The sequence below is a fragment of the Motacilla alba genome, chromosome 18 (assembly GCF_015832195.1).
Source record: "Motacilla alba alba isolate MOTALB_02 chromosome 18, Motacilla_alba_V1.0_pri, whole genome shotgun sequence".
Lineage (NCBI taxonomy): Eukaryota > Metazoa > Chordata > Aves > Passeriformes > Motacillidae > Motacilla > Motacilla alba.
In genome coordinates, this window is record NC_052033.1 from 3,879,693 (window position 1) to 3,948,670 (window position 68,978).

The window sequence follows — 68,978 nt, forward strand, 5'->3', positions numbered from 1 at the left end:
GTGAAATACAAAGAGGTCTAAATTAACTGCAGTCTGCTCAGTTCTTAAAACTGATCCTCTTTGAAGGAAAAGCAAACAATTCTGATTTTTTTTTAAGCCTCTGCTTGGTTCCTTCTGTGCTCAGTTCTCTCCATCCAAAATGCTCTTTGCACTCTGTGCTTGATGGTCATTTTTTAATTAGAAAAACGCCTTTTGGGATTTTTATTTTCCCCCAAAATGAAAACTCAGTTCTCCTGGATAATTTAACTTCTTATACAATATTAAGAATTAGGAACTAATGGAAAAAAAAAAGAAAATATAAAATAAATACTTCATGGCTCTGAAAAGCTCCCAGACTGCAGCATGGAAAGCTCTTAGATAGTGCTGTTGCTTTTTTCTTTTCTTTTTTTTTTTTTTTTTTTCCAAATAAGAAAGTTTACTGCTTGGAAAAACTCATAACTAATTTATTCATGCCCCTGGTGGTCAGGGGCAGCACACTGTGGTGGGGGAAGGCAATGGGCATTGGGTGGATTTTAGGAAGAAACAGAAAGAATTTTGATATTTTAAACTATCAAATGTTGATCTGTCTCGATTGACATTTTGTTACACAAGCCACATTTAAAAATCCTGATCCTTGTTTTTGAGATGCTTGAAGGGGTTCAATCTCCTTGTAGGAGAGAGCTGCTTGCTGCTCATGGGCCAGGAGAGCTTCTGCTTGCACTGATGCCTCACATTTTAGCTTTTATATTTTTCAGATTCTGTGCTGCTTTAGTGTGTGGGGCTGGGTTCACATCAGGGGATGCTGAGCTCTCTGCACAGAGCAGGGAGACAAAACAATTCCTGCTCCAGCTGGGCACCAAGGACAAATGATCCAAAGCTCAGCCCAGGAGCACAAACACCGTGGGCTGGGGAGAGAAAAACAAGCAGGGTGGGAGTGCCTGGGCTAAAGCTGGAACGGGACAATGAACTGCAAGGTGCAAATGGAGCAGAGCTGAGCCAAGGGAGAGACCCCGGGAGCGCTCGTGCATTTTGGGACCATTTGGGTTCATCTTGGGTGCAGCCCTGGCTGGGCTCTTGTGCTGCCCAAGGTGGATCCATGGAGGAGATGCTTTGAATAAATCCCTGCTTTATTCTTTAGCTCTGCCCAGCCTCTGCTCCAGCTCAGCCTTGTCAAGGCATCAGCACAAGGCTGGGGATCACTGGAACACCCCAAGTTCCCTGCTGGGGACAGGAAGTGAAGGTCACACTCGTGGCCTTGGGTTGTCCAGGGAAATTCCTACACCAAGGCGGTGTGAATCCATCCAGCTGCTTTTGAGATTTAGGGATGTCTTCCTGCATGAGCTGCTCAGTGTTTATCCTGCTTTCGCACTGGAGTTTGAAAAATGCAAGAAGTGCAGATTTTGAGGAAAATCCCCTTTTCTGCACAACCCCTTGGCTCAGGCCAGCCCTGCCTTTCCCTGATCCCTGTCCCAGGCTGGCCAAGGAAGTGGATCCGAGAGGTGACGGCATCAGGGAGAGGTCAAGGGGAGTTTAAGAAGTGCTGTAATTAAGATGAGCCCATTTTTCTTTCTGCCTAATCAATGAGGTTCTCTGTGTGGATGGACACAAAGCCATTTTCTAGGCTGTGTCTGTGTGAGGAATGTGGGCCTGCACAGATCATCCTGAACGAGGATGGCCCCAACAGCATCCCAAGGAAGGGCAGCTGATGGAAGGGCAGCCAGGAAAGCTCAGAGAGGGAAAGTGAAGGATATTCCCATTATCTGCAGGCAGGTTCTGTAGACAGGATTCCCTTTTATCTTTAATGATTGTTTTGAATCTCTGTCCAGAGACAGTTGGGTATAAAAGGGAAAACTGTTCAGTTCATTATCCCTTAATTATTGAAGTGAATGATTTGGGTAAAATGGAGGAAATGGAAAACATGGAGATGATATTCCAGTCCATTAGGCAACCTTGGCTTCCTAAATCAGGATCTTTAGACTGGCAGAAGTATTTTTAATTTGTTCTGTCATCTGCAAACAGAGAGAACTGTGTCATTACAGAAAGGACTTTTCAAAAGCTGCACATTTTATCCTCCTGTTCTTCTCTTCTTAACAATAATCTTCCTGTGGCTTCCATCCCTGAGCTGCTGGTTTCTGTTTTAGTTGGGGGTTTAATTTAAAGAGAAAAGATCAGTCTGGCATTTTAAAGGATTGCCTGACTGCCTGCTTTGCTAATCATTGTACCTCACCTCCCCAGACATGGGAAACACTAAAATAGCCCAGCAGTATAGAAGGAAATAAAAACTTTCATTGTGGTTAGAAAATATTCAATGAGAAGCAAAATTGTGACAAAGATACAAACATTTGCACTAAAAAATACATTGGTATCATGAAAATGCCCCAGATGAAGAATCCTAGAATCACAAAACCATTAAGTGGTGGCACTGCCCAGTCCTTGCTGGCACCTGGCTGCTGCCAGGGCCAGGAGCAGCATCCCACACCTCCTGCCTGCTGCCCACCTGGAAATGGCACTGGTGCTCAACCTCACCATCAGCTTTTCCAAGGAGTTTTCCAGAGAAAGGGAAGAGATTCAGCCACTCCACTGCTGCACCAGGCTGCAGAACCCCCAGCAGTGCTGATGGGGTTAGTTAGAGCCTGCAGCGTGAAGGCACCATCAGGCACTGACCTCCCACAGCACCTCTTGGCTGTCACAGCCACCTCCTGCCCCTCTGCTCTGAACAAACACCCTCGGCTTCCTCAGCTGCCCCTCCTGCCCTTCACAGCTCTCCTGACCTCAGCCTGAGCTCCCCTCTCTTTCAGCTGTGCTGGATTCAAAGTGGGATGTGGTGTTTTGGGTGAGACCTCAAACACACTTAGAAGCAAAGAAGTTTTCTTCATCCATCCCTGGCTGAGATTTGACAGAGGATTTGCATTATATTGTGATTTTGGCCCATGTTTAACTTGTGATCCATTTTTATGCCAGACCATTTTTCAGTCAATTAGTTTTGATGGGGTACTTGTGCATTTGTGTTCTTTTAAAATGTCCTGTTTTACACTTCTCACTGAATGTTACAGTGCTGGGTTCCTAATCAGCTGCATGGCTTGTTAAGATCATTCCTGTTCTCATGAGGTGTTCTCAACCGAGTGTAAATGGAAATTACATCTTCCACTTGGTGTTCTCCTCCAGACAGCACTGCCCTAAGTCAGGAGAGCACCAACCCAAACCCTGCCAAAAGCCTCCTGATTCAAAAGCCATCACTTGGCTCTCATTCCCAAGGAGGAAATGAAATTAATTTGACATGTCAGCATACATTTAGGTAAAACTGAGGGCTATTTTTAGCGTGGGAGAGCTGTTGAGTTGTTTAGGAGGTTTTTTAGCACAGAGCACAACTCCTTAAGTAGATTTACTTGACAAGACTCCAAAAGAATGTGATAACAGACTGTTGATGCACCAATGATTTTGTCTGATGAAGATAAGATCTCAATATGTCTTAAATAAAGATATGAGTTCTTGGTAAAGCTCATCTGCCTTCAGAGTCCATTAGACTCAAACACCAGGAAATCTTTAAACCTCTTCAGCTGCTCTCCCTCTATAGTTTACCTTGGTCCTTTCTATTCTTCTCTAAAAACACAAACAGCTTGATATTTATCTCATGCAAAAGCCAACACAGCCTGTATTTTTTTTCCTGAGAGACACTAAAGCTCATCAATTGTGTTGGTTTTTTTTGTGTTGTTTTTTTTCAGACACTTTCTGTATGGCTTCAGTAACAGAGATGAGCTGTGGACACAATGTCACTGTGTTTGTAGTTGCCTCAAAGTGCATATTGCTGATGTTTGGCCTTATTTTCCTTTCTTTTTTCTCCATCTGCAATAAACACCACATCCTTCTAATTTCTGTTCATTGCCTCTTACATGATTACCCTCAACTCACACAAGCATTTGTGAAGGTGTTTGTTGTTTTTTTTTTTTTCCACGTCTAGTCTGAGTCAAATCCAGTCTGGAGCAAGTTTTGTGACATCTTTGGAAGCCCATGAAAGATCTCTGAAAGCCAGGCTTGTGCCTTATTGGCTGCGTAACTGATGGATCAAACATATTGACACCAAAAAGAAAAATCTGGTTTTAAATGAGTGGTTGAAGAGTGAAAGCATAAAAGTGCTGCCTCTCAACATCTACTTTTTATGGATGCCTTTGCCTTTTGCTGCAAACAGCTCCTGGAGCTGCCTCTACCATCATGCCTGAGAAATTTCATTAAAAAAAACCCAAAAAAACTATTTCTCTGCAAAAACACAATGCAGTGTCCCCAGGATTTTGTTTCTATCAACAGTAAATTATGTGTTTCAACCTTAAGAAGTATTTTTACAAAGTAAATACAAAAAAAAAAATATGATGGACCAGCTCCAAAAGTTGTGAAAGGACCCTCAGTTTGCCTTGTGCTTGTAAACCACCTTAAAAATATATACAGGGTTGAGACAAAGTTGACAGTTTTTCCTAACAAGTAAAGAAAACATGCTGCACTCAAACCCTGCAATAAGAAACACAGAAAGGTTTTGGGTCTGATCCACAGCTGGTAAATTAAAATAAAATATTTTAAACCTACTCCTAGGTACAGACTTTTAAGATCTATTTTTACACAGCTAAATTAGGACGATAATAATTTGACAACTGTTACCCATGAAGGGTAACTGACAGAGAGTCCCCCAAAATTACCAGTTCAAGTGCTGCAAGCTCCAAATTTAGGTGCAAGTGACCTTCTTCTCATCAAAAAAAAGAAGAAAAAAAAAAGTGGGGGAGGTTTCTAGCACATCTTTCAAACAATGTCAGCCTGCCAGTTTTCAGGCTGTAATTTTTTCCAGCTGTAAATCAATCATTTTATTAACTCTTCTCTAAAGTCTCCCACTGAGCTATCTGGGGCTGGCAGCTCGAGGAGCTGTTCTGGAGGAGCTGTGAGAATAAAGTTCCTCTTGTGCACGGCCGTGATGTCATGAGCACTCACTCCTGGCTCTCCCTGATCCTCCCTCACAAAAGCCTCTTTCTTTGCTCACAGCAATTATTCAGCCATTAAAGCACATTACATGAAGTTTCTTATTTTAAGAGTGATATCACTCCTTGCTTTAATGTCCAGCCCGTGGAGCAATTTGTACTGACTTCCCCTGACACCGTGCTGCTGCTCCAGTCCCCAGGTTCTGCTCCTGCCTGCATAAAGCTGCCATTGATGGGATCTCCATGTGGGGAAGGCACAGGGCTTGTGACTGATTTAAACATGTAAATATGCAATTTGAGGTGCTCGCTCCACTGAAGCAGCATTGCCAGAGCCACTGCTGAGCTCTGCTTGACAAAGCCTTGAGCCTTTCCTCCACATCCCTCCATCCTGGATGCTCTGGAGGATGAGGCTCATGAGCTTTCCTGTGCGTGTGGGTGCCTCCTCTGCTTGACAAAGCCTTGAGCCTTTCCTCCACGTCCCTCCATCCTGGATGCTCTGGAGGATGAGGCTCATGAGCTTTCCTGTGCGTGTGGGTGTCTCCTCCCTTCTGGGCCATCATCTGCTCCAGGCTGGGCCAGGCCATTGCTGCTACAGGTCTGCAGCTCCCACCAGCTCTGCAGAACCAGGTGGCTGAGATGCAGAGGGAAACATGCAAAGAGAAGCTCAGCCCTCCTCTCAGGGAGCAGCCATGAAAGAGGTGATCCAGAGGGAGTTTCACCTGAGCCTGCACCTCCTTATGAGCCACAACCTCGGTACAGGATGCTGGGATGATCTGTCACTCGCCTCTCTCCAGCCCATCGCCATCCAAACTGCACTCAGTGATTTTTCTCTCCAGATGGAAGCAGAAGCAAGTGAGCCCTGGGCTGGTGGGGCCAGCAGAGCACACCCTGTGATGGAGTCCAAGCACCTCCCTGGAGCCACAGCAAAGCTCATGGCCTGAGCCCCAGTGCTCTGAGGACCAGCTGCTGATGTCCTCACACCTTTGTTACACTCCCTCTTCCTCCTTCCCTGCAAAGTCAACTTCCTCCTTCCATCTGGCACGTTAATCTCTGGTTTTCAACCTTCTTCAAAGCTCCTCTCCCCTTCTCCCCTTTGTGGCATTCACGTTTTCTGAAAAATCCCTTCACCCAGGATTCTTCTCCTGGGAAGCTGAGAAGCCTCAGAGAAAAAGGAAAACAATTCTTATCTCATTTGCTTCTCCTCTGTTTTGTTCATGTGGAATGAGTTTGGAGATTGTTTCATTGGATTCTGTTGTGAGTTGTTTTCACTCTTTGGCCAATCAGGGCCAGGCTGTGTTGGGACTCTGGAGAGAGTCAGGAGTTTTCATTATTATCTTTTTAGCCTTCTGTAAGTATCCTTTCTGTATTCTTTAGTATAGTATTGTATAATATAATATAATATAATATAATATAATATAATATAATATAATATAATATAATATAATATAATATAATATAATATAATATAATATAATATAATATAATATAATATAATATAATATAATATAATATAATATAATATAATATAATATAATATAATATAATATAATATAATATACTAAATTAGCTTCTGAGAATGTGGAGTCAGATTCATCATTCCTTCCTGCCGTGGGGATCCCTGGAAATACAATACATGTGCACCCTCTTGGCTGGGGGCTGCCTCTTGGGATGCAGCAGCTCCCAGCCCCTGCCTGCCCAGGGAGGGCACACTCAGCTCTTTCTCCTCCCTGAGAAGGAGGGAGGTCTGCCTGCTCTGCTCTGCTCTGCCCTGCTCACAGCCACGGGGGCTGGAGGTGCTCAGCTCTGGTTTCCTTGCAGGTGGTCCGGTGCTCAGCAGGCTCAGGTGTATATATAAAACCTGCTATTTATAGGTCTCCTTAATTTCCCAGTTCCACTGTGTATTAACCACAAATCAAGCAAAACATGCAGCAATCTGTTATTTCTGCTGCGTCTTACTCGCAAGGTGTGGAGCTCAGAGGCCACTGAAGGACTTGGCACTGGAAAATGCCCATCAAGAGCAGTGGGGTTTAAAGAGCCAGCAAGGGTTTAAAAACTGTTTGCATGACCAGCTGCAAACGCCAAATGAAGACAGACATGCTGATGGTTTGACACTGGGTTTTGCATGGCATAACCAGGGCGGGCAGAAATGCCTACCAGGTAATTCAGCTTTCCAGTCCCTCTCAAAAGCCTGAGCCTGTGGTCTGATCAGACTAAATTTGAATGATGAGCTGATGAGACCAGCTTGTGATCAGCCTAAGTGCAGCACTGCTATCTTGTCTAGTCTGAATTAAGAGTTAGCAAGATGTTATCATCACTATTACCCTCACTGTTCAAAGTGCAACTCATGATGCCCAGGAATACATCAAATAGAGGTGTCAATGGTTGAACATTACGCTGAATTTTGAAGTCCCAGCAGGCTGGAAATAGCAGAAGCAGAAGAGAAATAAGCACTTTTCAGAAAGTGTTTCATCCAGACCTAAGCCATTTGGAGTGAACTGCTCTCTGGACAACCCTTTTCACAACTGAATGAAGGAAAATAAATAATCAGTTAAGTCCACTAGCCTCTGCTAAGCTGCACAGGCCAGTTTAATGCAATTTCATACAACCATTTTTCTTCCAGACCATCTTGGCATGCAACAGGACAGTGAAGAGAGAAAAAATTTAAAAATTAAAGGGTTTCCTTCAAGTATGCAGCTGAGTAGAAGAAGGTGCTATTAAATCCTTGGACAATATACTTAGTGAGAAAATCAGCCCAAAGCTCCCAGGAAATGGAGCAGAAGCAGCAGAAAGGATGAGGAAGCCTTGGGAAGGATTTGGTTGTGGTTTCATGTAAAAGCAGCTCAGAGAGCTCAGACATTACAAAAAAAGGAAAAGGTGTTGTTGGGTGAAGTGGCAAAAAAAACCCAACTTGACAAGCTACAAAAACATGAGTTGGAAAGAGGCTTGTGGGACAAGATGTCATGAAGCAGCTCTGGGATAACAGGATTATAAAACATCACCTGGAGAGTGGAGCAACCACGCAGCAGCAGAAATCCAAGCAGAAGACTCTGGTGTGTGTTAGCTCCCAACAAAACACTCCAGACAACGATCTGAAGCCTGCAGATCCGTGTCACTCGTTCCCCCTGGGCTATGACCCAAGGCAGCCACTCAGCAGCATGGGCCAGTGGTGCAGGGAGGATTTGAACAGGCTGCCAAGTCCAGAATGTGCTCAGCTAAACTGCATGGAAAACGTGGAGCACATTACTGTTCCCTGGGAAGGCTGCTCTGATAGGAACACACAAGGTCAGGCACTGGCAGCCAGTCCCCAGCAATGAAATTAAATGGAATGAAGGGGTGCATCGACATTATTGACTTAATTTTGGCCAAAAAAACCCAAAACCCTGAAGGACTTTGGGTTGCGGAGTCTTCTCTGAGGTTTCCAGCTGCATGATGTCCTGTAGGATTGTTTCTGTGTGGCAGACTCTGGCTCCTGTCACCTCTGGGATGAACAGACCCTCTGCAGCACACACCTTCCCACAAACATGTGACTCACCTAAGGAAGGCCCTGCAGATTCACATGAATTTTCATGTGAGAAGAGTCTAGCAAGGAGGAGAAGCCTCCTGCCAGACTGGTTCTGATGGCTCTGGGCAACAGTCAGACTTACCAGCTGAAAGGAAAAGAAAAGAAAATTAAAGGAGGAACAGAAAAACTTGCAACTAAAGAAGCTTTAACGGCAAAAATGTGCTCCAGATGAAATATTATTGGGTCCCTCTGCTAAAATTTGATAATCACTTGCCCAGAGATGGGCAGAGGCACCTGGGATGGATGGATGGAACAGAGGTATAAAGAACTCCTTATGCAATGGAGTTCTAGGATATCTATACCTAAATATTTAAAGCACCTTGGGTTTGATGTGGTTTGCTGGGTTCCCACTGAGTGATCTTTCACTCTGGGTACTGCTGCAGTCCCAGGGTTTGTTCTGGATTTGAGAACTGGCAGCCACTTGTAGCTGTTCCATGGATTTTTCCTTTAATTTTAACATTTAATTTTAACATTTTCTTCATCATGCATGGTGACAACCTCCAGCCCATGAGAAATGTGAACACTCATGGTTTCATCCTGATTTGGACTGAAAGTAAAATTTAAGAGTCCCATGCAAAGGAAATCCTGCTTCTTGACCTGCTGCAGCAGCAGCAGAGCTGAGCCCTCAGTGGGGCACAGGCAGTCACTCCCACGTACAAATTTATATATATTTATATTTTTATTTATATGTATAAATATATATATCTATATATTTATGTAATTTATATTTATGGTGTCATTTGGATGGATAGTGGAAGCCAAACTCAATTTAAATCTCTTGCACAGGGAATCCCTAAGCACAGACACAGTGATGGGCCCTTCTGCTATGGTAATCTGTGACCAAGAGTCCAATCCATGTCCACATCACCTTCATAATTATTCCTAATTATTAGTCTGACAATGTGTTTGCAATCCACACCTGCAGCATGTACACTGCAAAGAGCAGAGCTTCTCTGTGCAGGTGTAAAGGGAATTTCCCCCATCATTTTTGAGGTCCTGGACTTCTGGATATCCACAAAGGAGACACAGCACAGCTCAAATTATCACAGCAGTAAATCATCACCAAAATTTGGAGCTCACTGACCAAGTTGTTAAAGTCAGCAAGTCTGGGTGTGAAGCAAATTGATGACCAGAGGACACCACGTTTTCCATTGAGGCCTCAACACCTTTTTCCTGCCGTGATGTCCAGCTGATCTGAAAACCTGGACCTCAATCCCAAAGGTTTTTTAACTTGCTCTGACATACAGGTACATGACAAGCAGAGTGGAACGTGGTAAGGCAAGTTATTGTCACTGGATGCTGAGCGTTGTATGATTTTCCATCAGGTAAAAAGGAATTGAAACATGCATTTAAATGAAATAAAGTAGTTACTGCTGAAGTTCTGAGAAATCCAATTAGCAATTTTCAGGGTGAATGCACCCCAAAACAGCATTTTCAGAGTATTGTTTGTCTTGGAGAAGAAGTGCTCATAAATCTATGGCCTACACCATTGAAAAAAAAAAAAAAAATCTCAGCTAATTTCAGGCCCAAACTAATTAATCAGCTCTTGTTGCCATATTAATTAGCCAAAAGTGACCTCAGACGTGTTTGGCCTTTTCCAGCCACTTAAACCTAATGGGAGAGTATGCACCTGAGGCAAAACCTGGGCAGAAATAGATGAGAAGCCTGCTTCCAGCTGGGTAAATACAGCCCAGACTTCCCAGGTCTGTGGAATAAACTGTGCCCCAGCCCTGCCTCTCTTTGCTTTCTGGCCTTGAGGAACATCCCTGACTCTCTGGGCTTTAAATCGAGCTTTGGCAACCTGTTATTTATGTACCAGCAGCCTTGGAAAACTTTACAGCTGGGTTTTGGCCCCTCCTAGGGTTATTTTTGCAGTATTTCCTTCAGGGAAGGTTTGTTCCTTTGGCAATAAATTGTGTGCCAGGCGTGCACAGCCACCTCCACATGGTTGAGGCTCTGCAGCTCCTTCAGCAGCAGGGTCCCTCCTCCACACATCCCTCTTGCTCTTGATGCCTTCTCTGGTCCTGGAAATATGAGCCAGACACAGTTAGGGTGTTAGAGACAGGATAAGTAAGATTTAAAAGATTTTATTCTGTTATTTAAAAGATTTTATTCTTAGTCTAAATAAAAAGTAAAACATAAGAGATATGAAATGCAACACTATTCTATTAGAAGTCGACTTATTTCTTTGTTATAACACTTAAAAATTTAATAATAATACTTAGTTATAATACTTTATAAGTTAATAATAATAGTTATGATACTTTATAAGTTAATACTAATACTTAGATATAATATTTTATAAGTTAATACTAATAAGTTTTTAAACTTATTAACTTTTACTTCACAATGCTATTATTACTTCTGACACTAATCACTCATATTTTTACCTCACATAGTCTTATTGTAATACATCCTTTACAGTTCTAATTCTCTAATAAATCTAGTCTTTACAAAGCTATATTTTAAAACTTGTTAAACTTATTTCTAGTTCAATCTCTCTCTCAACAATGTCATCTCTGTCCCATAACTTTCTTAAGTCAACACACCTTATCTCAGTGTTTACATGTGAATGTACAAGGCTGTGTGGGCTTCCTATCAAGTTTCAAGAACTCTTTACAAATGCATTTCTCACCAAAATCTTTATCCAAGGATCCTGAGGTGCACAGTTTGTCAGGGGGGGAAAGCTGAAGAAGCACACCCTGCATAACATGTCCACAATTGTTAAAGATTTAAATGTTAAATTAGCATATCTGATGATAATCCCCAGTTAGAAGCCTGCCCAATGAAGGAATCCCCCATCTCCAGCACCTTTCAAATCCTCCCCCCTCAGATGAGGACTAAGCTCTGTTTTTAAAAAAAATATCTCAAAAAGCTGGTCTCAACCTTGGTTTCTAAGGAGAACCAAGATGGGGTAGAGGTCCTGGAATTTGTTTTGTCTTTTTGTCTAGGAAAATACTGAAGCTAAGCTACAATATCAGACGACAAAGCAACACATATATGTGTAAAAACACAGAGGATATATCAAAGAAGAAAAGGCAGAAATCAAGATGACCTCGCTCTGACACCTCAGAGTCTCCTGTTGATCTCCAGCTTGTTCTCAGGACTAGAGCTGCAAGTCCAACCTCAGTAAGATGCAAATTTATCTCAAGAAATATGGTGAAAGTTCCTTTCTTTCCAGCTACATTTTGTGGGTAGTGAAGAAGGGAAAGCCAATGCCACAGCACCATTTGAGAGGCCATTTATGACTATACAGCCAGCTCCTGCTGCTTTTCCTGAATCAGACTATCCTTTCAGGCTGAAATTAATTAATTCTGAATTAATCCAGAATAATTAAATTCTGTATTTCCTATTCAGGACACTTTCTCTGGACTGGGACATGGAGATGTGTTTTGTGAGCTACCTTGAGTTGAGCTGCTGGTCAAGGCAAAACCCTTGAGACAACACAAAGCCAACCAGGGTCAGGAATGTTATTCCTGTAGATCTGTTATTCCACATAGGTCACTATGCTATGTAGGTCTGGTTTTATAGATCCCCCTACTCAGTTTTACAGCCTTAGTGTGCCTAACTGTGCAATTCTCTGAGAAGAAACATGATTATCCCCCCTGCACAGATGAAGTGTCTTGCTCAATGTCTTGAGTGAGAATCCAACCCTCTCCAGCAGCAGGAATTCAGCATTTCCAGAGGAGCCTGTGCAGGAATCCGGGCTCCACGGCAACCCAGGATCAGCACAAGCAGCTGGATCGAGCAGGGTAACAAAACACAAATACAAACCTTCTTTTCTATCAGAGCCCACGATGGGGCTCCTGAAGGCAGCAGCACTGTGGCAGTCATGTTTCCTGGAAAAATCCCTTTGCCCAGGATTTCTCCTGGGAAGCCTCAGAGAAAAAGGAAAACAATATTATCTCATTTGCTTCTCCTGTGTTTTGCTGCTTTGGAATGTGTTTGGAGATTGTTTATCCAACAGGTGGTTGTTTCATTGGTTTCATGTGAATTGTTTTGACTTATTGACCAATCACAGTCCAGCTGTGTTGGGGCTCTGGAAAGAGTCAGGAGTTTTCATTATTATCTTTTTAGCCTTCTGTCTGTATCCTTTTTGTGTTCTTTAGTATAGTTTAGTATAGCAGTCTTTAATTAATATAGCATCATAAAATAATAAATTAGCCTTCTGAGAACATGGAGTCAGATTCATCACTCCTGCCTTCGCCTGGGAACCCCACAAATACAAAACAGCACCACCATGGAATCCTTCCCTCCACCAAAGGGATAAAGCTGGAACCCCTCCCGCCCCTGCTCCCACCCTGCTCATGTACCAGCATGTAACTCTGGAAAGTTTCTGGTCTCAAGAAAGTTTCTTGATTTTTAAAGTGGTTTTTATTGTACTGGAATATTTTTCCTTCTAAACAAGCTGCAATTCCCACTCTGAACTATTTAAGCAAAATACCAGTTTTCCTCTTTTCTCTGGGTCTCTCTGACTCCTCCAAACTTGCTTCAAGAACCTCCTCAACTGAACCATCCCCAGCTGAAATTGCTCACTGCTGCTCTCAAACAGCCATTAACATTTCAAAAAGCTGTTTGAAAACACCAAATCTCTCTTGAGCCACTTCCAAGAAACCTTTATGAATCATGGTTTGTATCATATCACACCATTCAGCAAGACATGGGCTGGAACAAAGGTATTCATGGGCATGACCAATCTTTAAAATATCCACGTGAGGAGTAACAATTGAGCATTGTGAAGGTTACGGCTGGGGATGCAGGGAGCCAGAGGTGAGCTTGTGGCTGCTGCTTAAAGACTCTTTCATTTTCTCCATGTCTTTTGAGCCTGCAAAGACTGAAATATTCAGTGTAGGAAAAGGGAATTATTTTTTTGAAGTTGCAGTCGTGCCTCTTAGAGTGGTCTTACTTCTGGGATATTTATTTATATGGTTGCATTTGGATGGAAAATGGAAGCCAAACTCAACTCAAATCTCTTGCACAGGGAATCCCTAAGCACGACAGTGGTGGGCCCTTCTGCTATGGCAATCTGTGAACAAGAGTCAAATCCACGCCCACATCAACTTCATAATTATTCATAATTATTAATCTGATAACGTGTTTGCAATCCACACCTGCAGCAGGTACACTGCAAAGAGCAGAGTTTATGTGGCTCAAAATAAGAACACTCAAATTAAGAAAACTCAAACTAAGAAAACTCAAACTAAGAAAACTCAAACTAAGAAAACTCAAAACTCGTAGTAATTCAAAACAAGAAGAAATTATGCTGCTCCCTCTTGGGACCACGTCAGAGCAGGTTATGCTTTGAGCTGCAGATGGCTTGAAATCAGTCACTGGGGCATCTGCAGGAATTCTTTAAGGACTTCTTCAAATGTGGTGAATTTAAAAGCAAGTTTACCATTAACCACTTCACTCTCCTAACCCAGTTCACCTCATTATTTTGGCACCACAAGTTGCAGAGGGAAGGCTCCTTGCATTTCACACATTCTTTCTAAATAAATGGAGATGACCTGTTGCTTCTGGAAAAGCTGATTATTTTGTTTATAAATGAAAAAAATGCTCATTTAACTGCCTCTGACACCCCACTTCTCTAATATTAATTAATATATTTTCCCCAAATCCTCTCCTTGGGCTTCCCTGTAACCCTGCAGGCTCTGATACCTTTCCATCATTTTCACTGAAGATTTTTTTTTTTTTTTATTGAGAAGTGTCACTGAATCTTTCCAAGCAATGGGTTAAGGCTGAAATTTAAATTCTAGATCAACAGGGACCTGTTTGTTTCATGGCAAATGTTGATTCAGTATTGATACACAGAGAGAAAGCAGGAAAAATAACCTGACAATGATGCTCAAACAAGGTCACTGGGAGCAAATCTGGTCAGGCTCTGCTGCAAACTAAAGATGAGCAATCATTTCAGTCTGGAACTGTGCTAAAAGACACCTCAAGGTTATTCCTTTGAAAACTGGAGAGTTGAAGTCAGCACCAGTGTGAAAGGGAGGTATGAATGTCCCCTCTGGAGGCAAGGATTTTGGGGAGGAGATGGTTCTTCTGCCCTGCAGTTTGAAGTGCCTTCAGTAAAAGGTTGTTTCCTCTGCTGAGGGGTACAAAGGTGCTGATAAAATAAGAGGAGAGGGGAAAACTCCCTCCAAGGGGGTTCCTGTGAAGACAGGGGGAGGTTTTATGCACACAGCTTTTCCTAGCCCTGGTCACGATCCTGAGTTTGAAAACGTGTCCCTCAAAAGCTACAAACCAAAAGGGAAATAAAATCTAGCCAAAGATTCAGCTGCATTTTCCACCATCTCAACATTTAGAAGATTGACACATGATTTCCAAAGGCTTTGAGCTGGCAGTATTAATAAAGCTGCTTCCATTGTCAGCATTTCAATGTCAGGTTCATTGGAGCAAGGGCTGGAGCTGAGCAATTCTGGCTCCCCAAAGCACACCCTGAGCACCAGGCTGGAGAATCTGCCTTATGCTCACTTTCTAGCTGAGTGCCTTCTGAAACAGCCCGTGCAAGAGACTTCACAGAGGAAGGACCAAAAGGTCTCTCTCACATGTTGATGGAGAAGCTCTTCCCCCAGAGCAGAGCTCAAACCTGCTAACATTCCAGCAACAGAGCATTAATTACTGATTTAATGTCTGGAAAAGGGCTATAGCAGCAATAACATAAACCTTCAATTACCAAGGCATGGAAACAAAAGGTTGCATTTCAGGCTGCAGCAAAACCAAAAATTTTCTGGGTTTTTTATTTTGGGGAGGGGAAAAAAACAAGAGAACAGGCAAACAAACAAATTACTGCAGACTAATCACAGGCATTAAAAAATATCACTTCTTCTCTCCAGATGGAAAAGAGGGTATTTGTACAGCCCATAATCAGCGTGTTTCTTCCCTTTGAAAGGCCATCAGAGAGCTAATGAAAAACACAAAGGCAAAAGCAGTGTCTGGTACTACCTTGAAGATCTACTGCAATCCTCAGAGAGTCTGGGACAGCAAAAATATTGATCCTGCACACTGCCAGACTTCTCCACCTCCATCTCCTCCATGATTTCTGCAATATAGGAGGAATGGGCCAAGAGGAAGCAAAAAAGCTCCTTTCCAGGTCTGGGTATTCTTAAATATCTAGATGTGATGTTCAAAGACCCAAATCAGTGAATTTGGCACGTTACCCATCAAACTAGTGAAAATATCCTGCATGTTATATGAAGTCGTTATTACCTCCTGTCCTGAGAATTGAAGTGAAATCAAAATCAGGTGTAAAGTCCATTCATCACAACAGGAATCCTGACTTCAGCTTCTGGACTTGGTCTTCAGAACAGCAGGTGCTGAGGCAAAACCAAACCCCAGCTATCTCCTCATGCCATGCCTTTCACACAATCACAGAATCACTGGGTTGGGAGAGACCTTCAAGATCATCGAGTCCAACCCAGCCCCAACACCTCAACTGAACCCTGGCACCCAGTGCCACATCCAGGCTTTGTTAAACACACCCAGGGATGGTGACTGCACCACCTCCCCGGGCAGCCATTCCAGAACTTTATCACCCTTTCTGTAAAACACTTTTTCCTGATCTCCAGCCTGTATTTCCCTTGGTGCAGCTCGAGGCTGTGTGCTCTGGTTCTGTCAGTGCTGCTGTTTCCCTGCAGGACTCCTGTGGAGGGGAAGGGGATCCATCCCACTGGGAGGAGTGGGAAGCCACTCGCTCAGCATTCATCACTGTGCTTGTGTTTGAGTTTTTAGGGTTTAACTTGAGCATGACTCACAGGATTTTTGACCCTTTCCCTGCCAGATTCTGCCTGCAATTCTGCCACATCCTGACCATGCCATGGTGAACAACACGGATGCCACATGATGACACCCACTTTATTCAATCTCCCCTTTTCTTTCAGGGTGTAGAGAACCAGCACCCCAGACCCTGAGCTCTGAAATGGTTTCACCCCCATGCAGACACATCAAGCCTCAACCTCCTGCTCCCTGCTCTGAAATACATAAACCATATGCTCACCCTGAGCACAAAGGTGACCTCCATCCACATCCAGGCACACAAAGCAGCTCCCTGTGCCTGTGCCCTCTCTGCAGGGAGGTGTGCGTGTGCCAAACACATCAATCCTCCAAGAAGCCAGGGCCAGCAGGAACCTTGGTGAATGGCATCCCTGGGCTGTTTGAGGCTGCTGCAAGAGCTGCCCACCCCATAAGATGGTGCTCAGTGAGTGAGAGTGACACAGCTGAGGGTGTCAAGCTGTGCGGAGCTGTGAGGGACAGAGCAGCCTCAGCTGCAGCCCTTCCTGCCCTTCTGCAAGATGGAATATCCCAATTTCACCCCCCTTAATTAAAGGGGGTAGCACACTTACAAAGGAAGCAAGAGGTTCTGCTCAGCAAACAACGCCTCGCAATTAAAAGGAAATGCTCCTAGGAAGCACAGAGCAGGGGAGTCAAGTGTTCCCATTTACCCTCTGCTGCCTTTTATCCAGACTTGGTTCACCACAGGTCTCTCCTCTGTGGCTCCTCCTGCTCACACCCACCCGCCACTGTGGCATTGTTGCAATTGCTGCCGTTTTAAAAACCTTTATCTCTTACATCAGTGAGTAACTTCTCTTCATGTGTCCCGATTCCCTTGCTGAGTCATAGATACAGTGGTGGTGGAGTGCTGACAGCATGGACTGATTTGCAAAGACTCTTACATGAAGGAATAGCATTACTTTTAAAAGCTCTCCTGGAAGACTTGCGTGGATCTGTCACAGGGATTTTTAATTTTTTTTTTCCCCCTCCTAGTTTTCAAGCTTGTTTGAGAAGCTCCAGACTTTGTGTTGTGATGCTGTGTTGCTCACTGTTAAATTAGAGTAGAATGAGCTGCCTTTGCAGCCAGCTTTTGAAATTCAATTCAGTGAAACTGCCAGAGCTTGATGAATTAACAACAAAATATTGAGTCTTCTTTTTGAAAGCAGCCCTTCGAGTTGCTGCATACATGGTGTCACGTCTACAGGCTAATTGTCACTGATGACAATTAATCTCAAGGTTTGTTGGGGATGAATTTTAGGCTGGGACAATGCCTTCTGTCCTGTTAGTAAGCTGCATTTGTGATGTGGTGTCTCGGGGTCCTGCACATGGCCACAGGAGGACGTGGGACACTGACCCTGCTTGCTCCTCTGCCACCCCGATGAGATCAAACCTTGCCCAAACCTTGATGCTGTGAGCCAAGCTTCCCAAAACTGTCCCAGCAAGGCAGAGACCCAGAGCAAGCAGGTCCAACAGCACAGGCAGCTGACCATGGTTACATGAGGCTCCTGAGCACAAAGAAGGAATTGCTGAAATGAAAATTGCCATGGTAGAAGCATTCCTGCTCATGAGTCACTGCAGAAGGGAGAGCTGTGGGCTTCCCCTCTTATCTGTGGGTGCTTAATAACAGCTTGGGGCTATTAGATGAGGAGGATTTTCAAACTTTAGCTGCTCTTTGCCAGTGTTGCAATTCTCTTTTGCAAGCTGGCAAGTTTGTTTTGCAATGGCTTCCTCAGCCAGCTATCAGGATCATCTTTCATTAAAACAAAATAATAGGTTTCTAGTCAGGTTGAACAAAAATCCCAAGCAGAACGGGCTCAAAAGACAAGAGCCAAATGGAAATCTTGTGTTATCAGTTCCCCAAAAGTATCAGGAGTTTTAAAATTTTTTTAAGGTTTTTTTTTTTCCTTTTGGTTCACAGTTCTCAGTTCACTTGGGCAGGCAACTCTGCTCTGTTCTTAAGTCCATTTATTTATTTCCTGCCCTAATTAAAAGCAGAAAAACCCGAGCTGGCTGGTTTCACTCGTCATGTCCCCACCACACCTGCTGGGGCAGCAAGGCCAAGGCTGAAGGGCCCACCCTGAGCTTTGCCTCCATCCCTGAGCCACACAGGAGGGATCAGCTCTTGGGGCAAAGCACCAACACCTGCCATGAGCTGAGGCCTGGCCTAATCCAAACCTGACACCCAGCTCCCCAGGCTCTCTGGGAGCAATTCCCACGGCCTGTGTGATTTATTGTGACCATCAGCATGATCAGAATGATTGATTTGTCCTTCCAAGCACATTTTCTGCACGCCAGGTGCTGAGCACAAAAAGGACAAACCAGAAAACATCAGACACTTGAAAGGCCATTAAACCTCGAGTTTGAAGTCTGAGAGGAGGTGCTGTGACATCCTTTTACCTCTGCCTGGAGAAGGAAGGAGCCACATCCCCAATTTCCCATCCCCAACTTCCCATCCAGGGCCCAGGAGGTGCCACAAGGCTTTGGAGGAGTTGTTTGTCACTCTGGGAGGCAGCAGAAACCACAAAGTTTGGCAGCATCCAAAACTCCCCACCACAGCCTCTCCTTGCAGATAAAGCCACTGGAGCACCAGTTGGAGAAAAGATTCAAAAAAAAAAAAAAAAAAGTATTTAAAAACCTGGAAGAAAGCAGCAAGTGAACACAGAGCATTGCAAAGTAGAAAATGGATACACAATTCCTGGAATTTGGCTCCATTTCACACAACAGACTGTTCAATGGCAGATGTCAAGTGTATTTATGGTGTGGGAACATTTCCAGCTACTTCCTGGGGTCTTGGTAAGATCTCTGTGATTTGCCTGAGAGAAAATGTTGCCTAGTTAGAGATGAAAAGTTTTTTTTTCATATTTACAACTCCAGTTTCCACCTTCCATAAACTGTTCTGTGCTGTCAGAAGGCAATACTCAAAATCCTGCTACAAGCATTGTTTCTCTTAACATTTTTACATGATATTTTCCTTTTAATTGGGATAAAACACAAGTATAAATCTATAAAACAATAACTATAAATTTATAAAACTCCTCCTAACATATATCCATGATATTTTCCTTTTAATTGTGATAAAACATAACTATACATCTATAAAACAATAACTATCAATCTATAAAACTTCTCTTAACATATATACACAATATTTTCCTTTTAATTGGGATAAAACATAACTATACATCTATAGAACAATAACTATAAATGTATGAAACTTCTCCTAACAAATATACATGATATTTGCCTTTAAATTGTGATAAAGCATAATGACAAATCTATAAAACAATAACTATCAATCTATAAAACTTTTCTTAACATATATACACAATATTTGCCTTTGAATTGTGATAAAACATAACTATAATCTATAAAACAATAACTATAAATGTATAAAACTTTTCTTAACATATACACATGACATTTGCCTTTGAATTGTGATAAAACATAACTATCAATCTATAAAACAAAACAATCTATAAAACTTCTCTTAACATATATACACAATATTTTCCTTTTAATTGGGATAAAACGTAACTATAGAGCTATGAAACAATAACTATAAATGTATAAAACTTCTCCTAACATATACACATGATATTTTCCTTTTAATCGGGATAAAACATAATTATAAATCTATAGAACAATAACTATAAATGTATAAAACTTCTCCTAACATGTACACGTGATATTTGCCTTTGAATTGTGAGAGTCACCCGGGGCATTGCCCATCTCTCCCAGTGCTGTCTCAGAGCTCCAGGCAGAGCCCGTGGCAAACCAGGCATGGGGTCAGGTTGCCCAGGAGTGATTGATTTGCCTTCCTGCAAGCCCAGACTTCCAGGCCACCTCTCCCACCTTGGGGCTGGCCGTTCATTGTCATGCACCAGCATGGAAGCCCCAAATCTCACTCCTTCAAACTGCAATTCTTTATTACTCACTGTCAAAGCCACCCCGGGCCAGCTACAATTCCTCCCACCTGCTCCCCATTTCCAGTCCTGCCTGGAAACCCCCAGGGGACCCAGTGCCATCCTTTTGTCTGTGCTGGGGCAAACTGGGAGGTGTGAGCATCAGGTGGGCTCTGGAGGTTCAGGAGGTGCTTGCTGCCACCCAAACCTGACATTTGAATGTGAATACAAAATGCTACCCCCACCACTCCGTCCAGGGATTTTTTTCCCCCCCCTCAGGCTCAGGAAAAATGATGAGGGTGCAGCAAATGGGGGTCTCCCGGGGCCAATTAGCAGAGATTTGGGCAGCATCCAGACACTTCTGGGGGTCACTGCAAAGCCTTGAATTTGCAGCTGCCTCCCCTCCCCACCCCATTCATTTCCAAGGCACGCAGCGGGCACAGGTGGGGCTGGATCCCAGAGAAGAGTTTTGTTCATCCCGACAGCAGGGCTGGGCACCAGCCTCGTGGCAACCTGCATCGTGTGTTTGCATCCCAATAAATCCCGAGCAGCACGGATCGCGGCTGGAATGCAAACAGCGCGATGGGGACAAAGGCAGGGAGCTGCCGATGCTGCAGGATCCTTGTCACCTGTGCCAGGGGTGGCACCGGTCCCTCGTCGCCCTCCTGGGATGTGCTTTGCATGTCTTTGCCTATGCAAACCAGAGGGGGAGGTGAGGAGGGTGAACCGGCTCTTCCTGCCGGGATGGGCAGGGTAAAGGGCAGAAATCTGGTTTTTCTGGAGCTCTGGATTGGTGGACAGCACTTGGGTACCTGCTTCTACACTCAAATAAAATCAGGACAATTGTATAGAACAACCTTGCCTCTGGTAAGGCTGATTGTGGTACTGCACTCGAGAGTTATTTAGCTGGTTTGCACTGGGTTCTGCATTATTGCACAGAATGGTGTGTTTGCATCTTCACGGGATTCCCCTCTTATGGTCTTTCCATGCCCCACGTGCTGCCCAAAACCTCCCTGGAAAACCAGACACTATTTTTTCCTCTGTTTTTCCACTTGCAGGGATGCTCAAGTGCTCCTTGTAACTCCAGAGCAGCAAATTTTTCTGCGGGAGCATGATGTTTTCAAGGTGATGGTATGTTTTTAAGAGGCCAGGAGGGAAACATTTCGGCCACGGCTACGAATTTGCTGTCTAGACACATATTTGACAGAAAAGGGGACACTTTAACACAACCCTTACGGAGTGTTGAGCACAACTACTCAAAGCCCCTTTGAAGCCTCACGCCCCAAAAGCCTTTCTGCCCACAAGCAAGCTTCAGCCAAAATACACAAATCTCAGGGACACCCCAAATGCTGCCCTCGTGCCAGGCACCCCCCCACACATCCAGCATGAATTAAGGGCTGGGGATGAAGGCTGCAGCCAAAACTCCCAACGCCAGACAGCTTCAAACCCTGCTAGACAGAAGGAATATCTGAGCTTGCACACCACAACCAGGGGAAACACTCTGTGCGTCAGAGAAAGCACTTCTCATGGAGCAGAAGGCTGAACAGAGTCTCAAGTGCAACTTGTTGTGCAAGGATTTGCTGGAAACATCCATTTTGGCTGTTCAAGGGCATCTCTGCTGCCCCTTTGGTTTCTGCTTGCATGTGATGCCTTCAGAAGGCTGACCTAGAACAGAGTTAAAGAATAAAGCAGGGATTTATTAAAAGGCCTCAATGGATCCACCTTGGGCAGCACAAGAACCCTGCCAGGGCTGCACCCAAGGTGAACCAAAATGGTCACAAAATGGACAACAGGTCCCCAGAGGGAATGGTGGATCCGGGACAATGGTGGGCTAGGGCAGCCCAGCAAGGGGAATAGGTCTTAGGATCAAAAGGACATGTGGAAACACCTCCAGGATGGCTGAAAGTGCTTGTTTGTCTGTCCTGCTGCCTGTCAGAGAGCTCCTGCTGTCTCAAGCTAGCTGGAACTTGCTCACCTTGGCTCCTTTAGCATCTCTCCATCCCGTGGGATACATGGCATTTGAGCTTCTACAGACTCATTAAACAGACATGGTTAACGTTGGTCATCAGGACACTTCAGATCCCAGCGTTAGAGACCACACGTGGAGCAGACAGCAATCCAAACACTAAGCTAACAGAGAACTGAGCAGAACTACAGGTCACTCCAATAAAAGCAGAAAATTGGGGTGAAAAAAATGTTAGAGACTAGACTTCTACCCAAAAACATAGTGGGTGCTAACTCCAGAAGCCTGTAAAATGTCTCAGCTGCAATATTTTCACTTGGGGGAAAAAAACAAACCCAAGAAACACAAAGAATTCTTTTGCTTTTCATCAAAATGTCAAAATCAGTGGTGAGGCTGAAGCAAGTGGCTCTCTTCCCACCCAAGGCAGCAGTAAAAGTGCCACTGCCTGAAGGGTTGCAGCGTCCTGGAGGGCCCCCTTGGCCCAGCACACCCATTAAAGTGCTGTGCTGGGGAGCTGCAAAGGTCTGTGCTGACACCAGCCACCCCCTGGACGCTGCCAGCTCGGGGCACGAGCGACACTGTCACTTCAGGACAAAGCCAAGCAGAGCAGCATGCCCCAGGAAGGCTCACGGAGCAAAGTGTAGGTCCCAGGAGCTCCAGGCAGGTGGCTGAGGCTCCCGGTGCCCCCGGTGGGGTCTGCTTTGCCAGAAGGAGCACGAAAGCCCCGCTAAGGCTGCGGCAGCCCCAGCCCCCGGGGCTGGCACTAATGAAGCTGCCTGGCCCTCCTTCCCTTTCTTTCTTCTTTTCCCAGGTTGGAGCACCCCATCCCACCAGAGCGCACTTGAAAGAACAGGATACTTCCTTTGTGTGGGGAAACAAATGAAGATTAATGTGTTGGTTGTAATTAATCTGCGATGACAGATTAGCAGAGCAGTGGCAGTGCTGCTGCAGGAGCCAGCGCTGATAGGACAGCTGGTGAGAGGGGACACCAAATTCAATTTGCTCCTCATTTGCATACATATGACAACCATCTGTGCTAATAGCACTGCAATGTCTCTATTAGGCTCTCTTCTAGTGTGCCAGCTCACCTAGACTCCAATTAGGCCTTTCAGCAAGACAGCTTAAAGCATAAATATTTGCTGAGGGGAAGGCAAGGGGCTGCTCTGCAGCCTGAGCCCTCCTCACTCCCTGCCCCAGGATGTTCTGCTGCCACTCAGCACTTGCTGATGAGATGCTGAGCTCCATCAGCCCCACGTCACCCAGAAATGCTTTAAGCCATGGCAGAAAAGCCAAAGGAGCAGCAGAGGCTGGTTGAGCATGTCTGGTCATCCAGAAATGCTTTAAGCCATGGCAGAAAAGCCAAAGGAGCAGCAGAGGCTGGTTGAGGATCAGTCCTGCAGTGAGGAGGAAGATCTGGCCAGCACAGGTGCTTGTCTGCCCCAGATTTTCACCCAAATTTGGGAGCTGTGACTCAAGAGCTACCCCCAAGGGTGGAAGAGGCTGTTGGAAGCCATGGAGAGGTCCTGGGGGGGAGGTCACCCTGCAGAGGTTGTCCCCTGCCCGGGTTTCAGCTGACACCCCAGTCACCAGCTGCTGCTGTGCCACCAGCACACTCCCAGCTCCACAGCCAGTGTGCCACGGGCATTTGTCCCAGCAGCCCTTTATTGCTGTGTACACATTGCAAATGGCAGTCCCAGCCTCCCCTGAAGCTAATGAGTTAATTAACCAGTTAATTAATGAGCTGGCTCACCTACCCAGCTCTTCCTATTCTTCCCACCCAAGGTGATTTTTACAATTTTGAGTTTAATTTTTGTTTTCCAGTCATAATACCTCAACTCTCCAGAACTGAGAGCATAAAACTAAGTCTAACACCAGACCTGGTGCTAAACTTTTCCCTAAATATTAATCTAACTCTAAACATAATAAAAACATTCATGGTAGCCTGAAGCCTCAGCCTAAACTTACCCTAAAGCCAATCACACCCATAAACCTCATAAAATCCTAGCCCAAAACCTTCAATAACCCCTTCAATAACCCAAAACATAACCATAACCCATGTCCCTAAATCAAAAAGACCCAAACCTTAAACATGGCAAAAACATAAATCTAACCATAACCAAAAAATCACCCTGAACTAACACCAACACCAACCCTATCCTGATTCATTACAAGAGCCTAACACTAAACCAGACCTAAACCAATCCCAAATCCTAAAATTAACCCTAACTCAGAAGGTAAAAAACATTAATCCCAACACTAACCACAACCCCAAGCCTTATATAACCCTAAAAATAATCCTTAAACAACCCTAAACCAAACCACTACGTAAACAAACCCACCCCAAACCCTACCCTTCTATAAACCCAATCCTAACCCTCACTTAACCCTAACCATAACCCTAATCCTTGCATAAATGTGACCCTACCCCTTAACCCTAACCTCCCGTGGGTTTGTTCTCTGCACATGAAACCCTGGGGCTGTGTTCTTTCCTCCCCATGGAGAGGAACTCTCATCCTCATCCAGGAGACCATGGCCAAAATTTTTATTGCATCTCCAAAATTCAAGGACTGCTCCCAGACAAAATCAGCCAGGACAGAGGGGTTTAGCTGGCCTTGACCTCCCCTGGGATGTCTCTCATCTACACCTGGAACAGCAGGGCCATGAGATTTCTTTCCTGTGGCAAAGAACTGCCACTCTCTTCCAGAAGCTCTTGGCTGAAATCGGGATTCCACCTCCAAAATTCAGTACATGCAAGGATTGCTCAGTGCTGGGACAGATGAGTCTGGCTGGCCTGGTCCTCCTGTGGGCCTCCTCTCATCCACACCTGGAGCTCTGGGGTTTCATGCTTTTCTTCCTGTGGAAAGAGCTGCCCCTCTCATCCAGAAGCCCATGGCAAAATTTGCATTGCACCTCCAAATCTCAGCACATCCACAGATTTCTCCCAGAAAAAGCAGCTAGCAGAGACAGGCCTGGCTGGCTTTGACCTCCCCTGGGCCACCTCCCATCTGCACCTGGAGAGCTGGAGTTACAGGATTTCTTTCTTGGGGAAAAAAAAAAATCTCATTTTCATTTTTCAGAGACCATAACTTTCCTACCTCTTTCTTCCCTGTCCTTGCCTTGCTTTTACTACCCTGCCACTGATTTGCCTTGCCTACCCATCCCTGGGTTTGCCTTCCTCTGCCCTGCTTTTCCTAAACCCTCTGGGATTTCTCTTGCCTGTCAATCTATTGCCTTTTCTTGCCATTCCTACCCAACCTTGCTTTTCCTTGCCATTCCTTTCCAGCCCCTACTTTGTCTTGCCTTGCCTCCACATCTGGCTGTGTGGGTGCCTTTTACACCCATCCCTCCCCTTCACCTGCCTGCTCTTTCCTCCCTCATCTTGCCTTGCCCTGCCTGCTCCTCCTGACTCTCCCTCCTTTCCCATCTCTCATTTCCTTGCCTTGCAAAGCCCCCCTGGTCTCCCCTGCCCTGCCTACCCATTCCCTTCCTTTCTGCTGCCTTCAAACCTTCACCAGCCTGCTGTTTTCTTCCCTTGCCTTCCTCTTCTTTGCCTTGCCTTGCCTTCCTGACCCCTGTGTGTCCTTGCCTTGCCTTCCTGACCCCTGTGTGTCCTTGCCTTGCCTTGCCTTGACTCTCCATCCCTTGTGTACCCATTCCCTGCCTCGTCTTGCCTTCCTGACCCCTCTGTGTCCTCGCCTTGACTCTCCATCCCTTGTGTACCCATTCCCTGCCTTGTCTTGCCTGGCCCTTTCTTCCCTGGCCTTTCCTTGCCTCCCTGTCCCTGCCTGGCCTTCCAGGGCAGGTGATGCCCAGCAACAGCGTTCTGCCACCTTTCCACGGGATCAATCCCCAGGTGTTTTCTGTTTTGGAGGAGGGAATGCCATTTCTTCTTATAGTTCCTCTCTTCAGCAAAGAAAGCAGTTTTGATTGCACACATCGGGTGGTGCTTGGTGAATTCAATTGCCCGTCCTAGCAGCGAGCTCTAAGGGCCAGACCTGTTGAAGTGTTACGGTGGGAATGCAAACTCCAGGCTGCTGAGCTTTTACTCCTGGCACCTTTAGTGTGTGAGCAGTGCCTGGTGCTGCTCTGTTCGCATCCTGACCCCGTGGGACTGAAGGACTGTGACAGGACCCGGTGCTGAGGAGGAAAGCGAACACACCGGGGTGGTTTGATGGGTGCAGCCGAAGCTGCAGGCAGCAGGAGCTTTCCCAGCTGGCACTTTGGTGAGCTGTGATTTCACCGGATGTTTTCAAGTTTGTAGGCAGACTCTGCGAGAGTGAAAAGACTTCTTTTAGTGCACAGCATTCATGCCGTGTCCCACCCTTCGGGTGTGCTGTAAATAAGTCTGTACTTAGAAGGGGAAGGGCAGTGCAAACTTGCTGTCCTGACCGAGGTTATTTGAGAGCAGGGACGCTTCCAGCTTGGCTCTGCCCCCGAGGTGTTTCCGAGCTGGGCTTGGTGCCTTTCCTTCTTTTGCGAGCCGGCAGCGCTATCGTGTGGTTGTTGTGATCAGCTCTGACAGTGGCCAGGAAAAACCCAAGATTTTTTTCTGTCCCAGCACAGTTCCGTGTCCCGTTACAACACCAAGAACGTTCAGCAGCTGGTCCCACAGGAAATGTTCCAGAGGGAAGAGGCAGTGCTGGAAGTCACTTTTCTTTTGCAGCCTAATAACTGCAGAGCCAACAATGATGATTCATCTTCCTTCCCAGCCCTAGGCAGGATCACGTTCTTCCAGACTCCAAGAGCAGGATCCACTACAGAGCTCTCCCATGGACTGCTCCCACACGAATGGGGCTGGTAAAAGCCCAGAAAGCCCAGAAAGCAAACTTTAAAAATAAGGAAAACACTCCAAGCCCAGCCCAAAATTACCCCAAATGCAGAGCCAAGCTGCAAATGTCCCTGCCCTCAAATCAGCAGTATCAGCACTGAAAGTTTTCACTGACCTTCCCCTTCTAAGTACAAGCTCTTATTTACATCACACCCAAAGGGCAACAGGAATTAATTTGTGCTAAGAAATTTTTTCACTCTTGCAGAGCCTGTGTACAAACTTGAGATGATATTACTGGTTCCTCTCTGGACTCAAAAAATGTCAATGCCTGGTCAGCTTTGATGCTGACTAGAGGGCTTTGGGCGTCCTAGTGGAAGCTTTGAGCTGTAAAAGAGGGCTTTGGACCCTCTAAAAGGGACTTTGGGTCTTCAAAGTGGGTCTGTGAGAACTAAAAATGGGCATTTGGAAATGCAAATGAGGGCCTTGAAGTTAGGTTTTGTGCCCTCAAAGGATGCTTCACTGCCACAACCGAAGGCTTTTCCTACTAAAAGGGATCTTTAGGGGCTAAAAAGCCTGGAAGAAGCTGGGAAGAGTGGAACAGAAACCCCCAGCACTCGAAGTGTGCCAACCTAAATGGTGACCAGGCTCATTTGTAGCCCTCAGCAGCCTTTGAGTCCTCTGGCTGCTGGAGCTCCTGGAAGAGGCAGGAGCTGTGCTGACAGACAAACAGCCCCTGGTCCACAGCACCCGGTCCAGGGACTTCCAGCTGTGAGAGGTGCCCGGGCTGTGACAGCCAGAGGGTTCTGTGGCCTCAAAGGGACATGGGCCCATGTGGCCTCATGTCACAAAGAGGCAGAGATATGGCCCTGGTCCAGCAATTGTGATCTCACCTGCCCCGTGTTTGGCATCCTGAGGAGAGAGCCACTGAAAGCTAGCTGGGCTGAGCTGGCCTTCAGGATATCTAGGCTCCTTCCACTGTGGGCCTGCCTTTTTCCAAGCATTCTTCATCCTTGACAACAGCTACAAGCACCACCAAAACTTTTTGATAGCTGAAGGTGCTTTGTGGGTCATGTGTGGGGTTTCTAAATAAGTTTGTTGAGCTACAATTATTTCCTTTCCCTTCAAGTGATGGGATTGGTGCTGAGCTGATCATTTCAGAGGAGATCTTTCTAGAGCTTTGTGATCCAAAGGTTCCTCCTCTGTTCCCAAAAGGAGTGATGACTGCAAGCTGGAACAGCTCCTGTGAGTCCTGGAAATACAAGGCTCCAGAGGGAAAGGAAGGTGGCCTGAGGCCCAGAAATCAGAGTGGGTTTGTTGGATTTTTGGCAGAGTACACAAGGGAACAGAGAGTTTTCCAGAACTGCTTCCCTACCAGTAGATGTCAGCAGGGTGTTAGGCTTTCCCCGATGTTTGAGTTGGTCATTAGAGCCCTTGGTGCTCCTGTAGACAACTCAACATTTGAATATGGCTGTAAGTAACAACATTGTCTCACCTCTTTTCAAACATCATTTCCCTGCAGACATTGCCGAGGGAATGGCTCTGCCACGAAGGATTTTTCCCCCAGAGAAGATTTCCATGGACTGGCAGCAAAGACAGAGACCTGGAGCAGGACTCTTCAACCTGGGCAATACTTGCTACATCAATGTCATCCTGCAGTGCCTGACATACACACCCCCTCTGGCCAACTACCTGCTCTCTTACCAGCACAGCCAGTCCTGTGAGTGCTTTTAGGAGCATCTCCTGGGCACATCCCAAGGATTCCCAGAACCTGGAATGAGGTTTATGAGAACAGCATCCCTTCTTTGTCAGCCCTGTGAGCTTATGTCCTTTGAGCATCAGCTAAAAGATGCTTGTCCTATCAAGGTGCACTCACCTTCAGCACCTCTTTCTAGCCCCAAGTTTCCACCCCTGCAAGTTGAACTCTCTTGGCTTACTGCACAGAACACTTCTGCCAGTTTAGCCTCCCTCTGGGGAATGTTTTCAGTGCACTCAAATGTCCTGGGCTTCTTGGGACACTGGCAGTTTGGGAGTAAAGAAGTGGAGACTGTTCTTAGAACTTCAAGATCTCCATTAGGATTCCCAAGAAACTGAGATGTTTTGTTACCCTGAGAAGCTTCTGTCCCTCCCTTCCTTGCTCCCTCCCTCCTCCCCCGTTCAGGCCAGCAGCAAGGTTTCTGCATGATGTGCACCATGGAAGCGCACGTCAGGAAGGTCCTGTGCTCCTCAGCCAGCGCCATCCTGCCTGCAGCTGTCCTCAGGGACCTCAAATGTAAGTTGTTTCAGGCACTCCAAGACGTTTTCTTCTTTGTCTTCCCTCCTTCTAGGGGAGAGCTACTAAATTCTTTCTTAGTCATAGGAGAAGAGTTTGAGTATGGCAGGCAGGAAAACGCCTACGAGTTCTTGCGCTGCACGCTCGATGCCATGCACAGAGCTTGTCTGAGCTGCCAGTAAGCAAAGCAAACTGCAAGTTTCAATCTTCCCAAGCCCACTGGACTCCTTGATGTGCTCCCATGAAGCAGAACTGATGTCCAGACCTTTCAGTGCTAAACCCTCAGAGGAAGTGACTCTCTGCCTTGCCATTTATTTCCAGCTTGGATGTCTCTTCACAAGAAACGACCATCGTCCATCAAATATTTGGGGGCTTCATGAAATCTAGAGGTATGTTTCCACACCTGCTACTTTACCAGGCTTGTCTGTGCCCTTCTGGCTGCCTTTGACAAGCAGCTGGTGCTGTGATGGCTGGTGCAGGAGAACCCACGAGCACAAACCAGCACAGTCAATTAATTTCACTCAGCATTTTGATTTTCTTTCCAGTCACGTGCTTGAGCTGCCAAGCAGTTGTCGATTCCTACAAGGCCTTCCTGGATGTCTCTTTGGATATCAGAGTAAGAGGTTTGCAACTGAGCTTCAAGACATCCCAAGGCCCCTGTAGCTTTCCAGAACCAAAGCACTTGTCTTAAAAACCTATACTGTGAGCACAAGGGAGCTTGGTGGTGAGTGGGAAGGGGAAAGCACAGAGTCCTCAGTGTCCTGCAGAGGCCATGGCACTGCTCTCCCCATGGAGCTGGCTTTGGGCTGGACTAGCAATCATTAACCCCTCTGCAGCCTTGACATACTCTCCTACTCCTTCCCTCTGCCCTCCCTCAACACCCACCTGGCTCCCAGGCTTGTAGGTAGGATCAGTTTTTACTGTTGATGCCCCTGCATGCCACTGGCAGCTGAACTGAGTGGTGCCAACACACAGGGAGCTCTTGATGACTCTGGAAGCCTCTGGGACTTGAGGGAAATGTTCAGCATCACACCCTCCTTCTGCCTCCTCCTGGGATAATGCTGGCTCTCCTCAGCATCAGCTGCCTCAGTCTTCTTGTCAGCTCCTGGGAAGTGTTTCCAGCCTTTCCTGCAGCTCCTTTCTCTCTCCTCCAGGCAGCCTCATCCCTCACCACAGTTCTGGAGGACTGTGTGACACCCAAGCAGCTGGATCAGAAAGAGTGCTTCAGATGTAGCAAGTAAGATGATTCCACACGACACAAAACCACCAGATCCTGCGTGAGGGGCTGCATGGCACTGAACTCATCTCCTCAAGGAGGTTTAATGCACAATAACAAGACAAAACTTTGTTAATATGCCTCTGAACAACCTTAAAATAGCATAAGGATGTGTGAGACAGGGGAAAGGCTGCCTGGCCTTCTTGGGGGAAGACTGGGTGCATTTCAGCACTTGGCTGTGTGCTTGGTTTCAAGGTGTAAGAAGAAAGCCGCTGCCTTTGAGAAGGTTACAGTCCATCGTGCACCCCGAGTCCTCACGCTGTGTCTGGAAAGGGCTGACCAGTGGACTGGCACAAAGATCAGCAAGGTGTGCATGCAAGTGGAGGGCAACTTTCTCTTTCCAAAGCAGAAGATTCCCCAAAGCTCTATCGCAAGATGCTTGTGGCATTCACATTTTCTGAAAAATCCCCTCGCCCAGGATTTTTCTCCTGGGAAACTGAGAAGCCTCAGAGAAAAAGGAAAACAATTCTTATCTGCTCTGCTTCTCCTACGTTTTGCTGCTTTGGAATGTGTTTGGAGATTGTTTACCCACAGGTGATTGTTTCATTGGTTTTCTGTGAGTTGTTTTCACTCTTTGGCCAATCAGGGACTCTGGAAAGAGTCACGAGTTTTTATTATTATCTTTTTAGCCTTCTGTCTGTATCCTTTCTGTATGCTTTAGTTGAATATTCTTCAATATAATTTAGTATCATAAAATAATAAATTAGCCTTCTGAAAACACGGAGTCAGATTCATCATTCCTTCTGCCATGGAAGTCTCTACGAATACAATAGATGCTCACGTTGGAATTTTTGTGTTCCCTTCTGGGCAGAGAAGGGAACACAAAAATTCCCATGAAAAGATGAGGCTGGACTCCGTTCTCAGCCAAAGCATCTCTGTCAGAGCAGTTTCCTGCCACCCAAGCCATTACATGCTGAAGGCTATTTACTGTGGGAGCTGAGGATCATGTCTGAGCCTCTTGGTCTCTCTGTAGTTTGTGGAGTACCCTGAGTACTTGGACCTTCGGCCATACATGTCAGACACAGCTGGAGAACCCCTCCTCTGCTCCTTGTATGCCATCGTGGTTCACAGTGGGGACACCTGCCTGGAAGGACACTTTTTGTGCTACGCAAAGGTAAAGAGCAACTTCCCTCCTGATGGGGACAAATGTGTGTTGGGAAAGACAAACTTCCCCAGCAGTGTTACTGGCAGCCAAGATTTGGGGGAGAAGGTCTCCGTTGGGGCTCGATTGGATTTGGTTTTGTGTACTCCTGGTTTGGCAGTTTTCTGCCTTTGGTGCTGTGGAGGTGTGGATATGATAGTCTGGTCAGAGAGAAAGCTAGATAAGCTTTCCCATGAGCTGCTCTGGGAGGCTTTAGGGAGCTGGAGAGAAATAATGATTATCAAATGGAAACAATCCCCAGGTGCTGTTTAGAATAAGCTGTTTTCCTCATAAGGTTGTTTAATGAAAGGGTGGTTTCTTAATTAGCCAATGGTGACAGTGGTTTGATTAAAGGACCAATCAGGTCCCCCTGTAGCTAACTAGAATGTAAAAAGGAGTGGGTTCCTGATAAAATTGTTATTAGCCTTCTGAGAAAGCATGCAGCATATCACTTTTGTCTGTGTGTCCATTTATCTGTGTCATTTCTGACTCAATGGTGACACGGCCAAACCCTGCAGTTCCTCTCCAGAACGGGATGCCTTTCCTTGCAGGCCAGCAATGGGCTGTGGTACAAGATGGATGATGAGTCTGTGGATAATTGTGACATCCACACAGTTCTAGGGCAGCAAGCCTACCTGCTGTTCTATGCCAGGTAAGAACCAGGATCGTGTGGTCAGAAAATGTTTCCTTATCCTGAATTAGCTCTTTGTCTTCTCCTCCTCCTGAGTGTTTCTGCCACAGGAGACAATTCCTCCCTGCACCCTTCAATGCTATCACTTCTGAACTATCCCGCACCAGTTCTCCTCTTTCCCTGCTGGGATTTTAGGGTGCTGCCCTGTGCAAACTGCTTCTTGTCTGCTCTCTGAAGCTGGCTTGTGTAGAGAAGAGAAGGGAGCCCCTAGGAAAGATGGGGAGAGACTCCTTGTCAGGGAGTGTAGTGATAGGGCAAGGGGAAATTATTTTAAAATGAAAGAAGCAAGATTTAGTTTAGATGTTAGGCAGAAATTCTTCCCTGTGAGGCTGGTGATGCCCTGGCACAGGATGTCCAGAGAAGCTGTGGCTATCCCTGGAAGTGTCCAAGGCCAGGCTGGACAGGACTTGGAGCAACCTGGGATAGTGGAAGGTGTCCCTGTCCATCGCAGGGGGGTTGGAATGAGATTTCTTTCATCCAAATTCTAGGATTCTGTGAAGTGGAGGCCACAGGGGGTAAAAAGATGAGGACTTGCTCTGACAGTGGCAGACATGGTGGGAAGACTTTAACTACTGGTGACCTAGGTGAAATCTTCTCTCTGTTGCTCCAAGAAGATTATTGAATCCCAGAGAAACCTACAAGGAATGTCTGAAGCAGAGATAACTCTTCTTTTTTCCTCCAGGTGCTCGGATTTAAAAATGAGAGAAATGACAGCTTCCTCACCAGCACCACCAAATGCCCATTCCACACTCAGTCAGGGAGGTTCTTCAGCACCACAGGGTCTGCCTGGCAGGATTAGGGTGATGCACAGTCAGAGGAACCATGCCAGGGAGAGAGCCCGGAGCAGATCCCCACAGTGGGACAATGATCTCTGCAGCTGGATCCTCAACAGCACCAACTGGGGCAATTTAACAGGAAGGAGGAGGAAGAGAAGCAGTCCTCTAGGCCTTGACCATGCTTCCAGGAGTGCCACAGCTCCAGGGCCCTCTGACAGGATCTGCCAGCAGGTGCCTGCACCAAGCCTTGCCTGGCTGCAAACCTTGCCAGTACAGAGAGAGCTGGGTAGATCCTCATGGCAGGACTACAGCCTCTGGAGCCAGGTTGTGGAGATAACAAACTCTTACCTGTCAGTGTGGAGGTCTGAGCATCCCAGAGATGCATGTCAGACAAACACAGCCTGGATGATGCAGCAGCACAGCATCTGAAATGAACAAAGCCCACCTGTTTGGAAGCAACAGGCAGAAAAGCCAAAGCCAGAATTAAAACCTATTGTTGGCCTGTGGAGGACCAGATCTAAGTATGTTTTGTCTCAAACATTCTGATTATTACAGTAGGAAAGGTCATTGGAGAAGACTGCTGAGGCAAATTCCTGCTCTGCTTTGACACTCAGGCTCACTTCCCAGAAGAGGGCCAAAAGAGCTGGCTGTGCGTGCATGAAGACAGCAGCACAAAAAATTTAGTCTGTGTCAGAGGTAGGCACCAAGTTAACCATGAAAATAAGCCAATTTCCCCGCTGGCTCTTTTTCCTCTTTCTCTCTGGCTTGTTTTGTCTTGCAATCCCTGCTCCAGACCATCCACAGTAGAACCAACATGGGATCTGTGGACTGGTGAGAAGCTTTCTGATCTGTTCTCTCTCTCCCTTTTCTGCCTTTATTTTCCCCTCCTTTGCTTTGTCTGGGCAAAGCATGGCAATGATTCTACCCCGTGCTCCACACTCAAGTTTGTCCTGGGAGTGGGGAGCTTGTGGAAGTGTGTTGTGGCTTGTAGCCCTTTTGAGGAGCTCGTGGTGGGAGCTGAGAAATTATTGAAGTGGGCTATACCAAATCAAGGGCTTGTCAGCCACCACTTGTGGAAGCCTAATGTAGAATTTAAGGGTTGGTTAGCCAACATCTTTTGGGCCTAACTATTTGGCTGGTTGCCAGAGTTATGGCAACAATAAAACATAAAGAATTCCCTGACACATCATCCAGAGTCTTTGTTGAGCCTGATGACGATTTCCAGTGAACATCATGCCTCTGACTGGTGGGTTGTGACACTGTATGAATAATTTACAGGGTGTTTCCTTCTTTGTAGGTTTTGAGGCAGCTGGTGGAAATACCCACAGTGTGATGGTTGTGTGATGGGATTTTGAGAGCTGTGTGCTTGCATGTGCCCATCTAGCAATCTGTTCTTTTTAAATATAAAGTTTAATTTCCTGGAAGGGACATGGATGTGCCAATAGTGGCTGAAAAGGGCTGGAGAGCCAGGCCCTGAGGGTGCCACTCAGTGACACCATGATGTATGGAGCCAGGAACAAACAGCACCTCCCAAGGGTCAGGGGCTGGTCCTGTTTTTAACTGGATGCTGGGGCAGAGAGGATGCTCAGCAAGCTGGCAGAGGACACCAGGAGTGGTGCCTGGGTCAGGGGACTTGTGCAACAACAGCAGTGACAAGGGCAGATTGTCAGCCTGGAGGAGTGGAGGAGCAGATGATGGGACTTCTGCAATGCCAGAGAGGAAGAAGAGGAGGAAGTGCCAAAAGTGTCCCTAGCAGGAAGCAGCATTCCCAGAGAGCACCAGCAGACTGCCCTGACTCTGCTCCGAGTGCTGCCCCTCGTAAGGAATCACCCAGAGAGACACTGCAGATGTCTGAGATGTGCCAACCTGCACAGCTGTGCCAGCTGCTCACTCACCCACAATGAGGACATGAAGAACAGGGATCCCTTCAGAAGTTCCCTGCTCACCCAGGCCTGTTGTCATCCCCAACAGCTCATCTTCCACGCAGGGACAGCCTGCTGCTGTGCCTTCAGGATTACTTTCTCGAAGAACATCCCATCCTTCCTGGACCCCTTTGTTTTTTAAGCGGATGCTTCCCAAGGAACTTTGCATCTTGACAAGGTCAAGGTCTGCCCTCCAGAAGCCCAGTGTGGAAGTTTTGTTGGTGCCTCTCCTGGTTTCACCAATTAATGAGAAATCTGTTATTTCATGATCATCAACCTGGAGGTTACTGTTTGAATCATAAACTTGCCTTCAGGACCAAACCCTGTCTGAGGTGGCATTTTAATTTCTGTAGAGTGTGACCAAGCAAGAAAGAACAGAGGTTTGGTTGTTGTGGGTTTTTGTTTGTTTGGTTGGTTTTTTTTAACTGGGAAAAGAGCCAAATTGCCTGAAAAGAAGGCTTTGGAGAGGAAAAACCCTGCTTGGAACTCACAAAAAGAGAAGTTGTGAGCTGAAACATTCTTTGGATACTAAAAATGAGACTTTGTAGCCTAAAAGGAGCCTGATTAGGAAGCCAGAACTAAGACCTTCAGAAGGAAACATGGGGTTTAGGACTACAAACCCAATGTGGGTTTCTAGCCTAGGCAAGATTTCTGTCCAATAAATGAGGGTTTGGACCCAAAAGATGAAACTCTGTGCCCTAAAAAAAGCAATAACTAATATAAGAGTGGTTGGGAGCCCAAAATTTAGGATTTTGGCCCCAAAATGGAGGCTTTAGGCATGAAAAAAAATTAATAGGTGAGATGCTACAAATGACCTTGTGGGCCTTGCAATGGAGGTGAACCTCTCTGGCCCCAAGAAGTGAAGTTTGGTGCTGATTAGAGGGCTTCAGGCAGTCCAGTGGAAACTTGAGTGGTAAAAGAGGACTTTGAACCCTCCAAAATAAGGTTTGGGTCTTAAAAAGAGGGCCTGGGGCCCTGAAAAATCAGCTTTGAAAACACTTTGAACCCTGAAGTTAGGTTCGGTGCCTTCAAAGGATGCTTTGTTGCCACAGTTTAAAGCTTTGACCCTAAAAAGAGATCTGGGGCCCCTGGAGCCTCTCTTTCCCTCTGCCTCCCCCACCCAGGTGCCCCTGGAGTCCCTCCCTGCTTTCTCCCTCTTGCTGTGGGGGCAGCAGCTCTGTACCCCACATTCCTGGGGTGTTCTGGTCCCCTTAAGGGCCCCTGGCCAGCACTGGCCCCGTGCCCCGAGCCTGACAGGCGTTGCCAGCTGCTCCACCATGGAGGAGACGTGAGTGCACCGGGATCCTGGGGCTTCCCTGAACCCTCTGTTCCCCCTGAACAGCCTGGCACCCCCTGAACCTTCTGCTCAGAGAGGGCACCCCCTGAACAGCCTGGCACCCCCTGCACCCTCTGTTCAGAGACCTGAACAGCCTGGCACCCCCTGAACCCTCTGCTCAGAGAGGGCACCCCCTGAACAGCCTGGCACCCCCTGAACCCTCTGTTCAGAGAGGGTTCCCCCAAACAGCCTGGCACCCCCTGAATCCTCTGCTCAGAGAGGGTTCCCCTGAACCCTCTGGCACCCCCTGAACCCCCTGTTCAGAGAGGGTTCCCCTGAACCCTCTGGCACCCCCTGAACCCCCTGTTCAGAGAGGGCACCCCCTGAACAGCCTGGCACCCCCTAAACCCTCTGTTCAGAGACCTGAACAGCCTGGCACCCCCTGAACCCTCTGCTCGGAGAGGGTTCCCCTGAAAAGCCTGGCACCCCCTGAACCCCCTATTCAGAGAGGGCACCCCCTGAACAGCCTGGCACCCCCTGAACCCTCTGCTCGGAGAGGGTTCCCCTGAAAAGCCTGGCACCCCCTGAACCCCCTGTTCAGAGAGGGCACCCCCTGAATCCTCTGCTCAGAGAGGGATCCCCTGAACAGCCTGCAGCCCCCTGAATCCTCTGTTCAGAGAGGGCACCCCCTGAACCCTCTGTTCAGAGAGAGCACCCCCTGAACAGCCTGGCACCCCCTGAATCCTCTGTTCAGAGAGGGTTCCCCTGAACCCTCTGTCCCCCCAGGGTGCCCTCGGTGGAAGCCTACGAGGCAGCCATGGTGCTGAGCGGGGTGGGGGACGCGCTGGGCTACCGGGGAGCCCGCTGGGAGTACTGCACCTCGGGCCCCCAGATCCACGCCGAGCTGGCCGAGCTGGGGGGGCTGGCAGCCATCAGCCTGGAGCCCCCCGAGTGGCCCGTCAGCGATGACACCGTCCTGCACCTCGCCACCGCCGAGGGGCTGGCCACAGGTGAGGGGACCCTGTGACACCCCAATGACAAAAGGGAGGGTCCCTGGGGTTGGGGTCCCCATTGTACCCCCGGCTGGCACTGGAGGGGGGTCCTTGTATGTCCCCTAAGGGCTGGGGGATCCCTGTTGGGTTCCTTGGGTTGTGTGGTTGGTGTCTGGGGGTGCGGCTGGGTGTCCCCTTACAGCCCTGGGATGTGTCAGGGAGGTCCCCATGAGATCCCTGACTCAAGCTGGAGGATTGCTGGGATTGTCCAGCTCTGGAGGGGCTTTGGGGCATCTTCATTCCACTTCTGCACCTTTAAGGGGTTTCCAGGGGGCTTGGGGGGCTGTGTATCCTTGTTTCCTCTAGGTGGGGGTGGTGTGGGCACAGTGAGTGTGTCTGTGTGTTTTCTCCTCATTTATGTGCCCTTTCCTTCCATATTGGGAGCTGGAGATGGGGACATTTCCCCCTCCCACTTTGGGAACCTGGCAGGGTACCCCTTTCTCACTAGGAAGATTTCCCGTTTCTCCACTAAACTCATCCTGCTTCCCTCCCGTTTTGGGGAGTCTGTGGGGCAGTGTTCCCTTTCCCCACATTTTTGGGGGTGGTGCAATGGGGGTCTTCTTCTCCCCTTTCATTTTGGGGGGGGGGGTTCATGGGGCCTCTCCCTGCCAGCCCGGGTAACCTAGGTGGGTTCTTCACACCCACCCTGCACAGGCCTGGAGGGGGAACCCCTCCTGCAGGAGCTGGCTCGCCGCTATGTGGCCGCCATGGGGGACATGGAGGGACGCAAGCCCGGACCCAGCAGCATCCTAGGTGAGCAGGGCCCAGGGATCCGGGGAGAGGCAGGGGGGCTCAGGGAGCCTCACACCCCCGTGTCCCCCCAGGCACCTCCCAGCTGCGGCCGGGGGAGCCCCAGGGCTATCGCATCCCCTTCAACCCCCGCGGCACCGGCTGCGGGGCCGCCATGCGCAGCCTGGCCATCGGCCTCAGGTGGGCGCGGGGACACCGGGGGACACCTGGGGACACTCGGGGACAGGGTGTCAGAGCTGGGGGGTGGGGACGGGGATGTGGGGGTGTCAGAATGAGTGGAAGGGGGGGATACAGGGGTGCCACACGGGGACATGGAGAGGGACATGGGATGGGGATAAGGGGGTGTCAGAGCTGGGGGCGTGGGGACGTGAGGATGTTTGGGCTGGGGAAATGGGGGTGTCAGAGCTGGAGGGAAGGGGATGTGAAGGGATGGGAGTAGGGTAGGAGGGACATGAGGATGTCAGAGGGAGAGGAATGGGGACACAGAGTGGAGTGGGGACATGGGGTTGGTGGAGCTGGAGGGGACAAGGCCCAGGACTTGGGGACAGAGAACACGAGGACAGCAATAGGGAAAAGGGACACAGGTCACAGAGCAGCTAAGAGTGGGATGTGGAAGTGATGGGCTGGAAGAATGGGCACAGAAAGGACAAGGACAGCAGGGACAAGGGTGGTGCTATGGGAATGGGGACATTCCTGGAAATACAGGAGCAGGGGCGTGGGGACTGGTCTGATGCCAGTGCAGGTACCCACGTGCCTCGGAGCTGCCCACTCTGATCCGGGTGAGCATCGAGAGCGGGCGCATGACCCACCACCACCCCACTGGTGAGTGCCAGCCTGGCAGGGGAGGGCTGGAGGGGACAGCAGAACCCCCCTGAAGCCCCTGTCCCCCCCAGGGTACCTTGGAGCACTGGCGGTGGCCCTCTTTGGGGCACTGGGAGCTCGGGGTGAACCCCCAGAGCGCTGGGGGGCTGAGCTGCTGCGGGTGCTGCCCCTGGCATGGGACTACGTGGAGGGCACCGGGGTGGCCATGGAGGACAATGCTGCTGCCTGGCCATTCTTTGGGGAGGCGTGGCACAGGTGAGGGGGCACTGTGAGGGTGCTGGGGGAACACTGGGAGCACAAGGAGGGGATGGGGAGGACACTGGAAAGGGCTCAGGGCTCCTTTAGTGCCACTGGTGCCAGCCAGGCTCTCTGACGCTCCTGGCAGGGCATGGCAGTGGTGTCACTGGTGCCACTGCTGACCCTGATTGATGCCCAGTCTGTCCCTGCTGCACCCAGTGTCCCTGCCAGAGGTGCAGGGACACCTCACATCCTCAGGGACAGTGACCTCTGTGTTCCTGGGCCATTGAGTGTTCTTGGTGGTACTGGTATCCAGTAACTGGATGCCCATGGCTACCCCCCGGGTTTCCTGATTGTCTCCAGTGTCCCCACAGCTATATGGGGTCACAGGGGCTGCTAGAGAGCCGCAGCTCAGTGACCCCCATTGGTGACAGCAGAGTCCCCAGTGACCACAATGTCCCCATGCCCCTGCAGGTACCTGGACTCCCGCGGGCTCCTGGAAGGTGGTGGCCCGCCGCGGGTGCCATCCCTGCCGTCCCCAGCCGAGCGGGACACAGAGTACCTAGGCTGGGCGTTGGACGGCTGGCCGGGGCGCAGCGGCCACGACGCACCCATGGTGGCCCTGGAGGCTCTGCTGGCAGCCGGCGGCAGCTGGGAAGAGCTGTGTGCCAGGGCGGTGCTGCACGGCGGGGACAGCGATTCCACGGGGACCATCGCCGCCGGCTGCTGGGGGCTGCTGCGGGGGCTGGCCGCCGTGCCCCCGGGGCTGCACCGCCGCCTCGAGTACCGCGGGCGGCTGTGCCTCGCTGCCCAGCGGCTGCACACGCTGGCCTGGGGGGCACCGTGAGTGTCCCTGTGCCCCTCTCCATGGAAAGAGGGCACAGCAGAGACCAGCATGGGGGTGAACAGGCCTTGGGGGAAGCCTTCGGGGTGAGCTGGGGTACAAGGTAACCCCAGGGTGACCACCCCAGGGTGACCACCCCAGGGTGACCACCACCTTTTAGTGCTGCCCAGAACCCGCCCAAGGAGCCTCGGTCACCCCCAGAGTAAAAAACATCTCCCGAGTCACTCTGGGTCTGGATTTGTGCCCTGCGCCTCTCGTCCTGCCTCTGCCTGTGCTTCAGGTCCAAAGTGTTACTCTCTATCCTCAGCCCCAAGCTTTTCAAACCTTTATTTACATCATGCAGTCCTTAAAAGTAAGGAAAACAGCGCCGCTTTTAAATCACCAAAGCCTACACCTGCAGGACCAAATAGTCAATTTAAGGTCCAAACTGACAGTTCCATGCTACAAAACCACATTAATGCATCCCACGGTTTGTTTTTGAAGTTCAAAGACTCATTTGGAGTGTCATTTTAAAGGCCCCAGGTTTGAGCTGGGGTGCTCACAGTGCCATCAGTGTCACCCACCGCGCAGACAGACCATGGACACAGCTCTGCCTGAGAAGGGTGGCTGAAGTCCCAGGGCACTCTGGGGTGTGCTGAGGAGTGCTATACTTGCTCTCCTCCCCAGTATTTCATGGTGGCCAACCTCCTGGGGAGGATCTGGAACCTTGGGGCTGCCTCTTCCAACCATTTCAGGGGGAAACTTTGAATTTGAAGGGATCCTCCCAAACATCGGGGTCCTCTGGTGGAGTCCTGCGACCTCTAGGGGCATCCCCCAGTCTCTCGCTGGTTAGTAAAATCAGGCTCGAGGTTCAGTTGCTCCACAACTTGTCAGTGCCCTCCTGCCCTGCCTCCGGTTCTGTCCTGCCCCATATCCAGCGCAGATCTCCTGCCCCAGGCCCAGTGACCCGCCCCGTTCCGTATCGCCCAGCGGAGCGGGACACGGCCATGATCAATGGGGGACAGCCCTCAGGGAGAACGGGAAGGGGCGGGGCCTGCCACAGGCGGGCGTGGCTCCACCTCTGCCCCCAAAATGAGCGACAGCTCTATTAACCAATGGCGCAGCGAGAACAGGAGGCGGGCATCGCCCGACAACCAATGGCAGCGGGGGGCTGGCGGGCAGCGCAGAGCGGCTAACGGCATCGCGATGACGGGCGGCACCGCTGGCCAATGAGGCTGCGGGGTGGGGCACAGCCAGCCAATGAGGTGCGGCGGGGCGGGGCGCAGGCGAGGCGCGGCGGATCGCGGCGGGCGGTGAGGCTCCCCCGATGCGGCGCGGCCGCTCCCGGTACCGCCGGCTGGGCGTAACCGCGGGCCCCGGCCACCTCCAGCTCCCCTCCCTCGGCACCCCCAGAACAGGCCCGCCACGCCCTGGGATACCCCCAGGCAGCAGGCCCACGGCTCTCCCCTTGTTCCTTTGTATTCTCTCCACCCCTTCGAGCTGCGCCCGCCCCCATCGAGCCCGAGTCAACAAAAGCTCCGAGGTCCTCTCCGCTCACCGCCCGTGGGGCTGTGGGCTGCCCTTCTTACCCCGTCCGTCCCCGCCCAGCAATTCTGCTCCCGCTCTGCCCTCACCAGCCCAGAACCCACCCCAGCTCAGCTGTCCCGAGCCCTCCAGCTGGGCTCCCCTTTCCCGGGGTCCCCTCTGTGCTGCTGGGTTGTCCCTGTGTGCCAAGGGTGCCCTCTGTGTTGCCCCTGTGTTGATAGGGTGCCCCTGTGCTCTTGGGGTCCCCTCTATGCTCCTGGGGTGTCCCTGTGTGCCAAGGGACCCCTCTGTGCTCCTGGGGTGCCCCTGTGTGCCAAGGGTGTCCCCCTGTGCTGCTGGGGTGCCCCTGTGTGCCAAGAGTTCCTCTCTGTGCTGCTGGGGTGTCCCTGTGTGCCAAGGGTGTCCCTCTGTGCTGCTGGGGTGTCCCTGTGTGCCAAGGGTGTGCCCCTGTGTGCCAAGGGTGTCCCTCTGTGCTCCTGGGGTGTCCCTCTGTGCTGCTGGGGTGTCCCTGTGTGCCAAGGGTGTCCCTCTGTGCTGCTGGGGTGTGCCAAGTGTTCCCCTGTGCCCGCAGACCCCCCGGTGCCATGGGGGAGCCGCGGTACCTGCAGGCTGAGTGCGCTTTCCGGCCCGGGGCGCACACGGTGCGGGTGACGCTGACCCGCAGCACCTTGCGGGTGGAGGTGGAGGCTCACGGCACCAGCGACCTGTGGAGGGGCGAGTTCGATGCTGCCTGTGAGTGCTGGAGGGAGCCTGGGGGGCGGAGGGGATCTCCCGCGGCTGCCACTGACCGAAATACCCTCTGCTCCTCGCAGTCATCGAGGACCTGACCCGCAAAACGGGGAATTTCAAGCAGTTTGGCATTTTCTGCAGCATGCTGGAGTCGGCACTGACACAGGTGTGGCCGTGCTGCTGCCCCACACGGCGTTTTGGGGGTACCTGGGGTGGGGTGTGAGTCCCACCGAGCCCTCCTGCTTTTCAAACTTTCTGCAGAGCAGCGACTCCGTCAGCCTGGAGCTGCTCACCTTCAGCGACCTGGAGGCCCTGCACAGCCGGAAAGTGGGGGCAATCACCCGGCCTTCCCCGTCCACCTCTTCCCCCCTCAACAGCAAGCGCTACCTCATCCTCGTCTACTCCGTGGAGTTCGATAGGTGACAGGGGACACCAGGCCGGGGTCACGGGGAGTGACTCCAGCCTCACCTCCTCCACGTGCTCTCCTCCAGGATCCATTACCCGCTGCCGCTGCCCTACGCGGGGCGGCCGGACCTCGTGGCGCTGGTGCGGGAGCTGCAGGAGCAGCTGGGGCAGCTCCGGGCACGGCGCCTGGAGGAGACGCAGCACTTGCGGGACGCGTGAGTGGGACCAGGGCACCCGGAAGGGTTTGGGGGTTCCTGTCTCTCAGGGGGAGGAGGGAACCCCCAGACCAGCCCCGGCATTCCCCCCAGGCTGTGGCAGGCCCTGGAGGAGAAGCGGGCAGCAGAGAGCCGGCACCAGCGCGAGTACCGGCAGCTGGCGGCAGAGGTGGGCTGGGAGGGTGGGAGCTGCTCTGGGGAGGGACAGGGGCTGCCAGATGCACAGTGAGATTTTTTTCCCCCCTCGAAGCTGGCCCAGGCAAAGGCGTCAGAGCAGAAGCTGCAGCTGCGGGTGAAGAACCTGACCGCTGAACTGGCCTCCTGCAGGAGAGGGTGAGGCCGGGGTGAACCCTGCAGGAGAACCCTCATGACCATGGGGTGTTTCCCTGTTTCCCCCTGATGGTGCTGCTCCTCTTGACAGCCGCCAGAAATCTGCCAGCCCAGCCCCACGCACCCAGGAGCGACGCTCAGCATCCCTGGAGAGCCACAGGAGCAGCCGGGGCCACCCCTCGCCCAAGTCCCTGTCACCTGCAGGTGTGGGACACTTGGGGACACAAACCCAGGAGTGGAGAGAGGACACGGCTCACCCCCTCCTCACCCTGACCCCCTCCTCTGCCTCCCCCTGCCAGGCTCCCGCCCACCACGCTTCGACCCCACTGCCTTTGTCAGGGCCCGGCAGCGGCGGCAGAAGGAGGCTGAGCTCAGAAAGTAAGCGGTGCTGACAGCTCCTCACCATCCCTCCCTGGTACTTGGGGGGTCTCCTCCCCGCTTCAGCCCCACGTTCCCCCTTACCACCATCTCCCTTGGGTGCAGCCAGCGGCGTGGAGTGGCCTCTGGCAGCAGCAGCCCGGCGAGGAGCCACAGGCGCAGCTCATCTGGTGAGAGGGGAACGGGAGGAGGGCTGGGGGGGCACCCACTGCGTGCTGGGGCTCCTTCCTCAACCTCCCCCATCCCCATTTCTCCCTGCAGCTGAAAGCTCCCGGAGCTGGCGCCTGGCAGGGAGCCCTGGCAGCAAAGCCTCTGAACGACCCGAGCCCGTGCCCTGCAGGTAATGCTGGGGCTGGGCAGGATGCGTGGGCCTCCCTTCTGGCACCCTTTAACCCCCCTCCTTGGGCAGGGACAGGAGAGCGACCTGTACACGGAGACCCCTGAGCACCTCGTTCTGCAATGGCCCCTGTGTGGTGAGTGGCTACGCCTTTGGGGTTCCCCCAGCCCTCCATCCCAAAGCAGGGTGGCCAGAATGTCACTGGTCACCCCAATCTCCCTCCCAGGCACCTCGCCCAGCTGCCAGCCACAAGCTGCCAGTGTGCAGGACTGCTGGCAGACGCCCTGGTAAAGGTGAGGCCCCATCTGAGCCCCTAGATATTTGAGGGGTACCCCAACCCAGACCTTTGTTAACCCTTTTTTCCTGCACTGCCTCCCCAGAGAACCGCTCCAAGGAGCCCTCAGCTGAACTGGCTGAGATCGATGCCCGGCTGCAGGCTCTGCAGGAGTACATGGACAGCCTCAACACCCGCATGTGACCCCTCCAGGGACACACAGCCTCTGCCTGTGTCCTCAGCGGGTGACAGTGGTGGTGTGGTACAAGTGTCCCCCCAAATAAACCCTTGTTTGGCCGCAGAGCGTGTCCTTCTTGGGATGGGGTGAGGGCAGTGTCCCCAGGGAGGGACACAGTGGTGGGGCTGAGGGCACCAGGGACATCACAAGAGGGTGACAGTACCAGTGCCTGGGGACATGTGGGACACAGCCCAGGCCACCAATCTCATCCTTTGGGCTACCAGCGAACTCAAAGGCCACTGCAATGTGACACCAGCACCCAGTCACCCTACTCGGTCCGTGCTCCTGCAACACTACTGTCCCACAGTGCCGGCCAAGCTCCCCACTGTGGCTCTGACACCACCACGGCTTTATTCAGTTCCATGTCACATAAAACAGTGGCATTTGGGGACAATGGTGATGAGCCAGCAGCAGGCTGCAGTTCAGGGATGGTGCCAGCTGGCCAAGGGACCAGCAGTGAAGATGTCACCAGATCATGCAGGTCCTGGGGCACCAGACTGGCGCTCTCTGTCCAAAGCCACTGTTCGGTGTCACTGTGGTACACTGGTGATGACGCCACCGTGGTGAAGAGGTCTTCAGGGTCAGCACGGGGTGCTGCAAACATGACTCGATGTCACAGCTCCACCCTGGGCAGGACGCTGCACTGATGACCCCGCCGTGGCAGATGCGGTGCTGGCGATGCCGCGAACAGCCCGTGGATGTCTGCCAGGCGTCGGTGCCGCCGCTGGTGCCAGCCGCAGCGGGGATGCCGAGCGCGGTGCCGGTCAGAGCTGCCCGCGGATGTCGGGCAGGAGGTGACACGCCGTGACGATGTCGATGGTGTCGGCCACGGCGCGCAGATCGCGGCGGGCCAGGCGCAGGCAGTGCGCGGCGGCAGCGGCCGTCACCTGCGCCCGGCCCAGGGCTCCGCCGAGCCCGCCCAGGCTGCGGGCGGCGCTGCCGTAGCTGTGCCGCAGGGCGCTGCCCACCGCCCCCCGCAGCCGCCCCGTGCCCTCCCGCAGCCGCTGCTGCAGCAGCGAGGGGCCGCCTCCCCACACGGCCGCCGGCTCCTCCGCCAGCACCGGCGGCGTCTTCGGCCTCTGCTGCTGCTGCTCCTGCTCCTCCTCCTCGTCCGTCTCGGAGGCTTCGCCCGGCACCTTCAGCCCGGCTCCGCGGGCCTCCCCGGCCGTCTCCACCAGCAGCTCCGGCTCCGAGTCGCTCTCGGAGGCTTCGCCCGGCACCACGCGGGGAGGGCGGGGGGCGGCCATGGCCTGGGGGGGACGCGGGTGGGTGGGGAGGGCGGCACCGAGGGGCGGCGACCCGGCCTTGTCCCTGCGGGCCCCTCCCCGTCCCCCTGCGCTCAGACCCCCAAACCCGCGCGGACCCGCAGCGATCCCGGGGGCTCCCGCAGTGATCCCACATCCCCACAGTGATTCCACATTCCCACAGCAGGGTCCCCTCGATCCCACATCCCCACAGTGATTCCACATTCCCACAGCAGGGTCCCCTCGATCCCACATCCCCACAGTGATTCCACATTCCCACAGCAGGGTCCCACAGCCCCACAATGACCCCACATTCCCACAGCGGGGTTCCCTCGATCCTGCAGCCCGGCAGTGACCCCATATCCCCACACCAGGGTTCCACAGCTTCACAGTGACCCCACATCCCCACAGCAGGGTCCCAGAGCCCCACAGTGACCCCACATCCCCACAGGGGGGTCCCCTCGATCCCACATCCCCACAGCGGGGTCCCCTCGATCCCACAGCCCGCAGTGACCCCCCAGCAGGGTCCCCCAGCAGGGTCCCCTCCATCCCACAGCCCGGAGTGGTCCCACGGCAGGGTCCCACATCCCCACAGCAGGGTCCCCTCGATCCCATGTCCCCACGGCAGGGTCCCCAGCAGGGTCCCCTCGATCCTATGTCCCCACGGCAGGGTCCCCTCGATCCCATGTCCCCCAGCAGGGTCCCCAGCAGGGTCCCCCACCCCCTCCGCGCCCCCGGCCGCTCCCACCTCCGCCCGCGGCGCCGCGGGTCACATGACGCGCTGCCCACGTGACCGCACCCGGAAGTGCCGGCTGCAGCAGGCCCCGGAGCGCGAACGATGCGGAATAAAGAGAGAAAAACAAAAATCAGGAGAATTAATGACCTAAAGCCGCAACTGGACAATTAACTCCAATAAAATAATGGAGCAGAGCTTATAAAAGTGAGAGACCTCGTAGGCGGTCGTGCATTTTGGGACCGTTTTGGTTCCTCTTGGGTGCAGCCCTGGCTGGGCTCTTGTGCTGCCCAAGGTGGATCCATGGAGGAGATGCTTTGAATAAATCCCTGCTTTATTCTTTAATTCTGCCCAGCCTCTGTTCTAGCTCAGCCTTCTAGAGGCATCACCCTCTAGAACGATTTTAAATCTCATTATTCCTCTGGTGTTCCCGGCCGTGCTCTGAAGGTGGCAGTGCACAACACTTTTCTGGGTATTTCTGAGACTCAGATTCCTGTGCTTCTGAAGATTTGGGAGTTTGGGTTAATGCAGTCGCTGCATATCTATATTTTCCCAGATATGCGCTGTATATCTGTGTTTCCTGGCAGTTTTCCTTCACTATTTTTCATTATATTAATGGACACGATAGCATTTTATCTTTACACTCTCACACACTGTGGCTGTCTAGTTCTTTCTATTGACTTTTTCCTACTCTTGCTTTTTTACTTCTCTTGTACCTTTATTCTGGTTCATTTGGAAACAAATCACTTGGAACTCATGTAAATCCTCTATCTCTAGTGTGCTTTTTTTTCTTTTTAATGTTTCAACTTTCCAGGAAAAACGTTTCCAGAGCCCTGACTGAATTAAACAAACAGCACATCACGTTCCATAAAAGGAACAAACTGGCTCGGTTGCTGATAGGGAACTGCTCATTCGTTTATTAAAAGCTGATGCTTTAAAAGTAAGAGAAGATAGCTGGGGCTTTAGGAATGATGAAAAATTGGATTTCCTCTCTGTTGCTGCAGGTGGCCTGGCATGACTCAATGTTTTTACATTTGCTTGCAGGAGCTGGTGTTCATTACAGCACACTGTGAGCATTTTGCACTGAAAAAACTTATTTATTTCAATCTGCCATTCATGGCTTTTTTAGCTGTGTGAAAAACGCCAATCGCTTGTTTTTTAGAATTTTAAAAGTTTAATAGTTATAAAATGGTTATAAAAAGAGTAATGTAATTAGAGTTATAAAAATTTTGGACTGTTAGGATTTAGGACAATATGAGACAATAAAAACAAAGAGTTATGGACAGTCCGGGTGCCTCTTTCTGGGCAAAATAAGCCCAAAAAAGGACCCAGGTTAACAGAGGATTAACCCTTAAAAGCAACAGCCTGCTGCATATTCATACACCTCACACATGATGCATAAATTCCATCCAAACACAGGATTCTGGCTGGGCAGTGTCAGCTGCTTCCTCTGAATCCTGACAGCTGAGCAAGGTGGGAAGAAGTTAATTTCTCCTGATAAGGGAGCAATAAATTCTCTTTCTCTGAAGGATTGAGGTGTCCTGTGGCTGCTGTCTCAGTGAGAGTCCTCTCTTAATAAAAGTATCTTCCATAGCATAGTTTCTATTTTAACATTTTGTTATAACCTAAAACTATGTTGAACACACTACTTAAGAAAATTAACACAGCAGAACTTTCTACATAACATATATAATATTCATTTTAATTTTTGGGAAAAGCCAATCATAAAATACGCATTTTTCACAAAAATGGTTATAAAAATAGTAATATAATTAGAGTAATAAAATTTGGACAGTTAGGATTTAGGACAATACAAGACAATAAAAACAAAGAGTTACAGAAAGTCTGGGTGCCTCTTTCTGGGCAAAATAAGCCCAAAAAAGGACCCAGGTTAACAGAGGATTAACCCTTAAAAGCAACAGCCCTTCGCATATTCATACATTTCACGCATGATGCATAAATTCCATCCAAACACAGGATTCTGGCTGGGCAGTGTCAGCTGCTTCCTCTGAATCCTGACCTGAGCAAGGTGGGAAGAGGTTTGCTTCTTCTGATAAGGGAGCAATAAATTATTTTTCTCTGAAGGATTGAGGTGTCCTGTGGCTGCTGTCTCAGTGAGAGTCCTCTCTTAATAAAAGGATCTTACATAGCATAGTTTCTATTTTAACATTATGTTATAACCTAAAACTGTATTTAACACACTACTTAAGAAAATTAACACAGCAGAACTTTCTAACATAACACATGTGATATTTATCACTGCCCGGGGGCTCTGTACAAATCACAAACAGGATGGGACTGCTGGGAACGTGCCTTGAGCTGTTTTATTTTCCAGCATCACTCTCATTACATGGCTGTGACAATGGGAAGATGCCAGCAGCTCACATCCCAGGCTGCAGACCAAGAACTCAATGTTACAACTTACTTTAAAAGCTTTTTTGACCAATCACACAAAGCAAAAGCACATTGACAGTAGTTCCATCCAACCACTATAAGCACAGGTACCTTTGGTTAAAACAATGCTTGCTTATTTCAAATACAATACATCTGTGTCATATTATTCTCAGCATTCAGAGTTTTATTGGCATAAATTCCAGTTTTCTGAATGAACATAGTCCTAAAATTCCAGCACTGAGGTATCCCATGGTATATATGTCTTATTCAGCTTAGAACTCCCTAATATCTCTCTAGATAGACTTTTCTGCAGCTTAGGGAGTTATTCTAGACAAGCATTAATACACAGAGCATTGTTCTATTTGTCCTTACTTTTCTACTTCTTACATAATTTTTCTGCTGACCAATCTCATGGCTCCTGCTCAGCTCTAAGCAGAGTTCTGCTGCCTCTGAGGCCTGCCTTTTGCAGCTTTCCCAAACCCCTCTGATTCCAAGGACTCCCACAATACTCATTTCAGTATTTGCAAAAAGCCAATCATAAAATGCACCTTTTCCACCCCAGCTAGGAGGGCACGATTCGTACAGGTGAACTGATTGTGCACTAGGAGCTTTTCTGTGGCTGGTGGGGTGGAGAGGTCAGGCAGGCAGATCACTCGGGCTATATTTACTCTGGAGTGCCTCTGTCACCAGCCATACATAGCCACTCTCATTCAGGGCAAGCAGCCTCCACAAATCAGTGCTCTGGCAAACTCTGAAGGATCCTAATTAAAAACTCCTAATGCAAAGGTTTGCAAAAATACAATAGAATGCTCTGTCTGTGTCCAGAGTCTTCATAGCCATGGTAAGTGATTGTATTTTCTCTGTCTTTTAGAGCAGAAAAGACTTCTGTGTGAGTTTTATCTGAGATTTGGATTGAAAGCTTTTCCTCTCTTTTCTAATAATAGCAATGTGATTAGAAGTTCAGTGTTTATTTCATGGTTTGCCTCAAGGCATAATAGAATATACATACATTTGTACATCCATATCTATTTTGTTTTTTTCGTTTTGGTCTTGCCAACATACAGTAATTTTACATGAAAGGAACCCAGATTGGCCTAGACCATACAGAGGTGAGGAAAACAAAGAAACAGCATTGCTCTGCTTATTAAAAAACAACATTACACCATTGATTGGAAAATCACCTTCCTGCTGTTTCAAGCTGCTGCTTTGGCATGCTGATCAGTAGATTCTCTAGATCAGAAAACACTGGAATAATTGAAAACTACTCAACGTGCATTGTGATTCCTGTGCTCTCATGTGCCCTTTTGTTTCCCACAGCCATGGGTTTCTTTTCTGTACTTGCTCTGCCGTTGCTTCTCCTGGGGATCAGTGGAATTATTTACATCTACCAGTCAGTCAGGTGGCTGCTGTCCAAGTCAGCCGTGCAGAACAAGGTGGTGGTGATCACAGATGCCATCTCTGGGCTGGGCAAGGGTGAGTTGTCTCATTTCTTCTCAGTGGCAGAGAGCAGAGGCAGCCAGAGAGCCACCCTCTGGGTGAGAAACACGCACACGTTGCCTTGGATGCTTTCATAACTGGCTGGATGAAGCAGTAGTTTATAATAGATATTTATATTTTTATAAATAGGTATGTTTATGCAAATATTTATATTTATAATAATATCTGTTGGATGCTTTCATAACTGGCTGGATGAAGCAGAAGTTTATAATAGATATTTATATTTTTATAAATAGATATATTTATGCAAATACTTATATTTATAATAATATTTATGTTTTATTTGTAATAATGGATATTTTATTATAATATGTTTGATATATGTTTATGTTAAAATATGTTTATAACATATAATTAACATATGTTTATATTTATACTAATAAATATATTTGGTATAACCTATATAATAATTACATAATTACATTTATAATATGTTATATTTTTATATATTTATATTATATAATTATTATATTTGTAAACGAGTAGGAGCTGCAGAGCTTTGTATTTATTTAATTCAATAGAGTGAGAGGTTGCAGAAGAACACTGAGTGCTATTTTTAGCACGTTGCTACTGTAAGATCTCATTTCACAGGCTGTCAGTGCAGGGTGGCTGCATAAACAAGTGTCACCTTACTTTTTACATGTTCCTTTTCAGCCCTTAGCGACTTCAACAGTTCCTGCTTCTTGTGAACAGCAGTGCTCACCCCTCTGTCCCTATTTTTACCTCTCCCCCCTGTAGATATGTTTTAATTATCACCCTAATTACTCTTCCAGTGCTCCCAGCTGGGCTGCCTGCTCTGTGCAGTGTGGCTTCACAGGACAAGGAGGGGTGATGCCCTGGAGTGGCTGCCTAGATCAGAGGCTGGACAGAGTTAGAGAATAAAATAGGGATTTATTAGAAGGCTTCCTGTTTTCCACCTATTTTATTATTATATAAATTATATGTATATTATATATATATAATATCTTTCCACCTATTTTGTTATCATCTAGATTATACACCCAGATTCCTCCATCGTGCCTCTTGAACCCCCATTCTAAAACCTCAAAATTCTACTTTTTCACCCTGTGACAAATTAACTATCACTCCACTCAAACTCTTGTGGCTTTGTAAATCCTCACACAAAGTTGGTAATTGTTTCCATGGGCTAAAATCGAAGGCACAGGTGTTTTTGACTCTGTGCCAAGGTCTCTGAGCCCCCTGCCAGGGCCTTGAATCAGCCAGGGCAGCCAGAGGAATGTCCTGGCTCCCGACAATATCAGATGGCTAATTAATTACTTGATTACACTATATTATTCTATACGATATTGCACTATATTGCACTACATCTAGACTGAAACTGCACAAAGTCTTGTGGCTGTCTGCTGACTGAGGGTCTGCACACACGCTTGGAAGGAAACAAAACCCCCTCGCCCTGGGTGAGCAATCTCCACACTGCATTCTGCCTTGGCACGGCACAGGGGCAGCAAAGGAGACGAGAATTGCTTTGGTCATTCTTTCCTCTGCTTCTCCCAGGTTCAGGGAAGGTGGATCCCACAGAGAGGGGCTTTGGGCAGGGGCCTGGTGTGACAGGCCAGCTGTGCATGTGGGCTCCAAGGAAACAGCCTCATGCTTTTCCTACAAGCCAGAATTCCTGGACTAAAGGGGATGTTCATCCAAGTTAAAAAAGAGAAACAAGTCTGTGATGATGGAAGATGTTTTCAATGGTTTGTGATTGTTATTGAAACCTAGTTCCTGTTTCTTCTGAGTGCTGGAACTCAGAAAAGTACAGGGAAGTTCTAGAGGAGAACATCATTGGTTTCCCTTTTCACCTTTATTGCTGTTCACATAGAAGCCTTTTCTTGTTTTGTTTCACAAGATTGCCTCAACTGTTGTTTATAGGGAAAATTCTGCTACAATTGTTCTGGCAAATACTCTTTTGGGCATTAAATTAAAAATCCTTCTATGCTAGAAAAGGAAAAAAAAAAAAAGAAAATGGAAGGCGTTCATAAAATTCCAGTTGTAAATAATGAAAAAGATTGCTTAAATAAAAGCTTCCAGCTGCGCAGGTTTGCAAAACTACAAGGGTGGATCCATAAATACTTCCATACAGATATTAAGAGTCTAACATGATCATTTAGGAAATCTAAAATGGGTAGATTAGCATAAGTGGATTTGCTGTGGGTATTGAAATCTGGAGGAAATGTTTCCTGGAGGACAGCAAGCCACAGCACTGGGGTTGTTCTGTGCCCATTGAACACAGGCATTATCCCATGACATTAAATTTAATTTATTTCTCACCTATGTACTATCACAAGTCAATGCTTTCTTTTTTCTCATATTATTTTCAAATTAATGAATTTTAAAGCATGGATTCAACATCCTTAACAAAACCAGCATCCCATTTCAAGCAAAATAAACAAACTCAATTTGCCACTGTTGTAATTATATTTTTTTTTCCTGCATTTCTCTCCTAGAATGTTCTCGTGTGTTCCATGCAGGAGGAGCAAGGCTTGTGTTGTGTGGCAGGACATGGGAAAAGTTAGAAGCCTTGTATGATGCCTTAATTAGTGTGACAGACCCCAGCACGGTAGGTGTTCATAGCCTGGGATGAACCTTGCTCAGGGACAGAATGCAATTTTAGATCCAGTAAAAAAATGTGCAAGAAACACGATTTGCTATCAGTGGTGGCTTTGGTCACCCAGGTAATGACAGCAAACACAGTCCAGAGGGACATGATGCCAAAATCCTGCTCTCCTGAGCTGCTCCTGAGAAGCTTCTGGGTGCTCCTGAGTTCTGAACAAGCCCCCCAGCCAGAAATGCTCAGCAGGGGAATTTGCCTGATAACTTGGATGGAAGGGATCCAAAGGCTCCGTTTAATGACAGGAAATGCCACCGGTTTTTCATATCATTCGTGTGCTCAAGGAGAGGGAGATAGGTCTGAAGAGCAAATTCATTTTGAGCTTCTCCACTGCTTGGGGGGAAGTCCCATGTAGAAGGGTTTTGGAGTCAAAAAAGAAAACTGCCTTTTCCTCATGGCCACTGACAGTGGAGCTGCAGGACTCCAGCTCTTTGGAAGTGGCTTTTTGATGCTCCTGGACAAGCTTCCCTTCTGTGAAGGAAATATTCAGCTGACTATTCCAGGGCACAGGTGCTCCTGAAGGCGTCACATAAATTTTGCAGCCATTGCTCATCAGACCTACAAATATTTGCTGGTTTTTTTCCTGCAGTAGGCTTTATTCACCTGCAGAAATGACCACAAAAGGAGTGCGTTCACGTCAGCCTGCACAGATTCAATTAGGGAAAAACATTAATTATGACTAAAAGTTCTGCATTACATTCTCTAATTAATACAGTAAAGGGAAAAAAAACTTGAAGTTCTTTCCTCTGTCCCACAGCTGATAAAATCTGTTGCTGCAGAAACCATACAAAAGCAAACTCCATTTGTATAACCTACAGCAAAACAAAGCTACAGCAAAACAAACCCTTCCCACCTTCCCTCTGTCCCCGTGTGTGTGTGGCTCATCTGTCAAAGCACCAAACCCCATCTCTTGTCAGCAAAGGGTTCTTCCCAGCAAGACCCTTGAACTGGTGGGAGTCTTGAACTGGTGGGAGCCACCCTTGTGTCTATTTTCTGTTCCCATTTACCGCAAGAGACACAAAACTCACCAGGAGCCGGTCCAGCTGACCCTTCCCAAGGTGTTCTGCTTCTCCTGAAGTTCAGTGTCTGTGACCACCCATTATCACAGAGTCACAGAACAACAGGATAGGTTGGGTTGGAAGGGAATTTAAACACCGCCCAGTGCCACCCCTGCCATGGCAGGGACACCTCCCACTATCCCAGGCTGCTCCCAGCCCTGTCCAGCCTGGCCTTGGGCACTGCCAGGGATCCAGGGGCAGCCCCACTGCTCTGGGCACCCTGTGCCAGGACTGCCCACCCTGCCAGGGAACAATTCCCCCAGTATCCCATCTAACCCTGCCCTGTGTCAGTGGGAAGCCATCCCCTGTGTCCTGTCCCTCCATCCCTTTGTCCAAGTCCCTCTCCAGCTTTCCTGGAGCCCCTTCAGGCACTGAAAGGAGCATTAAAATCCCCCAGAGCCTTTTCTAGCTCTGCTCTCATTGCTGAGCTATCTTCTTTCTAGAGTGAGGTAGTCTTACAATCTTAGATTTATGTGAGAATGACAAAAACGCTTTGAGCATCAAGGTAAATTCATTTACAAGGCAAGGAAATAGAAGTAGAGAAATAGAAATAGAAATAGAAATAGAAATAGAAATGAATAGAAATAGAAATAGAAATAGAAATAAGTAAAAATAGAAATAGAAGTAAAAATAGAAATAGAAATAGATATAAATATAAATATAAATATAAATATAAATATAAATATAAATATAAATATAAATGTAAATATATAGAAATAGAGTTTGTGTCTAACAAGTCCCCCTGAAATGAGTCTTTTGCTCACCAGACATATGCTCCAAAGCTGATTCTTCTGGATATCACAGACATAAGCTGCATTAGGGATGTAGCTAAGGAAATCCTGAACTGCTATGGCTGTGTGGATGTTCTGATCAACAATGCAAGTATGAAGGTGAAAGGAGCAGTGCAGAGCATTTCACTGGAACTTGATAAAAAGATAATGGATGCCAACTATTTTGGACCTATAACATTAACCAAAGGTATTTTACTTTCTTTTTTTTTTTTTTTGCTTTTACCATTTAATTGACAATTAAATGTGTTAATTGATACTGCAGCCAACTCTGCTTGTAGAATTCAGGTAAAGTCTAGAAGACAATTCCCAGCTGTTGGATTTTGTGATACTTTTTCTTGCAGTATTGAGACAACCTTCTCTAACTCTGTGCTATTTACACTTCAGCTGTTGCTCCTTTTCACTAAATACACTTTTGCTTACGTGGCTCTATCGTGAATTTCTCTTTTTGCAGCCATTCTTCCTAACATGATCTCAAGAAGGACTGGCCAAATTGTTCTAATTAACAGCATCCAAGGGAAAATAGGAATTCCGTTTCGTGCAGCTTGTAAGTTATACATTGCAAAAACATACATTCTAATGCACAAGCTGTCAGGAGTCCCTGGCACTCATCATAGGTTATTAAAAGTGATAATTTGCATCCAAATTTAGCATTTTTACAGTATTTGGCTTTTTTTTTTTTTTTTAAATTGAAACTCAATTGAAAATAGTTAAAATGCTGCCTTAGAAATGTAACTGCTGCCTAGGGGACTTGAGAATAGGATGATAAAAATGTGACAGCAAATTTAAAAAAATTATAAAATATATAATATAAAAATATATAAATATTATATATATATATATAATAGTTAAGATCTATATCTGATCTATACTCGTGCATATTGGAATGAGTGTTTTGTTCTTTTCTGTTGAAACCTGCATGAAGAATAGTGTGTAAATATAAAATATGAGCAGGTAAGAGCTACTGCTTTGGGAAGCAATAATGTATTTAGGTGTGGGAGTTTAAAAGGAGATGTAGGAATTGCTTTCTGCTTGGCTTTCCAGAAAATTTTTGAGTTTTCATCCAAAACTCCTGAGGAATCAAGGCTGTGCTGAGTTATGATGGGAGGTCTTTGCATTAATAAAGTACAAAATTAGTGGACAGAAAATATAGGAGAGATGTAAATAGACATTTTAAACTTGGGACAGATGTTAACAGACATTTTTATCTGGACAGAGAGTTAGAGTGAGGGATGGGTTCTGAATTAAAAATTCTGTGAGACCTCAGAATTGAGACTTATAGTCCCATGAGAGCAAACTACAGTGACATAAGCTGTAAGGAAAGCAGCAGAAAAAAAGAAATTAAAACATGTCTTTATGTCTTTGTAATTTATTTACAAATAAATTGTGGCAGGTAAATTTATTTACAAATAAGGTGTGGCCAGAGCCCATATCTTGAGCAGGGTGTGCTGTTCTGGTCTCTCATCTCAAAAGAAGTGTAAGAACTAAAAAAAGGGCTCAAAAAGGAAACAAGGCATTGATGTGACATCTGGAATCCTTCCCATCTGTATGCAGACAGTTGTGTCAAGATAATTTGTATATATGTAAAACCATAAGAAGCAGAAGAGCCAACAGAGAGAGTTTTTACAATGCCCCTAGCAATATTTATTTGCATAGAGAAATAGAAATAAAATTTAAATAGAAATAGCGACAGAAATGATAGAAATAGAAATGAAATAGAAATAGCAACAGAAATAATATAAATATAAATATAAATATAAGTAGAAATAGAAATAGAAATAGAAATAGAAATAGAAATAGCATTAAGTGAAGGTGCCAGAAGAAGGGATGTCAAAATGAATGCATGGAGAAGTATTTGTCTCTTCCCAGAGCCCACCTAGATATGCACAGGTTGATTTTCACTGTAAACTGAGGCAAATAAAGGTGATGGAGCACATCATTCCATGCTCATTTTCCCAAACATTGGTGCTGTGTGACACACCTGCTGCCATGCAATCATATATCTAAACGTGCATATGTGTGCTTTTTTACTTTTAGATGCTGCTTCCAAGCATGCTGCTGTAGGCTTTTTTGATTGTCTTAGAGCTGAAATGGAGGAATTTGATATTTCTGTCAGCACTGTGAATCCCACCTTCATCTGCTCCTACCATCGCCAGCCAGCACCAGGCAACTGGGAGGCATCTATTTGGAAATGTGAGTTGGGGTGGATGAAGGTGAGGCACATAAAGCAGGAGGGAGGCTTTTCCAGGGGGAAAAAAAAAGGAAAAATAGTGGAAATGACTGAAAGGATGAACAGGCATGAGGAGCAAAAGAAAAGAGACTTTGGAGAGGTAATATTGGCCTGGTGAAAAGAGGAGGAGCGTGGAATGAGACAATGTTATGTGAGAAAATAAATATATCAGGGCATCAGGAATGGAGGGGGAGGAGTGAACAAAAGGTCCAGAGGGACAATTCCACTGCACTCAGGTTGCTCCTTCCCTTAGGGACTGTAAGGATTTTACCTTAATTATGAACATGCCTTGGCCACACACTGATGAGGAGAATGGAGTGGGGAGGGGATTGAAAGTGCCTGGAAATGGAACTGATTTGACTGATTCACGAGCTGTGTACCTTTTAACACCATCCCCTCAGAGTATCTGCCTCCCTGCCTGTCTGCCTGTCTGTCTGTAGCTCTCACTCCTCTCTTATTTACAGTCTTTTTCAGGAAGGTGTCCTATGGAGTGCACCCCGTGGAGGTGGCAGAGGAGGTCCTTGCCACGGTGAGCAGGAAGAAGCAGGAGGTGCTTATGGCCAATCCCATCCCCAGAGCAGCAGTTTACATCAGAACATTCTTCCCCGAGCTGTTTTTTGCCATTGTTGCCTCAGGGATTAGGGAAAGGCTGAAGACAGAAGAGGAAAATTGATTTTGTTCAGTTTTTTCCCTTGCTTTTGACCTGAAAAAAAAAGGTTTTTGTTTTGAATGTCAGTGACTCGTGCTGCTTGCTAGGAGTAGAATTATTCCACCATCATTGACACACAGAGTCATCTATAAATTTAGGAACTTCAGATGAAGCAGAACACCATTGAAGGGTCAGCTGGACTAGCACCTAAATTTAAATTTAAATTTAAATCATCTACAAATTGGTTTTAGGGATTATGACAAACTGCTCTTGCTGCTACAAGTCCCATTGCTCACATAACTTCCAGCACTTACACACCTCATTCATGATCCAAGCACCAAACGTGAACGGAATTCTGAGGGCAAAGGAATATCTGGCATTTTGCAGGGACATGAACTTTTGCTGTAGCTCCAAAGGAATTGTTCTGCCTTCAAGAAACCTGGCTCAGGGAGATGTTCACCTCTGGGATGGAGGGGTCAGTTCCTGCAGCTCCTGCTGGAGCTCCATCTATTTTCTGGTGTAGCACTGGGGTTTTATGGTAGCGTGAGTGATTATGGGAAGTCAAACAATCACTTGTTCAAATTTTCTTGGTCCTCAGCAGAACTGTACTCCTTCAAACCAATGGGCATTTGCTGTGATCTCAGTTCTGTTTGTTTCTGTACCTCAGCAACAGCCAAGTCTTCCAAATTTCCATAAGAGCCAGGTGCAGAATAAGCATAATTTCATCAGAAAAGGACCAGGCACCAGAGGACATCCCAGCTAAACATGAACCAACATTATTCGTGGTTACCCCATCCCTGGAAGTGTTCATGGCCAGGGTGGAGGGGGCTTGGAGCAACCTGGGGTGGTGGAAGTTGTCCCTGCCATGGGTGAAATGACACAGATGCTCTTTGAGGTCCCTTCCAACCCAAGCCATTCTGTGATTTCTATGATTTCTATTATTGTCCTTCTTTTTTTTGTAAAAACAAGTGGATCACACACTACAATAAGCTGAGTAATCCCTCTGCTCCATTTTGCACGTTCTAGAGATCAGAAATCCTTCACACAATTTCTCTTCCAAACTGTGAGCAGTTCAAGGAGCCCCAGCAGAAGGCAGTGAAAGAGGTAAAACAACACCAGTGTCCTATCAAGAAAGTTTTAAAAACCAGATGTAATTTTACCTAGAAAGCTGTATCTTAATGATTTTCAAATTCCTGAGATGTGCTGCAGAGAAGGCAGGACTGAGCTGTTCTCCATGTCTGCTGGAGTGGGACAATGTGCCAAAATTACTGCCAAGGAGATTTACAGGGACAGCATTTTCTGCTAAGAATAGTTAAGCACAAAGGATAAATTGCCACAGAAATTTTCAAATGCCTGTCTTCAGAAGCTTTACAGAAGAGATTAATGAAACATCTGTAAAAAAAGCAATGTAGCTTCAGTTTATCCAGACTAAAAGAAAAGAAGGATTAGATGACCTTTTAAATGGGTCACACTTTTCTCTAATTCAGTGGCTTTTTCTCATCTTGAAGATGAGATTTCTCCACTGGCATTTCAGCCACAATTTTTTTTCCCTCTGGGGAAATCCATTATTTAATCTGAAGTTTTCTATTTCATTTGTTGATCTCTGTTTCGCTGTCTCACCTGGGGATATATGTTGCACATAAAAATATTATGATGAGAAAAAGAAATATTAAGATGAGTTCAGGATAAATTGCATCCCAGAGGTGCCTATTTCTCTCATTAGCTTCCAGTGGTAACCAGGACTGCTGCAGATCTGTGTCTGAAATTTACTGAGAGGCCACATTCATCAAAATTGATTTGATCTAATGAATCAGAATAAAAATGCTGCTGGTGCTTTTCTTCTGTTTTCAAATAATGTGGTTCCAGGACTCACTGGGTATCAAAAGTTAAAATAAGAGGCAGAATATGAAATTGTGGCTTACAAATAGGGATAAGGAATCTTGCATTTCATCAGGTGAATTTATTTACCAGATATCCAGCAGAAGATGTACAGCCTCTTGAATGTTTGGCATGAGAAAAACAGACAGTTTGAGATTTAGGAATGCATCTGGATGGATTCTTACTGCACAATTATTTAAAAAGCCCTTGCCCACCTACAGCACTTTATATTCTTGCAAACCAGTGTAAGAAACAATCCTGAGGAAGCAGCACATGGCAGAGACTGTCAGGCTAAGAAAAATGAAATGAGGCACTTGCATAAAGTGGATTTTTCAAAGGACTTGTAGGCATCAGCCAAGTGTGTTCCTGGATGAGGTGGAAATTCCTCCATCACACCCAGGAATGGCATGAGATGGGTGAAAATCTCTTGTAAAGAGAGTGAGGGCTGACAAAAAGCAGAAAGTCAGATGGAATCAGAAATAATTCCTCTGTTGGTGAAGGTGTTAGAAACATATCCACCACAAAGAAATGAGTGAAACAAGGGGGAGGAATCAAAATCTTATTTTGGACAAGGGATTGAGACTGCTCCTGTCAGAGTGGGCACCAAACTCTCCAGCCACTGCTTTGTTCCCCTGCTGGACTGAAGGTGGCACTTTCAGAGCACTGTAAAGGATGAAAACAGACTTTTCTAAAGATTAAAGAGGAAACCTTATTGCTGTCTGCAGCCTCCTAGGAGCATGGTGTAGGGAATATGGAGCCAGATTCCTCTCAAATATGCACAGCAGAAGAAAAAAAGGTCATGGACACAAACTGGAAGACATGACATTCTGATTTGATACGGGAAATTGTTCTTCTGCAACTGCAGCAGTGAATTTCTACAATTGCAGCAGTGAAGCTTTGGCACCTGTTGCCAATGAGGAAATCTCATTTTTTGGAGTATATTCAATACATACACAAAAACTCTCCTCTCTCATCACTAAAGGTTTTCTTCTGCCTTAATGATGCTTCTCTGTTATCATCTCCACCTTATCACTGGCCATAACCTGACCTGTTACAGATCCTGCTGGCAGAACAAGCTCAAACTGCATTTATTGCCTGAATAAAGATAGATTGGGGTTTTTCCAAAGCCCAGAGCTGCTCACTAGCCTGTGTAGGACCTCTGCCACCCAGAGTTCACAAGTGTGTTTCCCAAGGGGCTCAAGAGCAGGAATATTCTGGTGTCCAGCCTAGCAGGCACATGGCTCAGCTCCGTGAGGAAGCTCCGTGTTCCTCATCTGTGATGTTTGCAACCATTTTCACCTCCCCATCTCTAATGTGATTGTAGATTCTTCATGTAGAAATGTGTAAATCAAATTCTGATTCTTTCTGGGTCTGCTCCCAGAATGATGCCTGGAGAATTCCATAGGTGAGTTGCGTGCTGTCCACAACCAGGTATTTATCAGATTTCAGTTTTCCTCCTTATGAATCTTCCAGATTTCATTTTGCCTTCTCATTTTAAGCAGGTGTTTACACTGAAACCTGTTCCCTCTACCAGCCTTCCTTTCCCAGCAAATCCACCATGTGTATGGTGAAACTCTTGAACCATAAGCTGAGGTCCACAGATTTTCTTGGAGGGATTGAACCTTTCTTAAAAAAAATTATCCAAGCCATGCACCACGTGCATTGTTTGCTGCCCTGTTCCTGGGTTTTGGTTTCAGGATGGGATTTTTTACAGCCTTTTTGATAAAGAATCAGAAGTGATGCTCTAAAATTCTAACAAACTCAATCTCTATCACTGTTAGAAACTGCTTAAAAAACTAAGGGGGAACCTTTCTCACTGTTTTTGTCTGAACTGAGCCCCCTGAATCTTCTTTTCCAACACCAAGGCTTCCTTGAAACATCCACAGAAATATAGTTTCTTTATTAAGAAAAAAAATTAATACTACACATTGATACATTTTATTCATTAACACTGTTGTGTTTGGCTCTAGGATTATAATTTACAGAATTCTCTGAGGCCTGGTTCAGCTTTAGAGGACTGAAATAGTGGCCAGGTGACGCAGACTTCTTAATGCATGTGTGGGGTCGTCTGTGGTGTTCTGGAAAGAGTTCACATACACATTGCAAACCTTCTCTGGAGCTGTGTGCTCAGGAAACTTGTACTGAATCCTAAAGCTCCTTTCCAGCTTTTTTCTTTTGTGCTTGAATTCCAAGATAGTTTTTGTGTATTTGTTAATAGTGGTGACAGCTGCAGCCATACAGCAAGCGAAGGAGGTCCATGCAAGGCTGTAAACAAAAAAGCAAAAATTAGCAGAAATTAGCAGAGAATTTTCATATTCAAGTCCTTCAATTTTGTTTTTGAAAACAGTGCTTATGTGTGGTTGCGTTGGTGTGTATTAGGGAAAGATGAACAGGCTAGGTGAGGAAGAAATACTCTTGGTCAATGACCATTTACATATTTATTGCAATATCTACATTTAACATACCTGTGTAATGAAACCCTACCTCCAGTTTCTCTACTTTAACTCTATTTAAGCTTTACTTCTCTATTAAGCTTAGAGCTTAATATCAGAAAGGGGTTTTATTAAAAAAAGAAAAAGAAGGAATGCATAAAAAGCTAAAAGGTGCAGTTCTTAAGGGTATAAATCTCACAGGGTACACCGAGACCAATGTGAGTTAACCAAAAGTGTTAAAAAGATCTGTTAAGTGTCTGGGTAAAGCAGGTTCAGAGCATTGGAATTATTCCTGAGAAAAAGCATGGCATGAGTAAACAGAGAGAAAAGGACATCACCTTTGAAATGTTAAAAGTAAACCCCTAAGGAGACAGGAGTAAAAAAATGATACTGAAATACAGTTTGATAAAAATGTGTGAAATTAAAAGCAGCATGTAAAAATATGGCCACATGAGCACGAATTGGAGGGTGCAGCCAGGTGGGGTCGGGCTCTTCTCCCAGGGAACAGTGACAGGACAGGAGGACACAGCCTCAAGCTGCACCAGGGGAAGTTCAGGCTAGAGATTTGAAAAGAAATCGTTCTTTTGAAAATCGTTCAGGCTAGAGATTTGAAAAGAAATCGTGAAAAGAGGTGTTTAAGGAAAAGCTGGATGTGGCACTCAGTGCCATGGTTTAGCTGATGAGGGAATGTTAGGTCACAGGTGATGATCTCAGAGGTCTTCTCCAACCTGGTTAATTCTGTGAAATGTTCCAGATGCAACAGCCTGAAGCATACATGTGATAGGGAAATGTCAACCTAAATGACGAGGCTGGAAGAGTTTTAAACAACTCAGGCAAGACGATTGTCCTGGGAGGTGAGAATGCTAAACCTGGGTCTGATGTGTCTGGAGAAGAACCTGTGCTTCATCAAACCTGGGTTTTATGTGTCTGGAGAGGAACCCCTGCTTCATCAAACCTGGGGTTTTTGTGTCTGGAGAGGAACCTGTGCTTCATCAAACCTGGGTGTGATTGTCTGGAGAAGAACCCCTGCTTCATCAAACATGGGTGTGATTGTCTGGAGAAGAACCTGTGCTTCATCAAACCTGGGTTTGATTGCCTGGAGAAGAACCTGTGCTTCCTCAAACCTGGATTTTATGTGTCTGAAGAAGGACCCCTGCTTCATTAAACTTGGGTTTGGTGTGTCTGGAGAGGAACCTGTGCTTCATCCAACCTGGGTTTGATGTGTCTGGAGAAGAACCTGTGCTTCATCAAACCTGGATTTTATGTGTCTGAAGAAGGACCCCTGCTTCATTAAACTTGGGTTTGGTGTGTCTGGAGAAGAACCTGTGCTTCATCAAACTTGGGTGCGATTGTCTGGAGAAGAACCTGTGCTTCATCAAACTTGAGTTTGGTGTGTCTGGAGAGGAACCTGTGCTTCATCAAACCTGGGTTTGATTGTCTAGAGAAGAACCTGTGCTTCATCAAACCTGGGTTTGTTGTGTTTGGATGCTTCATCAAACTTGGGTTTGATGTGTCTGGAGAAGAACCTGTGCTTCATCAGGGCAGTTGGACCTCTCTCTGCTGTCTGAGGGATGGCAAACACAAACCTTGCAAATTTACACGTTCTGGGCAATAATTTAAGAGAACTGATTGACCGGAATGACACCTGGTTAACTGAAGTGCCCCCTCAGAAGTGAAATAAGGCAAAGCCATTGCTTGTAAATTAGGTATAATTCCTTGAACATAGGGTGAAGTGACCAAAATGTAATGGAAGAGCCAAATATAAAGCAGTTAGTACCCGTAGGACCAGCCATAATCCCAAGTGTGAGGTCTCCAGTCTTCAGGACCAAGATTTACAGTCATTTGAAATACAGTTGTGTACATCATGTGAGCAACCATGCCCAGAAGACCTAAAAAATACAATGTTATAATAACATCAGTTATTTAGTCTTTGGCAACCAACCTGACAACTAAATGAAAAATGATCAAAATAAAACAATTAACTTAAAGATAGCAAAAGCCACAAATCTAAAATTTAAAATAAACCACATTAGGAAATACCTAATTGAAAAGAATATTTTCCCATTAAATTTTGCTTCAGTTTGTGAAATGGAGATGCTCAACTCTACCTGCTAGCACGGTGACCACTGCAGAGAAGGCGTTGATCTTCAGCCCATCAATGACAGAGCTGTAGTAGCATATTTCTACTGACATGAGGATGTTCCCAATCAGGAGCAAAACCACGTAGAGAAGCTCTGCTACAATAGACAGCCATAAAACCCCTGCAAACCAAACCAACAGCACTGATATCATCAGCAATCATTTCGGATTTTCACCATTTCCTTCTCCATTTGTATTGTTCATGCAAAGTTAAACAGAGGCACAAGGGCTGTGGGGATGCTGTGATAATGAGAACATCTATGAAGGATTTCAGTGTCAATGGACACCCCAAATTATACTTAGTGGAAAAGCAGCTGCATGTTTGTTTTCACCATTTCCTTCTCCATTTGTACTGTTCATGCCAAGTTAAACAGAAGCACAAGGGCTGTGAGGGTGCTGTGATAATGAGAACCTCTATGGAGGACTTCAGTGTCAATGACTAATTGATTATTATTATTATTATTATTGGAAAATAATTCAAATTATTTTGTAAATTGATCTTAATTATTTTAAAGTAATTAATTAAAATGCCAAATTATAATTCTTGGAGAGGCAGTTGCATGTTCCAGCTACACACTTAGTGCAAGGTGGGTCGGTGTGGTTTTATACTCAGTAGCTACCCTAAAATCACCATGAAGCAAAGTTAATATAAAAAGAACCAAAGTTAATACAAGAAGAGCCAAAGGTGATACAAAAAGAACTGTTGATGTCATGGTTCTGAGTGCAGAGAGGAGCAGCAGGCCCAGCTAACAGCCTGGAGGCCATGCACACACCTGCACTGCCTGTGGGTCCAGTCCATCTGTGAAACCTTCCCCACAGGCTTGACTTGGAACCAAACAGGATCTTCATTTTTTTGGGCAGAGAAGCCTCCATGAGGCCAGACAGCCTCCAGGTCTCGCTGAGATTCATTTCCCTAGTTATCTGCTAATTCCTCTCTTTTTGGAGATCTGGTAATTACATCTTATGCAAGAAGTTAATCCTCCACGAAAGTCTCTCAGCCTGCTGCCTGACCTTTAGCTTGCTGATGTCCTGCAGCCAGGAGCAGGAGGCCTCCTCGTGTCCAAATCTGCTGTAGCAAGATCTGGCAAATCTGGTCTTCCCCAAACTTTTTAAAAACCAAATATGCCCTGAGACACCTGGCTGTAGATTCAAGCAGTGATTTCACGAAACAATAATAATTAAAAAATTGAAACGCTGCTGAGACACATCCTTGGTTACCAGACACCACCTAGGGCAGGAGACAACGTTTGTGTGGTGTGCAACTCCAAACGCTGGCTAGGACAATGTCTGAGGGACTTGTGTGATTCATGGGCCATTTAGACATTAAATTCTCGGGCCAGGCTATGTGTGGGTGTTCTTGGACATGGTTTGTTTCTCCAGAAGATCTGTCTCGGTAAAAAATTGTGATTTTCATCAGGAGCTCCAGATGTTGCATTGCCCAACAGTTCTGGCTGCTCCAGCTGTGAGAGTTTGCATTTTAACATTTTTTTTTTGTAAGAAATGCCCTGAACAACGGTGACCAGCCCTGTGTGTGGGACCCAGGGGGGAGGAACTCGGGGAGGCTGAGCCTGCTGCACCCTGAGTTTGCATCACACAGCACCCACAGGCATGTGCAGAGCACAAACCCCTTCTGGGCAGGATTTCCACACAGGATTTCACTATCCGGGGGGGATTTCTGGTTTTTAGGTACCTAGATGCTTCTTGGCTGTCTCCACCTGGCCTGCCACTGCCTGTGACATTTGCTGATGCTGTTCAGAGTCAGTTTCAGCTCTGTGTCCACCAGCAGTTTTCCTTGGGAGGTTTTCCTTTGGGCCCTCTAAAGGGCTCAAAAACGCCCCTCTCTTCTGTGTGACTACACCCACCTCTCATTTATATTTTTTTTTCTCATGCTGCAATATTCTGTGGTGCTGTTAAGGCACTGTGATGAGCTGCAGCAGGTAGAAGGAAAACTGGCCTTCAGAGAATGGGTATTTCTCCTTCTCCAGGGTCTGAAATTGCATATCCAGGCAAATACTCCAGTCCCAGAGTGCTGGGAAGAACCAGTTTTGGTTTTTTTTTTCTGGATCAGCCACTTGTAAAATGAGTGGTGTAATCAGATCAGTGATGGACTGGTGTTTTCATGCTGGGGATCAAGAGGAAGGCACAAAGCAGCATCTGCAGGAATGTTTTGTAAGAATATTTGAAATATTCTGTATTGAGTATTAGAATTCTTCATGAAGAATTAATTCTTCTTTATTAAGAATTATTGAATATTCTTTGAAAGAAGAGAATGGAAATGTGTGCTCACGGGTCTGAGTAAGGCACAGGGAGGGGATTTGGATTCCACCAAGGCTGGTTTGGAGCACAGCACATCTCCCTCAATCCCCTCAGCCCACAAACCTCCTGGCTGGATGCTCACACACTGCCACAGAATTCCTGGCTGCAAATATGCAGATATGGGGAGACAAAGGGCAAAAATACACAAATTTTGACTTCCAATACCCATATTCCAATTTCAAAAGCCATTCATATCCAAGTGGTGTGTCTTCAGAAAGACACAGATTGATGTTGTAGGCCATATTACCTTCATTTTGAAGTTAGAAAATTAAATAAAGGACAAAAAATACTCTTTGTGATCAAAGCAAGCATTTTTGAAATTGATTCATTTAGTTTAATGCAGAATACTTATATTGGTAAGTGTGATCAGGAAAGTTTTGCCTACAAACAAAAAGTATGCATATCTACCTCGATCAGAGGCTGGAGTCAAACTGATAAAGCTTCTACATTTCTCGCCTAAAAAGGAGAAAAAAATAAATCAAATTCAGGATTATTTTGTACTCTGTAATGATCCAAAGAAAGAGATTAATAGAAAAAAAGAAAATGCAAAATCTATCATATAAGCAGGAAGTGAGAAGATCAGGAGAAGCTGGTTTTAGTGTTCACAGAGAACTTGGTACATCAAATTTCTCCTGGGGCTTAACCAGAGAGTCCTCACAGACTATTTCAAGGTAGAACCAGAGCCTGGAAGAGCTGGAGAAAGGCTGTGAATTGATTTCCATGGGGTGGTGGCTGTGGAAGCCAGGGGAGGAAAATTCCTTTGCAGAACTGGAATCAATCCTCGTGTCAGGGCAGAGCTGCTCTCCTCACAGCGGCCAGGCTGCTGCTCACACAAATTCCCTCTAAGCTTCATTGCAATTTCTTCCTGTAAGCTTTGATTTTCAAGCCCACATGACCCCCTGCCCCCCACACAGATGCTGTGAACAAAGCTCTGGAATTAATTCTCTGATCTGAGCACGCTGGGTGTTTTTTTTTTTCCAGCTCCTGACTGCACCAAGTCAGAAAACAGCAGCTTCTAAACTTGAGCTTCCATAGCAGCAGCTCGGATTACACAGCCCTGGAGCCCATAGCTTGGATAAAAGGTGGTTTTTGGACACATTGTTGGCTCTGATCTTTGACGTTTTCCCCTTAAAACTGCGTAACTTACAAGAAGTTCTGGTAGAACTGGACCTTCAGGACAGGTGACTGTGAAAATATTTGCATTTTATGGCAGAGGTGACAGCTGCTTTGATTTCTCTGCAGCTCTGTTCTAGCTGGACTTGTGAACTGATCAGGGCAATAAAGGGAAAAACCTAACATTGATCTGGTTTTCCAATAGATGCTTGAATTCCTGAACCAGCAATTCCCTTATACAAAACCACAAAATTTACTAGAAAGTTTCTGCCATGGCAAGCTAATTTCATTGCAATGATATTTACATATGCAGAGTGAGTCCCAATTAAAATGCCACCACTTATGGCTAGTAAGTCTCCATTTCATGTTTTAGCAGGATGAAAATAATCCTCCCCTGCTTTGATTGATGCAAGGGAAGATCACAGCAAGAAAACAGAAATACTTGTGCTCAAGAGGAAATCCAGGAACTAATTTAGATCCCACAGATATATTACTGCAAATGATTAAAAAAATTATAATTAATCAGTTTGTGGTTTTTTTGTTGCCATAGAGGATCAGAAGGAATTATTTAAAGCAAGTGTGTTTATTTTGGACTAATGGAATAAAAGCCACTGGAAAAATGAAACACTCTCCTATTCAAGTAATTTACCTTGCTGTTATGGTGAGTAGAATAAAACCCAAATATTCTTCATCTGTATCACAACTTGTCAGCTAAATCAAAACCACAACCTGTCACCCTAATGTCCTTTGCAGAGTTTATCAGGAATTTTTTTAGGAATTCACTAGACACTACCCTCTGAGGTCCCCTTTGCCAGAGAAGAGCAACTTTTTAAGGACACAAACACCCTAAAATACATGGCCAATAGTGCAGCAGAAGGGAAGGGCACACCAAGCAAGCAGGATGGACCACGATAACTTGTCGCTGTGATGTTTTATGAAAATCCTGCCACTGGGATTTTCTTCTGAGAAGCTGAGAAGCCTCAGAGAGAAAGGTGAGCAATAACCATCTGCTGGCTGTGGAATGTGCTCTGGAGATGGTTTCCCAACAGGTGCACCTTTGATTGGTCTCACGTGGATTGGTTTCACTTCATGACCAACGGCAGCCAGCTGTGTCAGGGCTTGAACTGCCACGGGCTTTTGTTATCATTCTATTCTATTCTATTCTATTCTATTCTATTCTATTCTATTCTATTCTATTCTATTCTATTCTATTCTATTCTATTCTATTCTATTCTATTCTTGTCCAGCCTTCTGTCTGTATCTTTCTCTCTATTCTTTTAGTATAGTTTTGGTATAGCACATTAATATAATATAATATAATATAATATAATATAATATAATATAATATAATATAATATAATATAATATAATATAATATAATATAATATAATATAATATAATATAATATAATATATAATATAATATAATATAATATAATATAATATAATATAATATAATGTAATATATTATAATACATAAAAATAAATCAGCCTTCT

At 47.1% G+C, this 68,978-nt stretch overlaps 5 protein-coding genes across 8 annotated transcripts in view; 3 read left to right on the top strand and 2 right to left on the bottom strand.

Annotated features, from left to right (window-relative positions):
• Positions 1 to 36,171: 36,171 nt before the first annotated feature.
• Positions 36,172 to 40,181, top strand: LOC119709390 (protein ADP-ribosylarginine hydrolase-like). 2 transcript variants are annotated; one of them, XM_038157100.1, is made up of 7 exons: positions 36,172 to 36,268; positions 37,043 to 37,266; positions 37,963 to 38,061; positions 38,133 to 38,238; positions 38,801 to 38,880; positions 38,952 to 39,135; positions 39,592 to 40,181. In XM_038157100.1, exons 1-7 carry the CDS (start codon positions 36,258 to 36,260, stop codon positions 39,962 to 39,964), a joined length of 1,077 nt encoding a protein of 358 aa, XP_038013028.1. In that variant the 5' UTR covers positions 36,172 to 36,257; the 3' UTR covers positions 39,965 to 40,181. The 2 variants fall into 2 exon arrangements, with proteins under 2 accessions (XP_038013028.1, XP_038013030.1); XM_038157102.1 differs by lacking the exons at positions 38,801 to 38,880; positions 38,952 to 39,135.
• Positions 40,182 to 41,195: 1,014 nt separating this feature from the next.
• Positions 41,196 to 44,454, top strand: CCDC61 (coiled-coil domain containing 61). 2 transcript variants are annotated; one of them, XM_038157523.1, is made up of 14 exons: positions 41,196 to 41,253; positions 42,057 to 42,217; positions 42,298 to 42,380; positions 42,476 to 42,633; positions 42,706 to 42,834; positions 42,928 to 43,003; positions 43,085 to 43,167; positions 43,256 to 43,368; positions 43,464 to 43,542; positions 43,648 to 43,712; positions 43,804 to 43,882; positions 43,952 to 44,015; positions 44,106 to 44,172; positions 44,260 to 44,454. In XM_038157523.1, the coding sequence occupies exons 1-14, from the start codon at positions 41,201 to 41,203 to the stop codon at positions 44,355 to 44,357; spliced, it is 1,308 nt and encodes a 435-aa protein (XP_038013451.1). In that variant the 5' UTR covers positions 41,196 to 41,200; the 3' UTR covers positions 44,358 to 44,454. The 2 variants fall into 2 exon arrangements, with proteins under 2 accessions (XP_038013451.1, XP_038013452.1); XM_038157524.1 differs by having other exon boundaries at positions 41,204 to 41,287.
• Positions 44,455 to 44,703: 249 nt separating this feature from the next.
• On the bottom strand, positions 44,704 to 46,459 carry BLOC1S3 (biogenesis of lysosomal organelles complex 1 subunit 3). 2 transcript variants are annotated; one of them, XM_038157526.1, is made up of 2 exons: positions 46,384 to 46,459; positions 44,704 to 45,641 (listed from the first exon to the last, which is right to left on the bottom strand). In XM_038157526.1, the coding sequence occupies exon 2, from the start codon at positions 45,636 to 45,638 to the stop codon at positions 45,156 to 45,158; it is 483 nt and encodes a 160-aa protein (XP_038013454.1). In that variant the 5' UTR covers positions 45,639 to 45,641; positions 46,384 to 46,459; the 3' UTR covers positions 44,704 to 45,155. The 2 variants fall into 2 exon arrangements, with proteins under 2 accessions (XP_038013454.1, XP_038013455.1); XM_038157527.1 differs by lacking the exon at positions 46,384 to 46,459 and adding an exon at positions 45,921 to 45,968 and having other exon boundaries at positions 44,704 to 45,680.
• Positions 46,460 to 49,449: 2,990 nt separating this feature from the next.
• Positions 49,450 to 57,690, top strand: DHRS7C (dehydrogenase/reductase 7C). Its single transcript, XM_038157438.1, has 7 exons — positions 49,450 to 49,603; positions 50,080 to 50,235; positions 52,716 to 52,828; positions 54,705 to 54,915; positions 55,180 to 55,272; positions 56,763 to 56,918; positions 57,420 to 57,690. Exons 2-7 carry the CDS (start codon positions 50,082 to 50,084, stop codon positions 57,626 to 57,628), a joined length of 936 nt encoding a protein of 311 aa, XP_038013366.1. The 5' UTR covers positions 49,450 to 49,603; positions 50,080 to 50,081; the 3' UTR covers positions 57,629 to 57,690.
• A 1,910-nt stretch (positions 57,691 to 59,600) lies between these two features.
• GSG1L2 (GSG1 like 2) overlaps positions 59,601 to 68,978 on the bottom strand; it is a 10,743-nt gene continuing 1,365 nt past the window's right edge. The window contains exons 2-5 of the mRNA XM_038157439.1: positions 66,778 to 66,825; positions 64,023 to 64,175; positions 63,692 to 63,803; positions 59,601 to 61,747 (exon numbers count right to left, since the gene is read on the bottom strand). Of these exons, the coding sequence (XP_038013367.1) occupies positions 61,492 to 61,747; positions 63,692 to 63,803; positions 64,023 to 64,175; positions 66,778 to 66,825 (569 nt within the window). The 3' untranslated portion in view covers positions 59,601 to 61,491. The remainder of the gene's footprint in view (positions 61,748 to 63,691; positions 63,804 to 64,022; positions 64,176 to 66,777; positions 66,826 to 68,978) is intronic.

Coding starts and splice junctions, on each gene's coding strand:
- LOC119709390 (XM_038157100.1), top strand. Junction 38,062..38,132: donor CGGACCCAGCAGCATCCTAG/GTGAGCAGGGCC, acceptor GTGTCCCCCCAG/GCACCTCCCAGCTGCGGCCG. Junction 39,136..39,591: donor TTTGGGGAGGCGTGGCACAG/GTGAGGGGGCAC, acceptor ATGCCCCTGCAG/GTACCTGGACTCCCGCGGGC.
- CCDC61 (XM_038157523.1), top strand. CDS start 41,201: ATGAGGTGCGGCGGGGCGGGGCGCAGGCGAGGCGCGGCGGATCGCGGC. Junction 41,254..42,056: donor GCGGCGGATCGCGGCGGGCG/GTGAGGCTCCCC, acceptor CTGTGCCCGCAG/ACCCCCCGGTGCCATGGGGG. Junction 44,016..44,105: donor TCTGCAATGGCCCCTGTGTG/GTGAGTGGCTAC, acceptor TCTCCCTCCCAG/GCACCTCGCCCAGCTGCCAG.
- BLOC1S3 (XM_038157526.1), bottom strand. CDS start 45,638: ATGGCCGCCCCCCGCCCTCCCCGCGTGGTGCCGGGCGAAGCCTCCGAG.
- DHRS7C (XM_038157438.1), top strand. CDS start 50,082: ATGGGTTTCTTTTCTGTACTTGCTCTGCCGTTGCTTCTCCTGGGGATC. Junction 50,236..52,715: donor CATCTCTGGGCTGGGCAAGG/GTGAGTTGTCTC, acceptor TTTCTCTCCTAG/AATGTTCTCGTGTGTTCCAT. Junction 52,829..54,704: donor GTGTGACAGACCCCAGCACG/GTAGGTGTTCAT, acceptor TTTGCTCACCAG/ACATATGCTCCAAAGCTGAT.